At 36.5% G+C, this 67000-nt stretch overlaps 2 protein-coding genes across 12 annotated transcripts; one reads left to right on the top strand and one right to left on the bottom strand.

Moving 5' to 3' along the window:
• Positions 1-3825: 3825 nt before the first annotated feature.
• LOC128857067 (protein KRTCAP2 homolog) lies at positions 3826-4745 on the bottom strand. The gene is made up of 3 exons (XM_054092624.1): positions 4632-4745; positions 4252-4555; positions 3826-4194 (listed from the first exon to the last, which is right to left on the bottom strand). Exons 1-3 carry the CDS (start codon positions 4633-4635, stop codon positions 4071-4073), a joined length of 432 nt encoding a protein of 143 aa, XP_053948599.1. The 5' UTR covers positions 4636-4745; the 3' UTR covers positions 3826-4070.
• Positions 4746-6586: 1841 nt separating this feature from the next.
• Positions 6587-42179, top strand: LOC128867483 (protein kinase C). 11 transcript variants are annotated; one of them, XM_054108803.1, is made up of 16 exons: positions 6587-6752; positions 7568-8069; positions 8132-8928; positions 8996-9306; positions 16877-17070; positions 17133-17190; positions 17257-17369; positions 21245-21318; positions 22079-22110; positions 32015-32085; positions 32175-32462; positions 32647-33060; positions 36442-36669; positions 38764-39016; positions 39133-39272; positions 39353-42179. In XM_054108803.1, the coding sequence occupies exons 4-16, from the start codon at positions 9153-9155 to the stop codon at positions 39512-39514; spliced, it is 2181 nt and encodes a 726-aa protein (XP_053964778.1). In that variant the 5' UTR covers positions 6587-6752; positions 7568-8069; positions 8132-8928; positions 8996-9152; the 3' UTR covers positions 39515-42179. The 11 variants fall into 11 exon arrangements, with proteins under 11 accessions (XP_053964778.1, XP_053964689.1, XP_053964728.1 ...); XM_054108714.1 differs by having other exon boundaries at positions 32015-32097; XM_054108753.1 differs by lacking the exon at positions 7568-8069 and adding an exon at positions 7106-7208 and having other exon boundaries at positions 32015-32097.
• The last annotated feature ends 24821 nt before the right edge of the window (positions 42180-67000 follow it).

Raw genomic sequence — 67000 nt, 5'->3', positions numbered from 1 at the left:
TCGGATTCAGGTTACGGGACTCGTTTCGTACTATTCGATGGCGACTTAAAGCTCGCAGCATAGAGTTTGGAATACGGAGAATATAACAGAGCGCGTTAAGATAGTCACAAATGACTGCATTGAATTCAATGAAAGGGGGGCATTCATATGTATATACACATATACACACATACATAGGGGAATAGGCATTTGCTGTGGATGTGCCTATGTGAGAAGCCACAGCCAAAAGTATACAAAGCAAAATAAATGTTGAATTGTGCATACGGAAAACAACAATGCCTAACAGGTACTTAATATAAGTGAAGTAATGTTTAAAAATTGATCGTTAGAACATGAAAATAATATTAATAATTAATAATAAATAAATAATATGCAATAAATTAAACTTTTTATTATTTTTATTTAATTCCCTACAATTGCATATTGGTAGTTTGTAAATCTAAATATATGTCAAATGCAAATTATAAACTAAAAATTTTAAGTCAGAATATATAAAGCAACAAAATATAGAAGAAAACAAGTATAACGAAAAAAATCAAATTTAATTGCAGTCATGAATTTTTAAAATCAGTAGAAAGCGTATTCAAAACCGTTGATTGTATGTACTTCTGTAATAAGCTTGAGCAAGGGACGATGGAAGCGTCATTAACGAAATATATAGGTATATACATACATACATATATATGTATACAAGTAGCACTAGCACATAGTATAAAATGTGTGCATGCGAGGCAGATAAAACATAAATACAAAAAAGCTAATTCAAGGGAGAAATGAGGACTAAGTCAGAGTGCGACCGACGATTGTAGGTGTAGTTGTTAATGTTTTTAGTCATGTAAATGTATGTGTCAGTGAAAAATGCTAAAAAAAAATAACAAGCAAAAAACAAAAGAAAAAAACAAATATATGAAAATCGCAATGATTAATAATGAAACCCAACAAAACAAATTAATGAAAGCATAAAACTTGATGTATTACAGAAGATGTATTACATACATACGTACATACACACATATATATATATATATATACATATATATATTAGCTGGTAAAACTTAAAACCAACAACAAAAATGGAAATAAAGATAATATTAATAATAGACAGCATTCACTTACGAAAATAAAAGAAACTAAAGCAAAACAAAAAACCAAAAAAAAAAAAACAAAACAAAAAAGGTGATTACAAAAATATAACCTTGAATGGGCTAAGAAATATTAAGAATGCTTAAAAAATTAACGAAAAAAATACTAAACGATTATTAAAAATGCGTACATGCTAATAAGTGCAGGATATACAGACATAATTGAATGAATGAAAAAGTAAAATGAAAACCCTTAATAAATTTAATTATAAAAATTACAAGAAAAAATAACATTACAAAATAAAGTTGTTATTATTTATGACTGCCATAACAGAACGACTAACTTCCACTACTAACTTTGACTCACACGTTGGCAAGCAAGATGGAACTCCGAACAGTAGGGTAGATGGGCGGTAGATAGATTTAATACCCGTTTTAAAAAAGTGGGTAGAAAGAAAGCACGGTGAAGTTAACTATTATTATTACCTCTGACAGTTTTTGTCCGCACACGGGTCCTTTTGCAAGTATTTGTGGCGAATGGGTAAGATGAACATTTTTTTCTTATATCCTTGTTCACTCCGCTCGGGAGCATAGCGTCCCGACAAGACTCGACCGTTCCCACGGCAGTCGGTTCTACGTAACTGGAACGACCCGGCCAAGGACTGTCATTTCAGCAGCATTCCCAATATATGTATGGGGATTGTTTATGCTGGTACAACAAAAACCACAAGACTCTTTCATCGTACTGGGCAGTGGTTGCCCATTTGATGTCGGCATCTGCAAGTTCCCGCAACATCGACCTTCGCCAAGTGATCATTGGCCGACCGCGACCTCTGCTTCCTTGCATGTTCAAGTCCAGTACCATTTTCGTAATGCTATCTGGTGGGTTTCGAAGCATGTGACCTATCCATTGCCACCTTCTGCGTTTGATTTGCCATGCCCAACCTGACACTAGCAAATTGCATTTATGGAGATACTGGATACGATGATGCGAAGCACTCCCTGTTCAAATGCGAGAGGTGAACATAGAGAGAGCAGCTCTGCAACGAGCTATTGGTTTATCGGAATAAATTGTACACCGGAAGAAATAATCGAGGAATGATGATAGGCGAAGAAAAATGGAATGCCGATATAAAGGATGGTAAAATTTCAAGGGCCGATGTTGAATGTGAACCACACCTAAACGTCAACGACACCGTTGGACTTCTTTCTTTGGAGTTATTTGAAAGAAAAGGTGTACGTCGATAAACCAGCAACGATTCAAGAGCTAAAGGATGAGATAATTTTGCACATTAACGGCATAGAACCCAATTATGCCTCAGCGTCATCGAAAATTTGAACCATCGGATGGAGGTGTGCCGCCGAGGTCGCAGCGGCCATTTGGCCAATATTTTGTTCCACACGTAATTGAGTCATACCAATATTATCATAATAAAGAGAAATGATAATAATTTCTTTAAAAAAATGTATTTTATTCAAAATCAACACCGGCCCTTGAAACTTAACCACCCTTTAGTATCGAAAAAAGGCGTGAAATGGAAACTTATGGTGAAGTGCATTAAGCAAATGTTTTTTCAAAACAGGCGTCTGTGGACGCAGGGTAGGTAAGTGAATGTGTCCTTCTTAGGACGACGTCTTGGATGTTGAAGATGTTGAAAATTTTTGATTTATTAGATGTAAGAAAATTTTCCTGTTGAAGAAGTTTTTAATAATCAAAAGGACAAAATCTATGCTACTATTTCTAAGCCCGCAAAAAACGTTGTTCCAAGGGTCCAGTCTCCGTAATGGTTGGCGGGGAGTGTCTTGTAAAGGTGTTACATCTCTTCATTTCTACGAAAAAGGGGTTAAGGGCGGGACAAAAGTGTACCAGGAGGATACCTTAGAATTCATGGTGAAGCAGTTGAACAGTACTCTCTTCAACGGAGAACGTTGGATCTTCCAGCAAGATTCCACTCCAGCCCATAAGGTAAACACCATCCAGCAGTTGTTAAAAACCATATTTCTGGGGTCATAGCCGCAGAAGATTGGCCGTCTGGAAGTTCAGATCTAAATCCATTGGACTACAGTTTGTGCTCAGAATTGGAGAACATGGTCTGTCAAAAACCTCACAAAAAAGTTGAAAGTCTCAAACAATCTTTGGTCCGAGCAGCGACTTCAATATCTATGAAATCGTGCGTACTGCAATAGCCGATTGGCCAAATCGTTTGAAGGCTTGTATTGTTGTTTTTGTTGCAGCAGCATAAATATTATCCATACATGCACGGGGAATGCTGCTGGAGTGACAGTCCGTGGCCGAATATAACGGTAACGTAGAATCGACTGTCATGGGAACGTGTGAACGCCAATTATTACCATTTCGAATCAAAATTAAATTTTTGTTTTTAATAAAATTAACTTCTTTAAAAAAATATTATAATTTCATATCTATAACGGACTTAACTTGTAACAGAACTTATGGAAGGACCAAGGATATCAGAAAAAAGCATTGGGCAAATACTTACAAACATACATTTAGTAGCTTATCAGAGATGTTGCAGGGTGCTAATTAATTTCTGCCAGTGCAGCAATGGATGCTGGTGTCATATGAAAGTAGAAAACTATTGAAACGTCATTGGCAATTTTTATGCTTAATTTCGCGGTGAAATGCGTATCGAACCTATATACCAGTATGCCACTGCGCCCCAATTTCTCATCATTCTCATTTCTTCTCGTGGATTATCGTCCCATAGATAAATCATACTAATTAATTTCAGTATACTTGACACTCTGCAAGATATTTATTCACATAATTCATTGTTTACAAAATATTTAAACCAATGAAAACAAATCCAAATTGACTGAATCAGAATCGTGACAAAAAACCCTAACTTTAAGTATAGAAATCCTCGTTTTCTTTCAACAATTGAATGTCATGACAATACCAAAAAAGGCTACTCTCATTGCATATAACTTATAAATTTTAATTAATACGTTTTTTTCACTCGACTTCTACTTATTTTTCTTTCCACCACCGCGGCGAACAGGTGCTTGCTCCACGGCGCTGGTACCTCTGTTGTGATATTTATTTGAAATGCGATTTACAAAATACAATGCAGCGATACAAAACACAATGCTGAAATGGAAAACATAAACAAATCAATGCAGCGATTGAATGAAATTCAGTACTCACCATGTCGTGGCACAAACTCGATGCACCACACCGGAAGCCACGGTAGCCAGCGTTAGGCAAGTCAATATTTCTGGTATAAATTTAGCTTGAAAATCATTGCCGAACACAAGCATTTCCACATTCGACACGGCGGTCAACGCAAAGACAAACAACCACGAACCAACGAAGCCACCAACAATTGTATTCATTTGTGTAGCTGTTAGCCAGCCGGAGTAGAAGCGCATTGTAGCGAATATGACCAAGCTGAGTATGCAGGAGATCACAGCCGAGACCAGATTACTGCTACCACTTTTGGTTTCCGCCCCTGTTTTTGGTGAATATATGAAGCAGAAATGCACTTAATAAAATGTGTTATTTTTCTGGTGGTTTTATTGTCTTACCCATTTTTAAGATGCAATACGCGATTTTCAATTTAATTTACAAATTTATAGAAAATGCATACGTTGAATTTTACCAAAAAGCCGACTTAGCTTCCACTATTGAAAACAAAACACAGGGTTGCATTGAGTGAAATGAAATAGGGGATAACATCATCCAATACCCTCTTATCAGGTTAATAATCTTTTTTTTTTAATATATTCATTGGTGTTTGTATGCAGTAGTCATGACTGATGGAAAGTCCATTGCAATACAAAATATTTTTGTTGTTTTTATTTTCAACATTGGAAATTATACGTAAATGCGCTTTTGCACAAACTCCAGACGAAAAGACCATCAGATTTTAAATGAGCGAGAGTGACAACTTATGGTTTTCTATTAAGTCCATCTTAACTCGAAACTAAAAATTTGGAGTGTATGCCGAAAGTAATTGTTTCAACTTCACTATAAAATTTCTTGCTCGAATCTTTAAATGCTGCGTTCATATTCGTTCTTGAATGAGCTGTGATTTTTCGAAATGTGTTAATGATGCGGCGTTTATTAAGCCTGCATTTGCAACAACGCTCGAAATGTGAGATGTTCTTAAAACACCTTGCGTCGGCAGAGCGTTTACTGTTTGTTCTAATGAAAAGGAATGTTGCAGGATTACCAAAATTATTTAGTTTTCTCGAACTTTAACAAGAAATTAATTTATTGCGGATTATTGCGTTACTGGTGATAAGATACAGCTTTTGTTCGCGTGGACTATTCCACTCTTGGTGATAAGAAAGTTTTTGTTCGCGGATTATTCCGTCGAACGATGCAAAAGGGTTAATTATGCATTTTACTTTCAGTGCCATATGTTTTTTCTTATTGTAAAATATTGTGCATGGGCTTATGAGTGTACTACAACTTTTTCAAGGCATACTTTTAGGCGAGATGTTATAAAAAGCAATGGAATTACATGACATTTCTTTTGTCTTTTATGTATTTACATCCATACATACATATATTAAGATGTTACTTTATGCTGAAATACGTCAAATCAGAGAATGTTAATGATGCATTATTGAGCAAATGAACACCTCGATTCACGTGGCTAACAAAATTTGTACAAAAACGGTGGATTGATGCGATAAAATAATGTACGAACTAATTTTTTTTCGAAAATTCGAGTAAAATTTAGCTAAATGTGGAAATAATGCAGCGTTTGCTTGCATTTAAGAGGAACCAACTGGAACTGCAGCTTCTAATTTTTCTATGTTCTTTGGTTAAGCTTTTATGTATGATGATGCAGAGAACATTAATGTCCTCTGGATGATGTTAACATGAAGAGTCTTTCGACGGCCACCGTAGCCGAATGCTTAGTGCGTTATTACCATTCGGAAGATCACAGGTTCGAATCTTTGTGCATGAAACAGCAAAATGCAAAAGCTTTTTCTAATAGCGGTCGCCCCTCGGCAGGCAATGGCCAACTTCCGAGTGTAATTTTGATATGAAAAAGCTCCTCATAAAAAATATCTGTCGTTCGGAGTCGGCTTAAAACTGTAGGCCCCTCCACTTGTGAAACAAGTTGGAGGAGGCGCCTGGCCAAACACGTATATATCTTTCGGATATGTCTTTTCGCTCGCAAGAAAATAAAAAAATTAATGGCAGGCTTTTATAGAATTGCTACTTTCGGTTAGAAATAGTTAAAAAACTTTTCCACGTGTTCGTGCCGATTTAGCAAAATACATTCATACTCACAATGACTTTTACCATAAGCAATTTGTTTATTTTCATTCCAACATTTATTTTCAAAACATGTTTTCCACAAATCCACCTTCATTTATCGATTAAAAAATCCCTCAAAAATCGCTGCAATAATATAGTAACATGGCATCACAGCATTACCACAGATTATTTTGGTAGACAGATGTTTGCTTTACAAAAAGCTCCACATGCAAATCTGTAATAAGCTCCCAATTAATGGAAATACAAATTCCATTCATTGCGCTTTGCTCCACATTCGCTGAAAATCCAAAATTCATAGACGTGAAGAAAATTCATGTATTTCATATTTAAAATTAAATTCATAGTGGAAAATAAAACCTAATAGTTACAAAATTAAGCACAAAACCAAGTTCAAGTGGAATACCAACGAAGTAATTAAAAATTTATGGAATTGTGTTGAGTGGTGTATTAAAAAAGTGAAAATTTCGCAGACGAATTTTATATTTGACTTCTTGCCTTTTTCTGCTTCTTTCTCTACCCATTTTCCTCATCTTTTGTGCACCCCACATTTTGTGCAAATAGTAAGGAAAAGTTTTTCCGTTGGAAAATTCTTCCAGTGCGAATTATAGAATTTGTGCTGGAATTTGCATTTTATAAAAGAAGGATAGCGTAAAAGAGTAGAGAAGATAAGTATGTTGAGAAAGTAAGAGAAAATGTAAGATATTGGGAAATCGTTTTCATAGTTTGAAAATGTTTATTAATTAATGAACATTTCTTAAAAAAGCACCAATAAGAGTATTATAATAATTAACGAATCGCAAGTGTGAAAAAACTAAGAAATTTGTGTATGCGCAAACAAACGAAGCACAAAAAGTAAACGAATACGAGTAAGGGAATTCAAGTCGAAAGCACCAGCAAGCAAACACTGAAGTAGTGAGAGAAGCATTTGAAGACGAAAATCATATTCTCTAAACTAAGCGTAGTGAATATACACTGGCACCGAGTAATAGAAAAGCAACAAAAACACAATTACTCGCATATTATAACTTACATAAAGAACAGCGTGATTTAAAATTTTTAGTTATCAACTAATTTAAAAATGTTAAGAAAAAAGTTTAATAGGTAAATATTGAGTAAGTGAGTGTACGTATGTGTACGCGCGCAAACAGGAAGGGGGAAGTGGAAGTAAAATATCTTCCGTTTTTTTCACTTTGCTGTATATTTCTTTCTAATATACCAACAATAGAACGTGCAAAAGAAGCAAAACGTCAAAATTGGAGGAGACAGCTAACCAACCAAATAGCCTTCTAACTACTACATACCTAGTCTTCAGTCAATCAAGTTACCAAGAACGAGAATAAGGCCAGAAACAAGAGGCAAAGCAAGACGCACAAAGCAGCAAGTGCAAAGTAGCGACGAAAACATACCGATGTAGTATAGCAAAGCCAGCAACAAAAAAAGCACAGGAACAAAACTACATACACACATACATACATACATACATACGAGTACATACATACTACATGCATTAGATTTAGAAGGCAGCATAACAAGTTAGACACAGCCACAAGCAGCAAGCTGAGAACCAAATAAATATTAGTGCATTGCAAATGATGAAAAACAGCAGCAGAAGCAGCAGAAAAACAGGAGCGCCATGAACAATCTATACTTTTTTTCAAGAAAAATCTTACTTTTTAGTGTATGAGCAAAAAGAGATATTCAAGGAGAAAACTAATTGATGTGCATATGTATGTACATAAATGTGTGTACGTAGTATTAAACAAAATTTAAAGTGATTGTTATTTTTTAGGAATTTTTGAACTACTGTGGCGGTTTGTATAGTAAATTTGTGGATACAACTAAAGTGAAAATCGAAAACAAAAGTTTCATTAGCAGCAAGATTTAATGCATAACACATAAAAGGAAGAGTAACATAAAAAATATATGTAAATGTAACGCATAATACAATCAAAGTGTTGCGAAAGGCGAACTTGAATTGGCATTAAATGGGCGAAGTGCGCAACAAACGAACAAAATCAGCAGCAACGACAGCATCGTCAGCAGCAGAGGCACAAACATAAATGTGTAATTAGGTGAATTACACACACACGCACACAAAGAAAATCTGAGGCAGCATCTAATTTTCATAAATTGGATAAATTTGCCACTTGAAGGCGAAAGTGAACGCGAAAACATATTCAAAGTGGAAGCAGCAAACAAGAAAGTCTTTAAGAAGAAATAAAATAAAATAGAATAAAGGAAACTGTAATTCAAAGAAATAGTGCGAAAAATTGTTGCAATTAAAAGTGCATTAACAAAAGTGAATTAAAAGCGTATCTATTTATGTATTTAATTTTGTTACCACAAGGTATTGCAGAAAAATTGTCGAAATAACTATTAAAGCCGTGATTTCGGTTAAACGTCAGTGATCGTATGTTAAAAAGGCGCACGCGCGCCCCACCGTTTCTCAATAGCGGCAGAGTAAAATTGTGCGCGTGTGTGTGTGTGTGTGTGTATGACTGTGACGATTTCCGTCTCACTTCGCCTGTCGGATTTGCCTTCGTCACCGAGTCACCATTAAAGTTGCCTTGCTGTTGTCGCATCTTTGTGAGTTGAAGTTTTATTGACAAAATACACCTGCATTGCATTTAATTGATTGATTTCATGCAAACAGGATATACCGCAACATTGTACAACTGCGTAGGCGACATCTAACGTCCAGCACAAACCCGTTTCCAGCTTCCGTTTCAATACCATTCCTACGCTCTCATTCGTACATCCTCTGCAGACTCATTTCATTTTGAAGCGGTTCAACTAGCATTGCCTACATAATGTTTACGGGTAAATTACAATTAAAAGTATGCGAAGCAATCGGTCTGCGTCCAACCGATTTTCAAAAGCGTCACAATTTGACTTTCGGAAAGCTAGCCGACGAACAGCCGATCGATCCTTATATTTCAATAGATGTTGACGATAATCATTTTGGTGAGTGAATTATAAGCGTATCTGCTACTAAATAAAAATATAAAATACACCTTATTCTCTTTTACAAAATGAATACGATCTTAAAAAGTCGTGTAACAAATTTTTTTGCGTAAAAAGAGAATTAGGTGAAAACAATATTAAAAAACTTCTTTTAGAGTTCACTTAAGAATTTATTTCGTGCTTACACATTTTAATTCATTAAATACAAAATATAAGAAATAAATTATTAAACGGCGAGTGCAAAATCTACCGAGTCTCAGAGACCTTTCCTGAGCCTAATTTAAACGGCTCGTACATGCGTCGAAGAGTCTCACTCCATTTGCTCCAAAAGATTCAAGAAAAATTCTTAAAATATGGAAAATCGTGTTAAACAATTCGTGTATTGTAAAACAAGATTTATTTTTTTCTTAACTCTTGTTAAATAAAATTCGTGTAAGAAGAGAATTAGGTGTATGTTATATGAAGCGGTTTTTCTTTGTTACAAACGGCTTTACCGCGTGCTAAAACATTACAACGTCTTTCGTTTTCTGTATGTTTTTTTTTTCTTTTTTTTTTTTTAATTTTTATTTTTGCATTAAGCAAGATTTTTTTTTGTTTTTCATGAATTTTAGCATTAAATAAGAATTATTCCGTAATTTTTGTCTTAATTCATTTATTTTATGCTTATGGCTACTTTTCGGTGATATGTTGATGTTAAGGGGTTACATGGGTTTCGTCGTTTAAAAAAAAGGCCTATTTTCAATATTTTTTTTCTATGTAAAAAATTATTTATTTAATTTAAACTTTTTTCTGTCTTATATATACACATTTAAAGAATAATTTCCGAAATTTTCAAAAAAAAAAAAAAATGAAAACTCCTCCATTGTGACGTCATTTCGGTGACCCCTCGAAAAAAAGATGCATGCGCGTTGTCAGCATAACTCCTGACAGGCTCGTCAAAAATGAAAAAACAAAAATAAGTGTTTTAGTTAAGACCATAAACTCGTGCTTGAATGAAGGAAAGAAAAAAAAAAGTAAAAATTGGAATTTTGGCAGACATTTTTCCAAAAAAATAAAAAATTTCGGTCAAATTTGCTTGGCATTTTTTTTTTAAATCCTTCGACCAAGCACGAGTAAATTGTATCTCGAACACTTGTGTAAAATTTCATCAAGATCGGTTGAGTAGCTTTCGAGAACATTTGACAACCGACTTTGAAAACACGGTTCCAAGAAAAACGCGTTTAAAGTTTTGAGTAACAATAAAAGTGGCTTGGAGCGCACACCTTCCAAAGGCTGTATCTCCGAAACTATTATTCGGAACGACTTGAAAATTTAGGATAATATTCTTGAGATGTTGTAGAAAGTAATAAGGCAAAACAAAAATCGATTTTTTGAACCCACGAAACCCATGAATGGAGCCCTTAAGAATGGAGCCGAAAAATATTGGTCGAGTGAAAATCGTGATAACAAAAACTTTGTAAAGATTTTCCACTAAGAGGTGTTATTTTGATATTCAATCAATGGTTTCTTTGCTTGAGTGGTACGTAGCGTCGTCTTGTTGAAAATAAACGTTGTCCAGATCAACACCATCCAATTCCGGCCATAAAAAATCGATAAACATCTCTCGATAGCGCAATCCATTCACCGTAACTGTTGCTCCAGCTTCATTTTCGAAAAAGTTAGATCCAATGACTCCGCCGGACCATAAACCGCACCAAACAGTCACACATTGGGGATAGAGAGGCTTTTCAACAATAACTCTTGGATTTTCTGAGCCCCAGATCCGACAATTTGGCATGTTGAGGAAGCCACCGAGGTGAAAATGGACCTCATCACTCAAGATGATTTTTCGCTGAAATTCCATATCATTTTCACGCATTTCAACTACCCAATCAGCAAAGACACGACGTTGTTGATGATCAGGCGGCTTAAGTTCTTGTGTTAACTGGACTTTATAAGACTCAAATCTTTATGCAAAATACGGTGTAATGACGTTTGTGGAATGCCTAATTCCAAAGAACGACAAGGAATGGGGAACCTGGGTTTTCTTCAACACTTTCGGCTACAACAGCAATATTTACAGGTGTTCTTGAGCGACGTGCACGGGTTTTATTCTTCACATCACTAACTTGTCCCAACAGCGCGAATTTTTTCACCCATTTCTGTATTGCGGTTCGACAAGGTGCTTCACGATGACCCAAAAATGTTCGAGTTTTACGAACCATCTCTGCCAAATTTTCACCATTTTTATAGTGAATTTTAATAAGTTCAGTGCGTTGTTTAAGCGTGTATCGTTCCATTTTTATTAATGCCGTAGTTTCTACTTGTCAAATATCAAAAATGACAGCTTCAAAAGTGACATCTACCGAAATAGCGGACTATTCAAAATAACACCTGTTATTGGAAAACCCTTTATAAACTATCAAACTATTTTTTCTTTTATTTTTTGGTTTGCTAAGCCCAAATGTTAAACAAAAAACTCATATCAATTCTCTTTGTTATAAACAAAATGGCGCAATTTCGCTTTGACTCCTCTCATTAGGCGATGGACATCAGTTACGGTATCCGCTGCTCTCTGCCAATTCATTTTAAACTGCCGCTCATTTTAATTTCTTTTTTCAGTTTTAGCAATTTTTTTTTTTTTTAATATATAATTGCCCAATATTTTGCAATGGCTCAAAATTGTGGGCAGTTTGCCGGGTTGTGCTCTTTTTGAACAAAATTTACAAGCAATTTTCATACCAGTTCATAGCAAGACGGCTATAATGAAGCGATGCTAGATCGGACCAGAACAGAACTGAGCCTTGATGTTTTGTTTGTTTTATGAATGGTAGCAAACGCTTTTGCAAACCCTTCTTGATTTTTAGTGCTCGTGGTAATTTTTGGTGGTAACTTTTTGCTTTTCACACCATACCGACAGATGGCTGGCAAACCAAATATTGTATTTACTGCACTTGTCCAATATTTTTGGGTTAAAGGCACATGGGACTCCTCTTTCCTTCGTTGTAGTATAAAAATCCGCGTTCTGAATGTTTTTAAAGTCTGTTTTGACGTATGTTTCATAGGCACAACCACCCATAGTGAATATCTTGACTATATAATTTTCGCGCACGTGCTTTATTACTCTTATTTTGTTTATCATTTCGATTGGGTGTTTTTATTTGATCGTAAAACTTCTCTTTTGCCCACTTCTTGGCCGTTTCCTTCTCACATACGGGCCTGTTTTGCAGCATCTCGAAGTGAAAGGTCAGCTTTTTTCGAAATAATCTCACAATTTTTTTTGCTTCTGACGCAAATCCTTTTTTTTATTCCACTGCCAAGCCTTTGTTCCACCGACAAGGTTTCGCTTAACTTTTTTAACACGTAAGTTACCGTACTTTTCGGACAATCTAAAGTTGTTGCTATGGTTTTGTGCGACAAATGACCATTTTCATGCTATTGCGCTCAATTTTCTCCGCAAGCTCTTACTTAACCGGATATGTTTTGAAGAAAACGTAGAAGTTGACAAAAGTGAATACGACAAATTAATAATGCCAACAAATACTATGAATACGTATACTTATTTTTTTATTACAGTTAGTTTTAGGCAGGTTAGGTAGTGATGGTTGCCCAGAGAGTGGGCCCACTTGGACGAAAAAGTTTGGTTCATCCTTTGTGATACCATTGCAAGAGGGGAAAAAGAAGTGAAGGAAAAGGACGAAAGGGAAAGGAGTGGGGAGGGTTGAGTGTTTGTGGACTATGAACGGTGACTGGTCTGCGGTTTTGTGAACCTCTTTATGCTGCTGATGAAGTTCATCAGATTTTTGTTATCAAAACCCGCTATATCAGCAGGCGCAGAAAATAAGTGAGAACCAAGATGTTTGAATCTTAGTCCCGCGAGAGCTGGACAGCTGAGGAGCAGGTGCTGAGATGATTTCACCTCATCCTCCATACAGCTGACGCAAAAAGGACTCGAAGTGATTCCGAGTCTTACGGCATGTGTACTCCGCTGGCAGTGCCGCGTGAGGATGCCCACGAAATTTGAGAGATGAGATTTCGTCATCCTCAGAATATACTTCGAACGCCTCCTATCCAAACGTGGTCAGAAGGACTTCGCGACCCTACACGTTCGTGTACTTACCCAGCGCTGGCTGAGTTGGTGCAAAGCCTAATCTTCCAAGAGTAGAGCGCAGGTTGTCAAGGGGATCCCGATCCTCTCCTTTCGCGGGCACACCGCCTCACAGGTCCCTTGTCTGCCCAGCTCGTCGACTTCGCAATCTCCAGCAATGTCACTGTGACCAGGTACCCAAATTATCTTTCTATCGAAGAATTCTGATGCAATCGAGAGAGAGACCAGGCATTCCCTGACCAGTTTCCAGTGTACCATAATAGAGCCTAGGGCTCTAATTGCCGCTTGGCTATCGGAGTAAATATTTACCTTCTTAACAGTTATTACGCTAGTAAGTAGCCAGTCAGCTGCTTCTTTAATTGCGGCCACCTCTGCTTGAAACACACAGCAGTGATCCGGTAGCCTGAATTTGAGTTTGATGGGGAGCTCTTTGCAGAATACTCCTCCTCCAACCCTACCGTCCAACTTCGTGCCATCCGTGAACAGGTTAACCAGGCCCTGTCCCCAAGTGCTGGCCCCTGTCCACTCCTACCTTGATGGAATATGGGTGGATAAAGTTATGCTTAGACTAAGCGAAGGCAAGTGATGAGTAAACACAATCGACTAGTTTTTTTCGTGCCCATTCTTTGTAATGTTGAATATGCGCGAGGAAAGGGGAAGAAAAATTGCAAAAATATATATATGTGATGTAGGTAAATCCGGTAATGTAAGCCCATTTACTGTCATTCTCAGCTTTGCTGGTCACTAAGCCAAATGAGATCAAGATAACGGACAGTTATTGAGGTACCTACAATAGGTTCTTTCAGAGGCTGGAATTAGATTGCATATTTAAATATAAAACTAAAAAGTAGAATACGTAATTAAGGTTGAGAGTAAAACGACGCAAGCGAGAATGTAAAGATCTCAGCGAAGAAAATTCAATATTAATTTTTTTAGGATATTATTAAATTCTATAAGAGCTCTCTAAATAGGAGGGTGGTTCAATAAGTACCCGTGTTTAAAGACAAAGAGCGTTCCTGGGGGAAGTTGTTGTTAGTATCGTGCGCTGCCATCTAACAGCAAATGCTGCCATCAAACGACAGCAAAACAAATTTCTGACTGATTGATAGGTTCGGTTGGATTTGGCAGCAATTCGAGTAAGACGTGATTCGTAATTTTTGCTAAGATGGAGCAGCAACGTTCGCAATGGGAAAAATGCGAGGAGATAAAGGCAAAGTTGGATGCTGTCTATGGGAACGCTTCGCCATCTATAACTACATTTAAATATTGGTTCGACGAATTTAAGCGTGGCCGAGCATCTGTTTTAGATGAGGAGCGGGCAGGACGCCCGGCAGACGTGGTTACCGAGGAAATCATTCAAAAGGTCCACGACATGATTCTCGCTGATTGACGAACGAAAGTGCGAGAAGTAACATAGGCCAAGGTCAGAGGCCGAATGGAGCGGCAATTAGTATCATATTTTATATGATAAGTTGGCGATGGAAAAATTGTCGGTCCGATGGGGGCCGCAATTGCTCACGGTGGACAACAAGCGGATGCGGCTGTTAACTTCGAAGCAGTGTTTGGAGCAATTTAAGCGAGATCTGCAGGAATTTTTGCGTCGAGTTGTCACCATTGATGAAACCTGGATTCAACATTACACACCAGAAAATAAGCAACAAGCAAAACAATGGATTTCTCCTGGCGAATCTGCTTCAAAAAAGGCGAACACAGTCTCATCAGCCGGAAAGGTCATAGCGACGATCTTTTGCGATGCGAATGCCGTCATTCTCAAGGATTTTTTAGAAATAGGAAGAACGATCACTACACAATACTACAGTGAGTTATTCAATACTACAGTGATCATATTCACCCGATCTGCCTCCCTGCGACCTTTTCTTGTTCCCTAAAATGAAGAAATGGGTGGCGGGGAAAGAACTTAGTTCAAACGAGGAAATCATGGCCGAGGCAGAGGCGTATTTAAGGGGTTAAAAAAGTTAGAGGAAGTATATCTTCCTAAAAGGGGACTATATTGAAAAAAACAAAAAAAAAATTTGAAAAAATGGTGTCTTCATTTCTAACACGGGTACTTATTGAACCCCCCTCGTATTAAGGCTTATAAAAATAGTTTGCTTTGATATTTAAAATGGCTGAGCAAGGATGGCCACCCGTTACCGGATTAAAGCCGACTGCAACAAGTCTCGTCAGGCGTCTCTGCTTTACGCGCGCATTCTCCAATTTGTTACACCAAGCGGTGATAGGGTTCCCTTGCCTTAGTCCTTCCATCGGAGGCATGGTTCTCCCCTACGTTGTTGTCCTATAACTTGCCATCTGAACAACTTCTTTGCTGGAACTTCTGCATCCATACGCTCGAAGTACTCACGCCAGCACAAGTACTGAATATTGATGCGCTTCACTATATTCACATCGTCGTAGAGCTCATACAGCTCAGGGTTCACTCGGCGGTAGTAGTTATCGCTAACACGAAGGGGCCGAAGATTTTCCGAAGTATCTTTCTCTCGAATACCCCAAAAGCGACTGCATCAGTCTACGACCAAGACGAATTTATTATAGGTGACAGCAACCACATATAAGTAAAACCCTACATATATTTGTTGTTGCGTTTGGTCCAAGCATCACGTCAACGTACAATCGCAAATGTAAACAAACGAATGTAAACATACCAATACATACAAACAAAGCATATCATTTTGATATAAGCCATACCTACGGCGAAAAATTCAGCTGGGTGAATGCTGTCACCTATAATAAATCCACATTGACAACCCATGCTTCAGCGTGCACCTTTTATGAATTCGCCGTACATAGTTTACGTCCTACTCAAGGCGAATTGAGTATCTAAGGTGGAGCGATTAGAAAACAGTTACTTTATTTTTCGCGACTTTGACAAGTCTGACGCCAGCTCGCTTCAAATACAAAGCAAATGAAAAAAAGCAAATAAAAGTAGGAGAAATTACGTGTTTGTGAAAAATCAGTGAATGGCTTGGTAGTTGGTTGTTTCCATTGTTTTCGCCTACTCTTCTTCTTCACAAACAAGTAATTCCCCTTCTTTTTGCTTGTTTATTCATGGGCTCTTACGACACGGCGAATTCGGAATGCCCAATCGTGTATTCATTCTATCATTCTTGCGTCCTAATAATTAGACGATTTTTGTTTTTCCTTGAAAAAACTGTAGGCTTGTTATACAAGGTGGCGCAAAATTAACCATCGGATTTTGTTTTTGCATAACTTTTCAATTAGACAAAATTATTTTGGAATGAAAGAAATCTTTGCTTTGACTATTACGCACTCCAGTGCTTGTCTCTTGTCTGCAGCTGTTTAGTTCACAAGTGTCAAATATGATTGACGTTCGACGCCATTTGCAAAAGTTATAAATCTTCCGATAGGGGGATTAATTTTGCGCCATTTTATATTTATCTTAACTTATTTGTATAAAACATTTGAAATTGTACACCCTTCATTAAAATTTTCTTATTTACATAGATCGCTCGACTACACGACCAAAGACATTCGATCCGGTATGGAATGAGCAGTTCATTCACGACGTGACCAATGCAAAAAATATTAACCTGACGGTATTTCACGATGCAGCGCTGCCACCTGATGATTTTGTTGCCAATTGCCAAATACCTTTCGAAGATATTATGCAAAATGAATCGGGTGTACTTGATTTATGGGTAAGCAATGCGAGCAGGATTTTCAAAATCGAATTATGCAATAAATTTATTCTCCATTGCAGGTGAATTTGGAGCCACAGGGTAAACTACATATTGTAATCGAATTAAAGAACCGAGTTGGTACGTATTTTTGGAGTTTCAGTTTTTTTTACAGTTACTTACAAGTACACTTTGTGCCGCTAACAGATTCCAATAAAGATGTGGCTGAAGTGGTGCAGGCGGTCACCCAAAACAAGGAGTTCAAAGAGCGCGCTGGTTTCAATCGCCGTCGTGGTGCCATGCGGCGGCGTGTACATCAGGTTAGAAACTTTTGTATATGCCAACAATTATCTAACCCACTAGGGTGTTCCATAAGTTTTGCGGTTCAATAAGAGAGAGCGTTGCTATTAGCCTAAATTTGTTTTTGTTATGTTGATACACTCTTCATAGGTATGAACGTATGTGAAGTTTCATTTCAACCTGTTAATTCATTCTTTGCTTTCAATCCATTTAGTACCGACGAGCCACAGAATTTTCTACAATGGAAAAAATCAAGTATCGCAGAGTGATTGAATTTTTATTTTTGGAAGGTTTAAAAGCAAAAGAAATTTATGAACGAATGTTGAAAGTGTACAGGGACTTTCCGCCATCAATTAGTGCAGTAGAAAGATTGGTTGCTGAATTTAAACGTGGCCTTGAAGACAAGCCACGCCAAGTACGTCCGAAATCAGCAACGACAAGAGAAAACGTAAAAAAAATACAAGATATCGTATTGGAAAACCGTCGTGTGACGGAAAGAGATTAGTAGAAGGCCTAGGCAGCCTTTAAGGGCAGTGTAAGCAATATTTTGACTGAATTATTGGGTTTCAGAAAGCTGTGTGCCAAATGGGTGCCGCATTCGCCAACAAAAACACATTCGAATGCGATTTTCTCAGCAACATTCGAAAAGATTAAGTGGATTTTGTGCATCGATTCATCACTATGGATGAGGCTTGGGTCTATGACCATGATCCTAAACCAAAAAAAAAAGCTAAAGCGTGTTATGCACCTGGTTCTTCGGCTCAGAATAGAGTTCATATCTAGAAATCGGCCAAGAAGGGGTTCAGGTGCATCAGTTTTTTGGGATGCGAAGGGAATTTCGTTTGTGGATTACTTGCAAACTATTAAAACAATAAATTCTGAATATTATTGTAACCTTTTAGACCAGTTGAAGGAAAAAATTCGTGAAAAATACCCAGTTTACAAAAGAAAAAAAAAAATTTCATCAGGACAATGCACCGTGTCACAAGAGCATTTTGAGAATGACTAAAATCCATGAATTGAAGTTCGAATTGTTAGAGCAGCCATCGTAACATATTCACCAGGTTTGGCCCCTAGCGACTTCCATCTGTTTCCAGATCTAAAAAAATTCATGCGTGGAAAGTGTTTTTCATCAATGAATAAGGTCATAACAGCTGTGGAATCGTATTTTGCAGCGCTTCCAGATTCTCAATTCAGCGATGGAACTCATAAACTGGAAAAAAGTGTATTGATGTTTGGCCGAGCTCCTCCTCCCATTTGTGGTGTGTGTCTTCTCTTGTTGTTGTCCCACAAGTAGAGGGACCTACAGTTTCAAGCCGGCTGCGAACGGCAGATATTTTTTTATAAGGCAGAAATACACTCGGAGGTTTGCCATTGCGACCGCTATTAGAAAATACTTTTCCTTCATTTAGGTGTATCACCCATTCGACTACGGCGGCTGCCGTAGAGAGGCTATGTTTAATAATAAAATGTATTTTGAACCATGAAATTGTGTTTTTCTTATCGAACCGCAAAACTTATTGAACAAACTAGTACTTATACTTACAGTCTGTGTCAGAAAAAAGGAACCGCGATTAATCATGAAATATAAAAGATATACATTTAAAATTTTTTTACATGAAGGTATGTACAAAACTACGAGTCGCAATTACTTAATAAACCGTGTAGTCTCAATTGCTGTCGAGTATAGCCCGGCATCTTTTTCATGCCTTAAACCAGCTTTTCTGAGTAGTTCGTCGACAAGACTAGATTTTGCGAACTTGACGCACGAGTTGCCTTCCGGCGAGATGCGTTTTCATATTTCCCCACACATTTTCAATGGGGTTGGCGTCTGGGGACTGGGAAGGCCAGTCCAATACTGTAACGTCATTTTCTTGTGTTGTTGTCAATGTGTTTTTCTGAGAGCAGTGGTTTTGATGATGTGGGACGGTAGGTTATGATTGGAATTGGATCAGCGATTATGTAGGCAATCTACATAAAGAGCGATGGTCCGGTCTAGAACGCTGCAGAACTGCAAAGTGTTTTGTACTAAAACTTGGAAGGAAAGATGTCCGGTTGATGGTCGGTATCATTACAGGATACAACCTATGGGGTCAGCATATGACCACCATTGGAATCATTGAGGACCCAATGTGCCTGTCGTGCTTGGAGGAGGCGGATAGCACTGAGCACTTTCTCTGTGAGTGTCTGCCTTTGCTAGAGTACGGCTACGAGTTTTGGGTTCCGATGTCATGAGAATGAGTAATATTCGTTCCCTAAAACTGGAAGATATTTACAGATTTGCCAAAGAATCTGGAAAATTCTCACAGGACTTACTATCGCTATATCTGTCTCTATTCTTTCCTATCTCTTTCTCTGATACTTTTCTCCTTCCCTCCTTGAATATCTACCCTCTTTCCAGAGCTTTAAATAGAATGTGCTTTTTAGCCGGAGTGTTTTAGGAGCCACCAAATCTCCTGGTGCTCCTTGGCTTGACCTTTTCAAGTTTCAATTTCAGTTCCGCTTAAAAAGTTGGACGATCACTTTATCCTGCTTTTTTGTCGTCACTCGCTTCACGCCGCACTCGGAAAAGTCATCTACATTTTTGTACACCTTTTACCGCTGATTCCACATCACAACAACCTTTTTTGATTTTCTAATTACTTTTGCAGCCGCGGCATAAGATAATTTCGGCCCTTTCGAATGCGTGCATAAAAATACCGTCGCGAAACGTTTCGTGTACTTCTCACTCATTTTTGTTGGGTTGGGTTTACGGGAAAGTTTCGAACGACACTAACCTGACTTAGCACTGGCGTCGTAGCCCTTGAGTGGGACTACAGGGTTTGATTGAAAAGTAATGAGCCTTCCCGCGCGGAGCGTCTGCCAAGCGATCAACCGAATCGGCTGGTGGGGGAAAATGATCGTTGGACCTTCCCCTTCCACTAGAAACCGGTCCCAGTTCGCTGGCAACAGCGGTGCAGTCAACATCGCTCCGCGCGTGAAAGCTGTTTTAAAAGTGTGTTAGGATTTTGCAGTGGCGAAAATGCAACGATCGTTGGAGCATCAAATTTTGCGTAAAGCTAAACAAAACGAGTACCGAAACCATTGGGCTACTCAAGGAGGCTTACGGGGACCAATCTCTGTCCAGTGCCCTGGTAAAACGGTGGCACAAGTCGTTCAAGGAAGGCCGGGAGGTGCATGTCGAAATCCAAGGTCAAAACCATGCTGATAATCTTTTTCGACTCTCGAGGCATCGTCCACAAGGAGTTTGTACCTCCAGGAAGCACTGTAAACGCGGCATTTTACAAAGAAGTGCTCCTTCGGCTGAAAAACTGCGTCGCCCGGGTTCGGGCCGACCTCGTCAACAATTGGACCCTTCATCACGACAATGCGCCGCCGCACACCGCCTTCCTCTGCACCTCTGCATTGGGCAAGATGGGGGTTCCGTTGTTTCCCCACCCTCCCTACAGCCCAGACCTGTTCCCTCCAGACTTCTTTTTGTTCCCGCGCCTGAAAAGAAAGCTGAAGGGGAAGCGTTTCGACTCCATCGAGACGATCCAAAAAACTGTGACAGCCGAATTGAACGAAATTCCGGCGGATGAGTTTAAAAAATGTTTCCTGCAGTGGAAGGACCTCTACCAGCGTTGTATTGACGCTCAAGGGTCCTATTTTGAAGAATATTAGTTGTATAAGCCAAAAGGTTTAATAAAACTGCATAAAAAAAAAAAATAAGGCTCACTACTTTTCAATCAAACCCTGTATTATGCAGCAAAAAGCAGAACGAAATATATCTTGAAGTTACAAGAAAAAAAACCGGTTCTTTTCTTCTGACACAGACTGTATATATTACGAAATAATCGTTTTTTTTTTTATTAAAAGAATATTAAAGTAAATGCATTGTATTTGTATTTTACAGGTAAACGGGCACAAATTTATGGCGACTTTCCTGCGTCAACCGACTTTTTGTTCACATTGCCGCGAATTTATTTGGTAAGTGCATACTTGTGTTCGGCAGTGAATATCAACAACGATCGACCAGCCGAACGTTGCGCTCAAAAATTCACCAACACGCTTATCCTGCTACTACATTGATCATCTATTTTTTTATTTGTATGCTCATACCAGTGAATAACTGTATTTATTATATTCCTTTTCACGTTTTTTTGGTATCGAAGTATCAATGACCTTTATAACTTGTTCACTTTATACTTTCCGTTATTTTGGAGATTTCTTGTTTTCACAACTATCTAGAAAATTAGAAAGTATTTTTGCGTAAAATTAGGAATATATTTTGAATTTAGTTGGTACATACAATACATACCTACATATCTATTCAATGTTTTATGTTTTATTTGTTTGGTGAGAACATACATACATACATAAATATTATATATATATATTTTTTTTTATTATCTGGGTGTAGTTTGGCGCTGGAAAATTAAATATACAAAAGAAAAAAAATGCTACTTTCATACTGATGCGGACTTATTTTGCTTCCAAGGAAATCTACATAACATAGTTCATATTCTGCTTTTTTCTTTGGTTCACTTTCATGATTTATATAATTGATGTTTTTTTTTTTTTTTGTTTTTTCTTAAAAAAATAATCCATCTCGCTACTGGTTTAGTACTATGATTTCTTACGTTTATGGCTCATATATCTATTTGATCAGCTAATTTTTGTACATTAACTCTTAATATTAATCTATATTCACATATATACAAGCTACGGAAATTTTTTGCCTTTGCAGGGGAATTGGTAAACAAGGCTATCAATGTCAAGGTATGTGTTCACATGCAGCAACAACAACAACTACATACCCGGTACTCGTACTCGTACTCGTAATTGCATTTGTACTCGTTTTCCAAATAGTAAACAAGCAAACATACCGAAAAGATTATTCGAACGTTGAGTTTAGCAAAGATTTCGTTCGCAAACATTAAATACACTTGACAACTACTCCATATATATACAAATATGCTCATAACACTTGTACATACATACATACATACTTACAAAATTCTAAATAAATTTCTTGTATAAAATTATAATTAAAATATTAAATATATGAACAACTAAAAACTAAATAAACGCTGCTAAAAATACAGGCATATCAGCCAACTACTACCAACTACACGAACATCACACACCCAAACATACTTAAACATACCAGTTCCTGCTAAATGCATACTACTATAGGCCGCTCTACATACACACACACACACAAATGTAGTTAAATTGAATGTTGTAATGTGTATTTCATTGCTGGTGGTGATTTTCAATGTCCGCCGCCAAAGTTGCAAAAAATATGTTGCTGTCTACTTAATATTACATACATATTTTTATATGCATCTACTCGCATGATATGAATTGTAAAGTTTATCTGTGATTGCTTTTGCATTTTTGCAACTATTACTATTTTCCTGTTTACCGTTTTGTTTTTGATTTTCCTTCTTTGTTTTTCTTTTTTTTGCTCCGCATTGTTTTCTGCGATATTGTTGTTGTTGCTATTGCCGGTGTAGCTTTGCATTCAATCAATTTAATCATTAACCAACAAATCAGTCAAACAACCAAACAACCAAACATGTCAATCAACTAAGAAACAAACAAAACAAAAACAAAAACAAGAAACAATCGCTGCAGCACATCGCTCTTTATTCCTTTGTATTTTACTCGTACTGTAGCTGCACCTTCATCGATTTTATTTATTTATATTTTTGTATTTTCTACATAGTTTTTTATAATTACATTGGCTTGTTTTGTATGAGTTTATTTTAAAATTATAAGAAATTTTGCATTGTGTCGTCTTGTTCATGCATCCATTTTTGTATTCACATTTTTATATTTACGACATCGCTTTTATATTCTTCTATTTTCTATGTACCCTTATATTTATGTATGCGCATAGTTAGTTATTCATTTGTATGCTCATTCATTCCAAACATAATAATTGAAAATGCTTTATAAATAATACTGTTAATTTATTCGATAAAAAATATTAGTTTGGGGAAAGAGAAATCCATTATTTTCGCGGTAGATGGCTCGTAAGGTTAGGTTAGGTTAGCCTGGTTGGCATCAAGCTGCGCAGAGACCTTTTGGTCCCTAGCGACACCAGATGGAGAGGATACCGAAAGTAGACATCATGTAGGATGTCAGCGCTTTTGGCGAATCTAAGCAGCGCTGGGAGATCTGCTTTTGAGACGTCTTCCAGACCCTCAAACAATGGGGCTCCCAGCCATTTTAACCGCGTTTTAAATAATGCCGGACAGACGCACAGAATGTGTTCTAAAGTTTCCTCAACATCCTCTCTGCATTTGCTGCATTTCTGAATTGAGTCAGTTTTTTGTCGTTAGTTCTACACATGACTTTTGCTGTTTTGCATGTGGTCAGATTAGTCCAACTAGCTTCTACTCGCCTCCTCATGTAGTCGTCCATTTCATTGTACAGGGTTTGATTGAAAAGTAATGAGCCTTATTTTTTTTTTAAGCAGTTTTATTAAACCTTTTGGCTTATACAACTAATATTCTTCAAAATAGGACCCTTGAGCGTCAATACACCGCTGGTAGCGGTCCTTCCACTGCAGGAAACCTTTTTTAAACTCATCTGCCGGAATCGCGTTCAATTCGGCTGTCACAGTTTTTTGGATCGCCTCGAGTGGCTCGTGTGCACATAAGTTAAATTTAACTCTTCACTGATCTCACGTAGACTAGCACGACGGTCAATGTTCAAAAATTCACGAACCCGGCTCACATCTTCGTCTGTTTGCGTCGTCGAAGGCCTTCCAGATCGCTGTTCGTCTTCGGCGTTCTCCCGGCCTTCCTTGAACGACTTGTGCCACCGTTTTACCTGGGCTCTGGACAAAGATTGGTCCCCGTAAGCCTCCTTGAGTCCCCCTATGGTTTCGGTACTCGATTTGTTTAGCTTTACGCAAAATTCGATCGAGTAACGTTGCTCCAACGATCGCTGCATTTTCGCCACTGCAAAATCCTAACACACTTTTAAAACAATTTCACGCGCGGAGCGATGTTGACTGCACCGCTGTTGCCAGCGAACTGGGATCGGTTTCTAGTGGAAGGGGAAGGTCCAACGATCATTTTCCCCCACCAGCCGATTCGGTTGATCGCTTGGCAGACGCTCCGCGCGGGAAGGCTCATTTCTTTTCAATCAAACCCTGTATATTGTATTTAGCGGCTTTGTTATGTCGTTCTGTTGTTCAAAAGGTAGTCTAACAGCACTTTTTGCTATCACATCTACTATTTCGTTTCCCATAATGCCTTTGTGACCGGGTACCCAGTAGATATGCAGCCTATTGTTTGCGGCTAGCCTTTCTATGGCCTCCCTGCTCCGTCGAACATTTTTGGACTTAATACAATATGAGCTTATGGCTCGTAAAGTAGCGATCAAAAATTTTAACTCTCCATTGGACACCTTTTTTAAAACTCTTCGGTTGGACACCCGGGACTGGCTGCTTTTCGTCCTGTTCGAGGATGATTTTTAAACTAAATTGTATTCAAAAATATGTTAAAAATGAAAAATCCAGTCTTGCCAGACCTGCGTACCCACCGGATGGTTAATGCTCCTACAACAACAGCAATAACCACCCATCGCAGATGAAGAGTGTCAGCTTTATCTTTGTTTATTCTATTCAGTTGTGAGTTACAGGGAGTCAACCAGGTCAACCAGTCAAGCCAGTCTGCTAAAATTGAAAATGGGGTTTATGTGCCGTTGCTGTAGCAGCTAATTATGTGCAATTTTTGTTTGGTCGATTCCGTTCAGGCATTTTGGATGTCAAAGAAAATGTCGATAATGTCGATGAAATCACAGAAATAGTCGAAGTTGAGCGGCAAGTTAGTAGTCGAGTAGGCGTAGCATCACTCAGGAGCTAAAGATCGACCGATCAAAAACAGGTTTTAAGCCATTTGCGCAAAAATTTTACGCAAAAATAATGGGCTTCTTTTTTATCAAAAAAAAAAAAAAAATTTTATGTATTCTCAAAAACTATTACGGGAAACTCTGAACTCTAATACTTTCCTCTTTGAATGCGTCGTAAAATTCCTTAATGGCAAGAGCCACCCTCGAGGGCAGGGTGGGCGGAGGTGTATAGTCCGAACATCCGGGGATTTCCTTAAGTTTTCCGGTCTGTAGTGCCTTTTGAGGCTGAACTGATGGCAATAATGAAAGCCGCGACACTGACACATTGTGATGGGATATCCGGAAATGATATCTTCATTTTCACTGATAGGCAAGCGGCGAAAACAAAACAGTCGACAACCTCCAAGGTAGCCATGAAATGCCGCGCATCTCTTAAAGAGATGGCTGAGTCATTTCACCTTAAGGTAACATGGGTTCCTGGCCATAGCAACATTGAGGGTAACTGTAGAGCTCCATGATCTAGCGAGACTCGGCACTAAATTGACCGATGAGTATACAGAAAATGACATAGGCATACCCTTACAAACATGTAAGCTACTTATCTTTGAAGAAATCGTAAGAGCAGCGAACGAAAGATGGAGTAATGAAACCACTTGCAGAACCGTCCGACAACTGTGTCCGACTCTCAATGCTAAGTGCACAGAATCTCTGTCAAGTCAAAATAAGCATAGTCTTAGCACACTGATTTCCGTTATAACGCGGCACTATCTAATAGGTGGACACGCCCAGAGAATGGGTGTGTAAACACATGACTTCTGCAGAAACGGTCTAGATGAGGTAGAGGAAGAGACGATCTCGCACCATCTGTGCCGTTGTCCTGCTTTATCCAGACATAGGTTTACTATTCTAGGTAGACAATTTTTCAATGAATTGGAAAATCACAACTCTGTAGAAATCAGGGACATTCCAAAATTTTTGAACACTGGTTTTAGGAGGGATAGGTACAAGCTCCCCACGTGGCATCACAATGCGCTATGAGCCTGAGTGTGTCCCATGCGACAACTGTATCCACCTAACCTAACCTAAGAGCCGAGTATCAGGTGGCGCAAAATTAATCACTCGATCGGAAGATTTATAATTTGTGAAAATGGTGTCATAGGTCAATCAAATTTGACACTTGTGAACTAGAAAGCTGCTGTACAAGGGGTATTTAAAAAGACGCGCCTAGATGTTGTTTTAAAGTAAAAAATGCATGTAAAAATTTAGATTATTTCCGGTTTCACTATTCTTATTAAAAATACGACTTTAAATAATTATATGTGAAAAATAACATCATTTAAATGCTCATTTGAGTTGGCCCACTGTCTCAGGTTGTCGAAGAAAGGAGCAGCCACTGACCTTAATCGTCTAGCTGTCAAACGCCGACATTTACAGAGAAAGTGCGCAACAGTCACCTTCTCTGAAAGGTTCAACAGCTACGGCTTCTGCAATGGAGGTTAAATGACTAGCTTTTTCGCGTGTGCGCCGATCATCCAATGACTGGTAAACACAGCTACGAGTTTGGAAATTGAATGGCGCGGAATCCCCAGGACTTTCTGAGTCCTCCGTCTAATGTACTGCGGTCATAGGGTTTTCGAAATAGCACATGAAGAAATGGAGCTCCATCTTTTCTGCGCTTTCCTGAGAAATAAGTTGTGCAATTCCCTCTTAACAACAGTCTGGGGGATCCCGATGACCCAGGAGGTCTCTGAGACCATTAAAAATAAAAAGTTTGTTTTCTCTAATCAAATAATATTTTCAAAACTTTTACTTGTTTTAATGTAAAGAATTAAAGCTAAATAGTTGCAATAATCAATACACACAGACACAAAGCAAATCACACATACTCGTATAGAAGGCGGCTCAAAATTAATCATTTAATTTTGTTTTTAAATAACTTTTTTTATTGAATTAAAAAAAAAAAATGATTTTGTCTGATGAAAGTTTTTATTTTGACCTCTACGCGCCCCATTGCTGGTATGTTTGTATACTGCAGCTGCTTAGTTCACAAGTGTCAAATATTATTGACGTACGCTGCCATTTACAAAAATTATAAATCTTCCGATAGGGTGATTAATTTTGCGCCACCTTGTATTTCATTACTGCACTTGTAACTATTTGTTTATTATGTTGCCTTTGTTGCGTCAAAGTTTATTGTATAGAATTTTAGACTCGAACGTTTTTCAAGTGGCGTTAGTGTAAATTATCTGAAAGCTCAACTCGTTAGCTACGATAGAAATACAGGGCGAACGATATGAAGTGTTACCTATTCAAAACACCATAACTTTTTTGTGTGAAATTAGTTTTTATTGATTTCAAAGACAAAATTGTTCAAAAATGATTACAATTTTAACATATCGCACCCTAAATACAAAAGGGGCACAACTCAAAATTTTCCACACTCGAGCTTGACTTGTTTACAGTAGCACAGAAAACAAACTATGTGACATATCACGCTGAAATTTGCCATATAAGCTTATAACAGTCCTACCAAAAAACAAAAAATTTATTTTTGCCATATGTCATCCGCGGACCGTTTTATTGATAACGTCTCGCTCATATTTGAGCACAAGGTACATTTTGAGTTGTGACCCTTTTGTATTTAGGGTGCGATATATTCTCATTAGCTCGATATGACCACCTTTTGCCTTGACCATAGCCTTCAAACGGTCAAAAATGAGTTGCATGCTGCACGAATGTGGTCTTGAGGTATTCTGACCCATTCTCGTATAATCGCTTTTTTCAGCGCATCCATACTGGCCTTGCTCTCCAAAATGGACCAGATGGATCGTCCATCGGATTTGCGTCTGGCGAATTCGAAAGCCATTGTGTGAACGAAATGAAGTGTGGAACATGATTTTTTAACCATTCTTGGTTCACACGAGCTTTATGAGACGGTGCCGAGTCGTGTTGGAACGTCCATGGTCTACGACTGAAATGTTTGCGTGTCCACGGCTCTAAAGCAGCTTCTAAAACATTTTCCCGATAATAAGTCGCATTCACTTTGACACCAGGCTCGATAAAAACGATTGGAGAGCGCCCATCAGCGGTCACTGCGGCCCAAACCATTACTTACGATGGGAAATTGCTTCGAGTGGCCATACGTAGGCTCAAATTCTTGTATGAGCGTTCGGTCAAGTAAACACGATCGTTTTGAGTGTTTACGAACTGCTCAATTGGGAAATTTTTTTCATCAGAAACCACAATGTTAGGAAATTCGCCACGTTCGTGCAAGCGCAACAACTCCTTTGCTCTTTCGCACCGAACTTTTTTTGCTGGGGTGAAAGATCGTGTGCTTTTTGGAACTTGTAAGCCATGACCTTGAGCTCATTTTTTAATATGCGTCGAATACTGTCTTGCGATATTTTCAGTTCTCTGGCAATTTTTCTTCCACTTCGACGTGGATTTCGTTCAAGTCGAGCTTTTGGTCCACCTCCATAGCGTTTTGCAATGCTACCAGTATCATTGTAATGTTTTATAGTGCGATACACAAACATTTTATTTACTTTGAGGTGACTGAGTTCACGAACAATGGCTGTTTGTGATTTTCCAGCCAAATATAACGCAATTACACTATTACGTTTGAATTCCATCACAGAAAAAAAAAAAATTGAACAAAACTGAGACGCAAATGCTTTTGATGGCTTATAAACAATATATTGAACTGTCATTAGAACAATTTTGACGTTGATGTCATTAGCTGCTTTACAGATACAAGCAGTGTGAAGTTGGTAACACTTCATATCGTTCACCCTGTACATTTGTTCTTCGAAGTGATCTCCTTTAAGCTTAATAAGCGCTAGCGATTTTTAAAATACCTCTGAAAGGTTTTCCGAAAAACCTACTCAGGGTAGCTGAGGCATAGGAGCAGCAAGGATGATAGATTTTATCAGGTTTGTTATTTAGTTGTGGTGAAAAAGACTTGGGCATTCGGCAGCCGAATTCTGCACGATCATTTCATACATATTCACGCATACTCACGCACTCGCCCAATCAGTCGTTGTTCAGACAGTAACGAAATGTGATTGACTGATTGCTTTCGTATATCACAAACTCAATCTCAGTTCTTTTGTAAACACACTCGAAATGACGTCAGCCCATCAGCCGATTATGTCAAACTCGCTGAGAGCCGAATATCGGTCAGTTAAAGAGCTCGCTTTTAAAATTTTCAACACATTCACCAAGCTATCAAAAGTTTGCTTTCCAGATACTGCCCATTTTTGCATTTCTAGAAAATACTTCAAGCGTGAACTCTAAATAGCTGTAAAAACCAAACTACTTGAGAAACTGAATTCAAATTTAGACTTATGAAAGACAAAACTTTAAAATGGTCTACTGATTTCAAGGGCTGGGCTAATACAGATTAGCTTTGCTTTACTTTGAAACTTTCTATGGCCAAATGGTATCTTTAAAAGCCGTCAGAATAATTAGTAAAAAAGATACTTGAATACACAGAATCTGTTGAAAATAATGCCATTTAAGCTGATGGCCTAGTCGCTAATGCTTTTTAATTCATTGTGATTGTAATTCATTACTTTTCCAATTTTCAAAAAAAAAAAAAAAAAAAAAAATAATGCCATTTACTATTACCGCTCGGAAATGGCAAACTCGATTGATAACATCCGAAGTGACGTGAGAAACTGAAATGTCAAATCGACAGAGCGCTGTTAAATATACATTTGAAACAAAACAATTGATAATCCGAAGGTGCAATGTCTGGGAAATATGGGGGGTGGGGCAAGATTTCCCAACTCAGTCCCTCTAAATATTTGTGGACCGCAGCAAAATCAGGTTTTCATGTCTACCGTCCTAATTTGGCCGCTTTTCTCTCAAGTCAATAATCAAGTCGATGCTCATTGGTTTTTACGATTCCAAGCGAATTCGTTTCAACGGGCCAAACCGTCAATGCAATTTTCTATCTTAACGTTTTGAAGCGTTTGTTGCATCGCATTCGTCGAATTCGCCCTGAATACCGCGAAGAGGAAGCTGGCGCTTATTGCATGATAATGCACCATCTCATCGATCCACTCTTGTGACTGATTTTTTGACTAGAAATCGTATTTTAACCATCAATCACTCACCGTACTCGCCTGATACGGCTCCCTGTGACTTCTACGTATTCGAAAAATTGCATTTGGGCATGAAATAAAAGTGTTTTGCGTCCGTAGAGGCCATCCAAAAGGCTTGTACCGACATCCTGTAGGACATTCCGGATTCCGGTCAATGACCTGAAATAATCTTTCGAAAAACTTTTAGATCGCGCAAAACAGTGTGTCGGGCCAGAGGGGACTATTTTGAATTAATAAACTCGAAGTTATCAGAACAGAGCATCTGTCGTTTCTAATTATTTTAGCTCATTTTGGACTTCACCTTGTAAATATCAAAATGTCGATATTTGGAGACATGAAAATCTTAATATTTTTTCGAAATACTTTCGCGGAAGCCGTGAAAAAGATAAAAAATAATTAATTACTGTGTTTTAACCGGCAGTTGTTTGGTGAGTCACCCCAATGTACGTGCATGCAAGTATGCCATAGAAATTCTAATCCGTTTCAAATATTTCAAAAGCCCAATCTTTGCTTTCGGTGGCACCCGTAGTCGAAGGGGTTGGTGGATGACTACCATAGGTTCGATCCTCCGTGAAAATGATCTCAGCGAAATGATAGAAAAAGTTTGTTTCTAATAACGGTCGCCTCCTCTCAGCAGACAATGGCAAACCTCCGAGAGTATTCCTGCCTTGAAAAACCTTGAAAAAGCTTCTCATAAAAAGCCATTTGCTGTTCGGAATCAGCTTGAAATTGTAGGCCCCTCCATTTGTTAACCAATATCACGACGCACGCCACAAATAGGAGGAGGAACTCAGCCAAACATACAAGGACTAATTATATATGTACATGGAGGGTACTCTCTCCTAACGAACACTTCTCTTAAGCGGCCACTTTTTTCAGTACATACCACAAATCCTTAAGAATTCTGTTTTTAATTTCTCTCTTGAGCGGACAACCCTCTCATCACATATTATTAACTTTTTTACACTTTTCTCATATGCGGACAAATTTTTCAGTTAGGTGTCCCCTTAAGAGATGTGCCCGCTCTAGAAAGGGTAATTTGTTCCGATACTTAAGATTTGGTATACTTATAGAAACAAATTTCCGCTCAAGAGAAGTGTGGGTCTAATAGAAGTGCCCATTAGGGAGATTACGCTGTATACATATATAAAAGTTATTTAAAAAAATTGATGATTAGTTTTCCGCAATCTTGTAGTCAGCGGCCCCAACACGTTTCATCATTTCCCAGTGATATCCAAAAAATTAAAATTTGTTACGCAGTTCTTGCTCTTACTTTTTAACGATCAACAATGTGGTGTCAAACTTTTCTGAAAACAAATGCCGAAAGGTTGTACAATCGAATAATAAAAATGGCGAACTAAAGAAAATCTCCTCTGAAACCGCATTTACACATAAATCTTTAATATAGAAAATTATTGAATGTAGTAGTGTGAGCTATGAGCAAACATAACCTGTATGCGTTTTCTGTATTGTTAAATATTTTTATTGTTTTTAATTATGTATTGTACAGTGCTTACGTGTTCATATATGTTTGTGCTATGTGTAAGAGGTTGGAAAACCTTAATTAATCCACTATCGACCGATCATAAATGTACGATTTATTCCGTATTGTCCTCACATTTCCTCAAATTTAACAATAACTTTTACCTTTACTTTTACTTTTACTGTTATCATCATTACTATTATTGTTGCATTCACTATTCTAGTGTGCACCTGTGTTGTACATAAGAGATGCCATAGTTCCGTGGTCACCAAATGTCCAGGCATGCGCGAAGAGGTAAACTCGAAAGTATGTTATTCCAAACAAATAGTAATCGACTGAAACATTCCATATTTTTATTCTCATAAATTTGTATGCACACACAGCAAAACACCATGGAAATGGCACCGGCCGGTCAACGCTTCAACGTCAACGTGCCGCATCGCTTTTTTGTGCACAACTACAAACGTTTCACGTTTTGCGATCACTGCGGCTCACTGTTGTACGGCCTGATCAAGCAGGGATTACAGTGCACACAATGCAATATGAATGTGCACAAACGCTGCCAAAAGAATGTGGCCAATACGTGTGGCATCAACACAAAAGAAATGGCCGAAATACTTAGTTCGCTGGGCATTTCACCGGACAAACAAGCCCAGCCACGCCGCTCAAAGGTAATAGCAGACGCAAACTTACACCTACAGACAGGGTAGAAGTGGCAGTCGGTCTTTAAATCAATTCACTTAGACCGCTGCCGTTCCTTTGTGGGCTTACATACATACATACAAACTGCATTTGAAATGTTCGTAATACAGAATTGCCGAATAATTGAATTTTTTTTTTAAATGTTACTTGCAGTATTTAAATCAACCGGGTGGAGACGATAGCTACAGTCTTAGCGATCGTAGTGATCTGGGTACAGAGAGTAGCACTTCCACACGCAGCTCGATGATGTCGGAACGCTCGGCCACAAGCACCTCGACTGCAATGACAGGCCTCAGTGCGATTACAGGCCAATACTTCGAATCGCGTCCAGGCAAAACTTCATTATCGGACTTTAATTTCATCAAAGTATTAGGCAAAGGCTCATTTGGCAAGGTGATGTTGGCCGAAAAGAAGGACACCGAAGAGATTTACGCTATTAAGGTGCTGAAAAAGGATGCCATCATACAGGATGACGATGTCGATTGCACAATGACCGAAAAGCGCATATTGGCCCTGGCCGCTAACCATCCATTTTTGACAGCACTACATTCCTGTTTTCAGACTAAGGTGCGTACGAAAATAAAATAACACATTAACGTTTTTTTGAATAATCCTTTGTGATGGTTGTAAGGCTAACCCATTAATGTCCGCTAATTAGTTTTTGCTAAAACGGAAAAATTAGATTTACGGAAAATGAAATAAGAGAAAAAACGTTTTTATTTCTGTGGGTAATGTTTTTTTGTAATTTATTCACAAGTTAGGTTAACCCATTAACGGCCGCTAATTAATTTTTGGCAAAACGGAAAAATTAGATTTACGCAAAATGAAATAGGAGAAAAAACGTTTTTATTTCTGTGGGTAATGTTTTTTTGTAATTTATTCACAAGTTAGGTTAACCCATTAACGGCCTCTAATTAATTTTTGCTGAAAAGGAAAAACAAGGTTTACGCAAAATTAAAAAAAAAACATTATTTTTCCCCTATACTTAATTTAGTCATACATACATATGTATGCACTTTATTCACCAGTTTTGTTTAGGTGAGGTTATGGTGGAGTCGGTCTGTACGACCCACTCACTTAGACCTTGCAGGTCCGTTGTGATAGCTCTGAGCCACACGGGAACCTAATTTTTTTTTCGTGGAATCAATTTGTGACTCTTATGAAGCGCAGGATTGGTCGCATCCTCAGGCCAGAAGATTCGTAAAAGAATGGAAAAAGTATCTACCTAAAAAACCTGCTCTGGTTTCAGCTATAACTGGACAGTTGCAAGGGATGTGCTGAACTGCTTCTTCATCCTCCTCATCTCTACAACTTTTACAATATTTAGAGTAGAAAACTCTAAAGGAATGGCTAAGCAGTTCCTTTGATTTTTTCTTATTTATTTGCAGCCATAGTAACCAAGCTGTTGTTACGCATGTATCTTCATCTCTCCATGCCCTATTGGTCTCTTGGGTAATGCTATTCTTAGTTATTAATTTGCTCGTGGCCACTTCTGTCCCGATGGCACTTCTGTGACTGTGCATTTGAAGAGTAATACCTTTCCTGTTTAGCTTATCGACTTTATAATTTCCCGCTATATTTCTGTATCCCGGAACCCAAATAAGACTGACCTTGAATACGACACTAATAGCATTTAGGGCTGACCGGCATTTCTGTGCAACCTCTGATCTTAGTTTAGCCGCATTCATTGATTTAATGGCCACCTGGCTATCCGAGAATGTATTTATTGTAGTTTTTGTTACTTCATGCGTATTTAGATTCTAGTCTAGAACTTCTGCCTGATAGACGCTGCAGTAGTCTGGTAGTCGAACGCATCGTTCAAGTCCTAATTCCTTCGAAAATATTCCATAGCCAACCTTATCGTCTAGCTTGGAACGATCTGTATAGAAATTAAATTTTAATTTTTTCTTGACGGTATGATCGCCTTGAAGAGTGTGCCGAAGGTGAGTCGAGGAATAGAATAGTCTACTTCTTGTTTGTGACTATTCAGTGTTTGCAAAATAGAGGCGTGGGCAAACCCCCGTTTTTCCCATAGCCTCATATATTTAAGTCTAAGCGCCGAGGCGGCGGCCACGTGCTTTCCTACAAGATTTACCGCAGGCAAGTTGATTAGCACCTCCAGCGCTTTGTTTGGGGTAATCCTTAAAGCACCAGAGATGCATAAAAAAGCTGGTTTATTCATGGTTTTAGCGTAACTCGCCTTTTGAGCAGCTGACCATCCATCATACAAGTATTCCATACAATACGGTAGATACCTATGAAATGAGACTTTTTTTTCAATTTCAAACGTTTATTAACAAAAAATGGTTACAAATTTAATATTCAAAATAGTAGTCATCGCTAGCGACACATTTTTCCCATCTCTCAGGCGATTTGTGTATGCCGCGCCAAAAAAATTGGCCGTCTTTGGCCGCAAATCAATCATCGAGCCATTTTTTGGCTTCTTCGTGAGAATTGAAGCGCTGCTCGGAAAGTGCGTGGCCCATCGATGCAAACAAATAATAATCGGAAGGCGCCAAGTCTGGTGAGTAAGTCGCATGCACCAGCGGTTCCCAATCGTACGTCTCCACCAACTCCCGGGTAGCTCTTGTTCGATGTGGAGGTGCATTGTCATCAAGAAAAATTACTTTGTGACGCCGATCGGCATATTCTGGGCGTTTTCGGTGTATAGCGCTGTTCAAATCCAATTGCCAATTGCCAATTGTCGTTGGTAGCGTGCACCGTCAACTGTTTCATCTGGTTTTAATAGCTCATTCCAAATCAAACCACACAGCATTGCCTTGCCACCGAAGAGATTTGGGTTAGCCGTTGTTTTTGGCTTGTGGCCGGGCGGACCATACGATCGTTTACGCTTGGAATTGGAGAAATACACCCAACTGCTCTGCCATCATTTCTTGCATTTGACCATCATCTTCATCCAACAATGCTTGCAATTCGGCGTCCTCAAACTTTTTCGGTGACCGACCACGGTCCTCGTTCTCCACGCTAAAATCACCACTTCGGAATTTTTCAAACCACCTGAACCACTGTACTCTACTTGGAGGTTTAAAAATACTCTTAGCGACACCTATGGACTAATAGCTGAAAGTCTCATTTCATAGGTATCTACCGTAAAATAGGCCGAATTACCGAAGTGTAAAGCCAGTGTGTAACACAAGGTGTTAACCTCCATTTAAAATCGATTGCGTTTTTGGCCTTCTTTACTTTTTCCTCAATAATAGATTTCCATGTAAGCTTTCTATCTCTTATGAGTCCACTTGTACTTGGCAATTTCTCTCAAAGGAATCGCCACACCCTTACAAACTAGCGGGGAGATTATAGTAAGCTTATGTCTTTTTTTTTGTAAAGGGACATAACAAGTTTTGATTTATTATTAGAAAAGTTTTATCCGATTTGGAATACAAGGAGTCTGGTGGCATAATTAGGTTTTAAAGTGAAAGTTTCTTCCTAGCCGCTGAGCATATGAACGGGGAGGGGACCGCGTTAGCTTCGTTATTCGTGCGGGTTATTTAGTCACGATATCGTAGTGGACATTTGTAATATGTGTGAACATTTTTTACTTTGAATTGAATAAAAGTAATTTCGCATACTAAAGGTATGACCTTTTTAATTGGTTACACTTCGAGTGCCGGACCCTGTAATCGAAGAGGAATGATTATGTTGAGCTTGGCTGCGGCAGTCCTTCCCAAAAAAATCTATAAATCAAAATAAATTCAATGAATTAATTTGCATTTACAGTTATAGCAGAAAGAAGTTTCGATTTGAATTGATTTTTTCTTGCACAATTTGTATGCAGGTTATTTTGTTCACGAATACCCATCATGGTTATAAATTGATTTATTTTTTTATTATATTATATAAGTATTTTATTATATATGTATGTATATGTATTGCATATACTTATATATCTGAGTAAAATATAAAATATATATTTTTGTTTATTTTCAGGATCGTCTATTCTTTGTTATGGAGTACGTGAACGGCGGCGATTTGATGTTTCAAATACAAAAAGCACGTCGCTTTGAAGCTGCACGCGCCGCTTTCTATGCCGCCGAGGTCACGTTGGCACTTCAGTTTTTACACTCTCATGGCGTCATTTACCGTGATTTAAAACTGGATAATATTCTTCTGGATCAAGAGGGCCACTGCAAATTGGCCGATTTTGGCATGTGCAAGGTAAATCACTTACAGCTCTAACATTGCCATAAACTTATTTTACAAGGTGGCGCAAAATTAATCAACCTAAGGGAAAATTTATAATTTTTACAAATGGCATCGTACGCCAATCGTATTTGACACTTGTAAACAGGTGTTGTATAAAAAAGATTGGAGCTCGTAAAGGTGGTAAAAATTAATATTTTCATCACTCAAAATTATTATTTTTTATTTAGTAAACAAGTTATTCAAAAACCAAAACTGGTTGATTCATTTTGCGCCACTTTGTCATACAAACAAAAAAATGAAATGAGAAATGAAACAAAGAGTGGTGAGTTTATCGATGCCTCGCAAATTGGTTTACAAATGCGGAAACAAGAGTGACGTATGCAATTACAGGACTATATCGAACCTCTCTAAGTTATTCGAATGTTTAAGGATATGATTTATTTTTCCGTTAAAAGTTTCATTTTCTCTAACCCACATGGTTTTGTTACGGGGCGTTTTACAATTTCGAACCTTGCAGTTTTTAGTGAATACTGTATCTCAGCGTTTCCTTTTGTATGTCAAGTCGACGTCATCTACACAGATTTCTCCAAAGCATTCGATAAAGTCTCCCATAACATTCATGATTCCTAAACTAGCTTGCCTAGGCTTTCACTCTTTGTTTTTGCAATGACTTAAGTCGTATTTATGCAAAAGGTGGCGTGTTGTCTCTATTGACGGCGTGTCATCTGAACCCTTCCATGCAATGTCCGGTGCCCCTCAAGGCAGTATTCTAGGTCCGTTCTTCTTCGTATTGTGCGTTAATGAGAATCGTTCTTGTTTTCCGCATGCTCAGTTGAGTGTTATACGCTAATAATTTGAACATTTATTAGTTAATAAATTCCGCAGATGATATGTTGAATCTTCAAGCTGATTTTTTTATTTGTGGTTCACTATGTCTCGTCTTGGCTTAAATATTAAAAATACTTTCATGCCACTTACTCAAAATCGCGTTTATTTATGAAAGCACTTATAGTATTGCTAGCCATTTCCGGCAGACTATTAATCACATGAAAGATATCACATTAATCACATTAACTTTATCATTTCAAAACCGTATGCGATGCTTGGTGTCACTCCGAGCTAAGTTCTCGAACCCATTCACATTAAAATTGTTTTACACCTCTTTTATACGTTCACAACTTGAGTGTGCCACTATTACTTGGAGACCTTATCATAAAATTCTCAATCAATAGGATTGGGAAAATTCAAATGATTTTTCTTAAGTATGCTTTGCGGTCTTTGCGATTCACTGAACCTCTTCCATCAAATAAAATATCTGTTCTCTCGTAATCTTTTGTATATGGCATTGTAACGGGAGATTTTGACTGTGCTGCCCTTCTGGAAACATCTGGAACATCAAAGTTTCCAAGAAGAGAACTTCTAAATTTCTAACCTTTTTATTGAAGTAATAACAAAAACAAAAAATGATGCGCAAAACGCAGCAATAGCTCGCGCCCTTAATGAATTTAAACGGATCTCATCTCTTATCGTGCTAGATTTTTCTTTGTCTAATGTTATTTGCATTAACCTTCTGAAATCTGTATACAAGGTGAGGTCCAAAATAAACGAGACTGAGCTTTGTTCCGATAACTTCGAGTTTATTTATTCAAAATAGTCCCCCTGACCGCAATACACTGTTTTGCGCGATCTAAAAGCTTTTCGAAAGAGTGTTTCAGGTAATTGACCGGAGTACGGAATGTCCTTCAGTCGGTACAAACCTTTTGCATGGCCTGTATGGACGCAAAACGTTTTTCTTTCATGGACAAACGCAATTTTCCGAATAGGTAGAAGTCACAGGGAGTCATATCAGGCGAATACGGGGAGTGATTGATGGTTAAAATGCGATTTCTTGTCAAAAAATCAGTCACAAGAATGGACAGATGAGATAATGCATTCTCATGCAATGCGATTTCTGAGTCAACGAGTATATCTGACAAACAGGCAGATAGTTTCAATTCTTATTTTTTAGTTATATTATTTTTTTTTTATAAATTTTTTTCCATCATTTCTTTTGGGTTCCTCAATCACTAATATTCTAATTTTATTGTATTTCTATTTCGCATTTAGGAGGGCATTATAAATGGTGTTTTAACCACCACCTTTTGTGGCACTCCGGATTATATTGCGCCTGAGATATTAAAAGAGCAAGAGTACGGTGCCTCCGTCGACTGGTGGGCGTTGGGTGTGCTTATGTACGAAATGATGGCCGGTCAACCGCCGTTCGAGGCTGACAACGAGGATGAATTATTCGATTCAATCATGCACGACGATGTATTATATCCGGTTTGGTTGTCCAGAGATGCTGTGTCCATTTTGAAAGGTGCGTCGTTTGCAAAAAAAAAAAAACAAGAAATTCACAAAAAATGCATTTGAGCCATTAAATGTTAATTATTTTGTATATTTCACATTCATCTACTTAATTCTTCGACCTCCCAGGGTTCCTAACAAAACTTCCCGAAAACCGTCTAGGGTGTTCCGGCGATGAAAACGCCATACGTAGGCATGCATTTTTCGGTAAATTAGATTGGGATGAATTGGAAAAGCGCAATATTAAACCGCCTTTCAGACCAAAAATGGTAATAATTACTTACACTTTCAAGTCCTTCTATTTTAAAATCATTAATATTGATACATTTTGCCCACCCTTTTCATGCAGAAAAATCCACGTGATGCCACCAATTTCGACACAGAGTTCACGAAAGAGGAACCAGTACTCACGCCCGTTTCCAACGATGTTATACGCTGTATTAATCAGGACGAATTCGCTGGCTTCTCATTTGTCAATCCGAAATTCGGACCCGAACGTAAAGTATTTTAAGTGGTTTTGTGTGTGTGCGCAGGCGCCTGAAGGATTCAACTTCTATACAGAAAACTAAACAAAATAAAAAGTCAAGAAGAAAGCAAAGTCAACAAGCAAATTATTTGCAAAGCCAAGAACGCAACATCAACAACAACAACAACAACTATTACTACTATTATATTCGTTCTTTTTACAAAATGTGTGCGCTTGCACACACTCACACATGCGCGCGCAGGAAGCCGCACATGTCACCGCCGCACAATGCCGCCGGAAGCCACAAATACATTTCAGCAGCTGTGCTTTTCTTGTCTTGATTTTAATTTAAATAACGAGTTGTGCATATTCGTTCGACGCCATGAGTTGCATCGAACATGTATATGTGTGTGTGCCATTTTATTTTACGCTGTATTTATGTGCAGCTGCGAGTTCCAAATTTGGCATGCGCGAAATGTGAAACACAAAACAAGCTTATATTGTTAACGCGTCAAACTCTACTCGTAGTATTTGTTAGGAAAAACAAAAAGAAAATCAATCCAATAACCAATAAACAAAGAAGGAAAGGTTGAAAGTAACATAACACAAAAAAAAAAAAAATTAATGAAAGTTAAAATAAAAAAACACTTTGTAACATGCAACGGAAGAAAAAACTGCAAAATAAAAATCTAATAACCACAAAAATTATTAACGACAAAAACAAAATCTATAAAGGTTTGCAAATTTGCGTTTATGCATTGTGTAGATTAAAGCATGTAGTTGTTTTTGTATTTTATTTACCTTTCTCAATTCGTGCAACCACTTTAGAACTGCAAATCTAAATATATTTATAGGGCTAAAGTTGGAGGCTAAAGCAAATACGGAGTTGTTTTCCATTAGCCAACCACAAAGAGGCACCACCTAACACTAGGCAGCCCGGTAACTTGTTTTTTGTTACCTTAAATTGCGCGGTAATGATCTTGTTTAAAGATCTGGCAGTTCTTATTGCAGTTCTACTCTTAATATCTTTCTGAAGGCTGCACGTAAAATCAATTTGTAAAAGAATTTTTTTAAAGTTTGCGTTGCCAAGCCTTGGTGTTAGTAAAATGAATTTGTATGCATATTTTTTTGATCCTCTATTAGTCTTTGTTTTTTTTGTTAATTTGTGCTATATAAACTTTTCACTTAGCTCGAGTTGGTGAAAAAGATACGTATTACTCACATTGTTTAGAATGCGAAAATGCATCAAAAAAAAAATCTCAAATTGTATGCTTTATTGCCAAATTAGAAATGAAATGCCCTGCCCAGCCATATTTTCTAGCTTTACAAATTAGTTACAAAAATATTTATTATTGTTCTTCAATCTCACTCAAACTACTCAAACGAATTTGTGTGCTATTTTGTGAATTTTGTTGTTGCCAACAAATGTATGTAGAAATCTCATTTTTCTATTAGTTTATGAAACATTTTACCTAGCGTATTAAAATTTTATTAAAATAATTGTATTGTTATTATTTAGATATACCGCATAAATTCATAAGAAATAAAATAGATTTTATATACCTGGTAAAATGCAGTAAAGTATTTTAAAAACTATTTATTTGTTATGAATTTGAGTGAAGGTATATAAATGAAGCCTTGGAAAGCTACAACAACGTATTTGAATATTAGTGAATTGTTTAATTGACAAAAATAAACAAAAAAAAGCTAACGAAAAAAAAACAAATACAATATAAAATTGTAAAAATAAATTTTTTAGCAAATTGTCAAATTTAATTTAAATTGCGTTTATTGTTAGGCAAAGTTTAAGCGCCTAAAATCATGTTATGTTAATATCTTGTAAATTAGGGCGAGACATTTGTTTTGCTGAGAGCGAGTTTCTCAGTGCCAGTCCAACTATGGTGAATTTAGAAACTTCTTCTTCTTCTTGATTGGTGAGTTTTTGACCGAGCTCAACAAAGCGCAACAGACGTTTCTTGCGCGTGTAAACCGGCGAATTTTGAAACTATGCGTTGAAAGTAGAAAGTGAGCTTAAACTTGCGCTCAGAAACTGGCTCTCGTTGGAGTCCTACTAAGCTTTAGTTGCTACATATGCGCTATTATGTATATGATTATGTTTATGTGTTAATGGAATTCAGCATTCAACGAAATTAATGAACTTTTGTTTGGTTTTTTGTTATTTTTTAATATTGTAGCTTAATATATTATTTATGACCTTTTTTGTTGTTGGTAAAATTGATGTTATATTATTAGTACAAGCGAGTATTTTTCACTTCTTTAACACATCGAATGTAAAGTGTCATTCGCCAAATCTAGTCAATATGAGTATAAAAACGCACGCACACACATACACGCATACTACAGACATGCATTATTACTGATTTGTTGGTAGTTAAATGCATTTGAAACATTTGTTGAACGACGTTTTTTTTTTGTTTTTTTAATATAGTTAAAAAAGAAACGACGTTTTTTTATTGTATTATTATTTCTAAAGCAAAGCGAACAAATTTTATTTTGTTGTATTAGTAATCTTTAACTAATTTTAATTTACAACATAACCTCTAATTATTATAACAATTATATATATGTATATGTACATGTACATGCTTTCCTTGAAGTGTAATTTAGTTTGAAACTAATTTGGATTGTATTGAAAGCATTCAGCTTGAAACGAGATGAAATTTATTTGAAATAAAATTGCAAACGCACACTTTTACGATTTGTTTCTTATTTTAAAGTGCAACCATTGTATTTTATTGAACATGCAAAACTACATTGTGCTACCAGCTGTAAGCAAAAACAATTACTGTTTAAATTGAATTCAATTATACAAAAAATTTATGTGCGGCAATGTGACGCTGCTATTAGAAGCGTGCCAGCATACGCCAAGGGTTTCATTTGAGAACTGCTTAATATTTAAATAGATTGTTTAGTTTATTAATTAATTTGATTTTTGAAATGAATTTTAGAACCAATATCTGTTAAAGTTAATATCAATCGCCCAACTGATTTATTTTTCTTATTTTTCTTTCTTTCGCCGTGTACATTCGGATGTCAGCACAAAATTAAATTACGAAATGTATTTACATTCAAACAGGGCGCATTCATTAAAGGTGGTGGCACTAGACCGACAACACTGTACTGTACGTTTGATTGTCAAAGAAAAGTATTGGCAAAGTAGAAAACAAAGAATGTATACGCCTTGTTTCACTCTGAGCTGACAGCTACATGGTTACGGCGAAAGAGAAAAAACAACTCAGCTGATTTACCGATACCACTTTCAATAGATTCGCCTTGAGACCAGCTGACTTATATTTTTTATTTTATTTTTTCTTTCGCCGTATACATTCGGATGCCAGCACAAAATTAAACTACGAAACGTATTATCTACATTCAAATTTGTATTTTGAAAATTGAAATTAAATTCAAAATTGTTTTTATAAATAAATAAAATAATGTGAAAGTGTGCAATTTGTTTTAAGGGGTTATGTACACTTGTAAGGCTAAAAAATCACGTTTTTTGAGAATTTTTTACAAAGAACCATTTTATTACACAAATACAATTTTTAATTAAACAAATAATATCTACTTTAAAATTAATTATAGCACGTAAAGTTAGTGGAAATATTGAAGAGCACGGCTCCTGCATATGATCTCCAAAGGGTCCTCCAAAACAAAGCGTTCGGCGGTGGCCAAAATGTCTCGGGTTTGGATTGTCTGAAATCGAAAAACCAATTAGATTCTTTTTGTGGATAGATAAAGCTAGGTATTAATTGAAGGAATAGTAAAAATATTAATTTTTGATAAAATGGCGGTTGTAGGAAAACCAATCGAATTTTCAACAAACATTTTCGCGAAAAATTGCCTAAAAAAATAGAAAAAATCACTTGAATTTTTATTCCTTCGATTAGTACCTGGAGAATATATCTGAGAAGGTTCTGTTAAAATTTCAAGACGATCGGTTCAGCCGTTTTTGAAAAATTGTGTCCACCGACTTCGAAAACACAGTTTTGAGAAAAACGCGTTTAAAGTTTGAAAAGCGCTTTACATGGGGTAAAATTTCTCTGAAACGCCTTTTCAAATTTGCGTGTAACTTCGATAAGATATTAAATTTTCTGTGTGCATTCTTAAATATATGTACATTAGGAAAATAAAATAAAAACAAAATCGATTTTTTGAAAATTCTAACTGTATATAACCCCTTTAAAAATAAATCACTTCTTTCATTTCTTCTTTGACGTGACATTCTAATGTACAAAATATGTTGGTGCCACCATCTTTAATTTAACGAGGAGGTGGCAAAAAAATGGTGCGCAAGCGCTAGTTGGATACTGGATGAATAACCACTTTAACCAACCAACCAACCAACCACTGCAGTAAAAGGTGCATGCATTCGCATTTATTGAGAAATTTTCTTTAATAATATAAAACGCGCCAAACGGATCAAAATTTATTCATTTAAATTCCATTTTGTGTAACTAATCCCTCATTCGGGTCACTGATTTGCCAACTTAAGAAACGAGCTTGAAACGAGCAAGAAATTGAGGGAGTTTAATTTCATATTAGCACTACAACAAATTTTTAGGGATTTCTCCAAGGCGAATTTATTAAAGTTGATATCAGTGGATCAGCTGATTTATTTCTTTCTTTCGCTGAGTGCCTTCGGATGTCAGCACAAAATCAAATAACGAAAAGTCCTTCCATTCGCCCCAACGTCGTATGCTTCTAGCTTCATTTAGCATACCGGCTTTTCAATGCAGTTCGTGCTTTTCTTCGTTTCTATTTTCTTTTGTCGTGACATTCTAATGAACCAAACATTGTTGCTTGTCTAGTGCCACCATCTTTAATGAATGCGCCTTTGTTAACACAGACAGTAATTAACTAATTTAGTTTTCGGATTAATTTCGTTAAAACGAGTTTTGTATTTTTTATATTTTTTATTTGTAGATTTCTCCTTTTGCTTTCTCTCATAACAGCGGCTTTGAGCTACCGTAACTCGTCGTATTTTTGTATTTACGGCCAAGAGCTTTTCGCCAACAGCATTCACCAAGCATTTTTCACCACACAGCAGCAACAAAAACAATAATCATTATGTAATGCTGGCTAAAGCTGCCATTAGTGGTGCCGTACCTTAGCCATAACGGTAACCCTAACAATCAACTGTTCTGATCAAACATATGAGCATCACTGTAAATAATTATAGGTGCCGCACCATAACGCCATAGCCATATTTTCTCCGTAACCTTAAGCAGCTGTGAAATACTTTGCTGTTTTTGATATTCGCGATAAATTGCATATTAGAAATGAACGACGAAAAATTAATTGACTTGGTGGAAAATTATTCCTGTTTTTATGCCAAAATGCAAATGTTGTCATTAATTCTACTTCAATATCAGCTGTTTTTGGTTACGACATGACCAATAGGCAAATACTGTAATGGTGCGGCATGGCAACGGCACCGCTAATTCTAGCTTAATGCTGCCTGGCAGTTTGCAAGCTTTCGCTTAGAAGAGTTTTATTTAAAAGCGCAAAGCTATTTTATAAAAAAAAAGGTTTTTATGAGGAGCTTTTTCATGGCAGAATAAACTTGGAGGTTCGCCATTGCCTGGCGTGCGGCGACCACTATTAGAAATAAATGTTTCATTTTGCTATTTCATGCACGGAGATTCGAATCTATGCACTCCCGAATGGTAGTAACTCAGCAATCTATTTGACTGCGGCGGCTGTTTCATTAGCTGGATTATATGACGATTGGGCGCGTTACCTACTCTCAATTGTATGCTTCTTAATATGCAGGAGAGAGTACACCTAACCGACATCTCTCTTAAGCGGACAACTCCCATAAGCGCACACTTTCTTCAGTACATACCACAAATCTTTAAGCATTTTTTTTAATGTTTTCTCTTGAGCGAGCAACTCTCCCATAACTTTTTTTACACTTCTCTCATAAGCGGACAAGTCCCATAAACGGATAAATTGTACAGTCCTTTAGGTGTTCACTTAAGAGAGAGTATACTGTATACAGTCTACCCATTAAATGATGAACGATAGCTTATTTGAATGCGCGAGTGTAGACGAGTTGGTACGTGCGCGGTTATAACTTAATTAGGCTTGAGTTCGTTGCTCGCATCAAACCTGTAAGGATAGCCAGTATTTTTTCTAATGGCAATCGATCCTAGAGGCAAGCATACATATCTATATATATGCCTACTAATGCATTTCTATCTTGAAAGCGCTTCACTTGAAAATATCTGCTGCCGCCATATTGTAGAACAATAGCAAGACGCACACGACAAACTGGAAGAGAGCCACGATCCTCGAACCGAAGAAAGGTTGTACGCACTAATTTTTAGTTTGGGGAAAAATAAATCCATTGCTTTTGTGTAACATTTTTGCATAAATGGCTTAAAACCTTTTTGCGTTCGGTCGATCTTTAGCTCCTGGGCGATGCTACGACTACTCGACTACTAACTTGCCGCTCAACTTCGATTACACAGGCCGACAAAATTTAACCAACATTCAGACCCAGAAACCAGACTATATATTTCCGAAGGTTTATGATGCGCTGAATCCAAATCTGGGCTCAGAATTGCTCTATTAGTTTGAGTTTTCGAGATATCATAACCTAAAAGTGCAAAAAACCCCATTTTTGCCCATATTTGAGGTTATGTAGCCTTGCAGATGTTTTCTTTCACCAAAATTAAAGGATGGCATCTTTAAATACAATCCTTCTTTTTTCAAATGGCGTTTTGTTTGCTCAAATATCATTTTTTTTCGCAGAGATATCGCATTTTGAAATTTTCATGTTTCGAAATTTTCCTACACCTGAAAATCGATTAAGATAACATAGACATGATATAGTCGCTTACTAATTTTCTTGGGTTTGAGGGCCTGAAATATATGGATTAATAGTATGTAAATTTGGAGTTTGTGGGAAAGCCTGCTTGCGGTTATGTGGGTTAGCCTGCTCGCGGTATGATAGGGGTGGTTTCTAGGGGTTAGGGCTGTGTGTGACTCGGTACCCAAAGGTTAGATAGTGTAGGGATGTGGTGAGTCAGCACACTTATGGTGTGAGACAAAATTTTAAGAAAAATAAGACTCAATTCAAGAAAATTAGTAATCGAATATATCATGTCTATGTTATCTTAATCGATTTTCAGGTGTAGGAAAATTTCGAAACATGAAAATTTCAAAATGCGATATCTCTGCGAAAAAAAATGATATTTGAGCAAACAAAACGCCATTTGAAAAAAGAAGGATTGTATTTAAAGATGCCATCCTTTAATTTTGGTGAAAGAAAACTTCTGCAAGGCTACATAACCTCAAATATGGGCAAAAATGGGGTTTTTTGCACTTTTAGGTTAGGATATCTCGAAAACTCAAACTAATAAATTAATTTTAGTTATCAATCCGAATTTTGCATGGACAGAGAAGCAGATATTAGTTTAAATTATTTCGGATACTTTTCCTTGTAGACTAGTGTTATTTTTGTGATTTTATAGACATTTCGTTTAACATAAAAAGTGCCTGAACGGATCGACGGAACTAAAATTGCACGTTGCTACAGTAGCGACGCCATAAACTCTATCCACAATTTTAGCAGCCTGGCTTGCATTTTCGCCTTTAACAAAGAGAAACTGTAAAATGAACTGACTTTTATCTTTGTTGACTTCCACCTCAATGGAATAAACAAAAAAAGGAACATAATTTTTTTAGTGTGAAATGTCACCTTGACCAGCATAAATTTAACGCTCCGTTGGGCACCCGGTTTGATTCAGACGCGGGCGTTAAGGGGTATTTTATATAAAAAAATAAAATTAATAATTGTAAAAGTTATCGCTGTTTGTGTGGAGCTCGTTTCTCCAGCAGTCCCTTGCGGTGATCATCACAAAAATGGAAATTTGTGAAAAACAAATCCTGCGATCAGGCTCGAGTTTTTTATGTGTTTCAAAAGCAGTATAAATTTTACTGAAATCTACCAAGCGGTTTTTAAGTTACAGTGATCACCAGTTCAAAAAACATAGTTTTCAGAAAAACGCACTTAAAGTTTTGCTATCGATTTATGTAGAGTTATACGAATTATTTAATTACTTACACTGTGCCACCTATTCCTGGGCCATATAAAAGTTCTTCAGCCGTCATAGCAGCTTCGAAAATATCGATTTGCTGTTGCCTACGTAGCATTCTACTTTCTCGAGTGTTATCGTTAGCGCGCTTATCTGCCACTTTCATACGTGCAACATCCATTTTTTCAGCATACGAACGCTCCGGAGCGCCCGAGCGCCCTTTGTTAAATGTTGAATAACTCGAAAAGTATTTGTCGGAATTACTTCACATTTTCACACAACATTTTTAAAATATTATACTTAAAGAAAATGCAAAAACAAAATCCAATGTTTTGAAAATTCTGACTACTCCTAACCTCTTGACCATCCGTTGGGCACCCACGTCTGGCCTTTTCATTTTTAAAATATTTCTGAATACAATTTAACATATTTCTATTATACCCAATGACTTGAGCTTCCAGGTAGCTTCCCAAAATTTGACTTTCTATCGATTCATGGATATAACCTTTTAAAAAGGATTCTCGCATAAAGCAAAAAAAGGCCAGATCCGCGTGCCCAAGGTTTTAAAAAAGGTTTCCAATGGAGGGTTAAATAGTTTGATCGATACTTTACGATTGAGATGCCGATCACTACAGCCATAGTTAACGAGAAAATAATGGATTTCTTTTTTCCCAAACTAATATACGAGTATTTATACATAATTTTTTACTAATTTGAAAGTTTTTGCTGCACATTAAGAGGTTACATAGGTCCAGCAGCGCCAAAAATGCACTAAAAGAAAAACTGTGTTTTACACATTGTTTATTAGAACTTAAACTTTATAAAAAAATTTATTTTAATTTTTCTTTACAAAAATTAGTATATAAAAAATGACGTGATCCAAAGTACAATGAAAAAAAAGTTGCTCCACGGTCTGCATTATTTCTCTTTGAAATGTTGATGGATCTGTAAAAAGTAAAAAAATAAAGAGTTTTCCAATAAGAGGTGATATTTTGATATTCAAAGAAAAATGCTATTTTTTAATATAAATGATCGGATGTTTATTTCATTATAAAGAGGAAAGTATGCCGATAATAGTGGAAAATAACATCAGGCAAATCACCACACTAACGCTTACAGGACAATATCCTTTTCATGAAATCTTCCATAACCGAATTGCAAAGTGGCTGTCCTATGTCCTCGATAGCCTCACGAATTCCATCTTTGAGGTCTTGAATCTACCCTGGGCTGTTCGCGTAGATCTTCTCTTTCACGTGGCCCCAAAGAAAAAAGTCACAAGGTGTTAAACCACAAGATCTAAGTGGCCAAATGTGATCACCTCTTCGAGAGATGGACCGTGTTATTCAATGGTTTCGTTACTTGTGTGGCACGTAGCAGCGTCTTGCTGAAAATAAACATTGTCCAGATATACGGAATACCACCCGATTCCGAACATAAAAATCGTTAATCATCTCTCCTATGCTCAATGCTCTTCAGCATATCTTTCCACTTCACGCTTCTTTTTTCGGTTAATATCCTCCACAAAATGTGCGACGGCATTCCATTTTTCTTCGTCTATCAACATTTTCTCGATAATTTCTTCAGGTGTAAATACATCAATAGCACGTTGCAAACCTGTTCTCTCTATGTTCTATCTCTCGCATTTAAAGAAGGTGTGCTCCGCTTCATCATACTCAATATCTCCATATATGCAGTTTGGGAGGGTCACCCATATCCCATTCGCCACAAATACTTCCGAAAGGACCTATGTCCGGACAAAAACTGTGTGAGGTAATAGTTAACCTCGCCGTGCTTTCTTTCTACCCACTTTTTTAGATCGGGTATTAGTCTCGCTGTCCATCTACCGTGCCGTTCAGAGTTCCAACTTGCCTGCCAAAGTGTGAGCGTTTGAACTCTAATATCGGAGAAGCATGGTACTGGGATTCCTGTGTTTTTTGCCTCTCATCTCCGTTTGCGCTCTTGTGCTAGATTATCTATAGGGAAAGTGCAGCTACCGGTGCGCATCAAACTCTCGTCGGGCAGTTACATTTTCTACCATAACTTTGTATCTATGGGGAATTTTTACAATCAACTTCCACAGAAATACGCCTAAAACTATAAAGAGTAATAATCTGTAAAAAAATCGATTTTTTGAAAATTCTGGACGTATGTAACCACTTAATTTTGTTTGCTGCACATTAATTTTGTTTGCCACAAAGATGTTGTTTCTGCTTACCAGTATTTTGATAAAAAGTTACGCACGATTTTGATTCATTGCGTAAGCATTGCACACGTATGTGTGTGAGTGTTTATTTGTTGTATTAGTTGAACAACTTTTTAGTTTTACGAGCGCCGTGAAAAAGTATTAAATGAAATTAAACATAAAATGCTTGTTATTTTATGATTATAATGTATTTTGTATGTTGCAAGTACAACAACAAACAAGCCTTTCTTTGTGCAAAGCTGCGATTTACACATTTGAATAACTATTTTGATTTTCAATATACATACATACATATGTACAAGTATTTTCAGAAAATTATTTTTTTTTAAATATGCGGAAAGAAATGTGTAATTTTTTAATATAAAATTGTATTATTCCTCTTAAATTGTAGACACGAAACGAAATAGTGACAAGGATAGTAAAATGTAATGAAAAAAAAAAACAAATACCAATGTTATTGAGAGTTCGAGTAGTGAATTGCCTGCAACTGCAAATAACTCAATAAGTTTGCATGATAAATTTAGTAAAAATATTATTAAAAAGGAAAAACTTATATAAAAAACAACAAAAACGCGTAAAAACATATGTAAATTTGTATGCGAAGCATTATGTATAAATAATACACAAAATTCTCAACAAAGCGGTTCAAACTGAAAAAATAAAATATAAAAATACATAGAACAAAAAAAGAAAAGAAAATTAATTAAAAAATAAAATATAGAACAAGAAAAATATGTAGCAGCAAATGATTGAACAAAAAACCAAGAGTTTATAAATATAGTACATATATACATATATATTTTAGAAGAAATTGAAACAGCAATTTAGAGCAGTTGTGCATAATGAAATTGCATGTAAAAATATATTTGTTGTTATGCCCGCCGGTGTGACCAAAAAACAGAAACAAACAATTAAAGAGGGTCTAATTACCATTTGAAAATAAAAAACAAATATATATATATATTAATGAACAGTTGAACTAAAACGCAACAAAAACTACATGCATGCAAAGAAGCAAACTGAAACACAAATATGAAAATTAATCAAACAGCTGTTTAAATGAAACCGTCGTTTAGCGGCTAGGCATTTTAGGTTTTAAACAACAAAGCGCAAAACAAACTTTGATGCTGGTTATGGCACAAAAATTAACTATTAGCATTAAAACAAATATGAAATCCACACTTACTCAAACGCACACACACACACATACACACATATAGCTCATAAGCGTATGAAAAGAAGGAAAACCAGGAAAAAAATAAATAAATAACAGCATAAAAGTAAAGTTAAAAATAAGAGCAAAAATAAAACTAAAAATTAAGTAAAAATAAAACTAAAAATAAAAACAAATATGAAACTAAAAACAAAAACAAAAAATAAAAATAGTAGTAATAGTAATAATCAAGCAACAACAAATCAGCAGAGCTATAAATCAGCATTGAATTTGAAACCAAAGACTCAAAATAAAAGCAAAACAAAAACAATAACATGCACACACACACATTTAAGTACATACATACATACATGCATACATCCATACATACACATACATTTAAGTACATACATACACACATACATATATATTTATGTTCCACATGGCAACATTAGTAATGGCTTGCGCATTAGCATTACAACCAATAAGAATTAAATTAAATTAAATTAAATAATAATAAAGTAAAATACTAAAAACCAAAAACAAAACAAAAACGTTACTTCGCACAAAAACCTGCTGGTACGCATACTTGTATATTCGCTTGAGTCCCAGCCCTCTTGTCTTGAAGCTATGGATGCAATGCAGCACTTGAAATAGTTCAGGGAAAATTTTATGACTGCGCTTCACTTTTTTGCTTTATCGTTAAACTGAACTTGAATATTAGGTTAGGTTGACCTGGCTGGCTGAAAGCCATCACATATACCTCTTAATCCTTAGTGTTACCAGATGGAGCTAGACCCTTACGTTTCTTTGTAGTATACACCTTGTAATACGTCTGCGTCTTTTGCGAATCTAAGTAAACTTTGGAGCTCTATTCCCGAGAGGTTTTCTAACTTCTCATATTGTAAAGCTCCTAAGCATTTCAATCTGGTTCTAGTTAATACAGGACAGGAACATAGAAGGTGTTTTAGCGTTTTCCTCTCTTCTAGTTTATTGCAAAATCTGCAGCTACGTTGTTTGTGATTCCTATCTTGTATGCGTGCGCCGCTAGCAAATTGTGGCCTATCAGCATATTTACGATAGTTCTGCTTTCTTTCTTATCTATCCGTATTTGCATATCCGCAGCGATGTCTTTGTATACCGTATTTAAAGGTTTCAGTATGTCGTTTTCTTGTTCGAGTTGTCTGTAAACACCGCTTTTGGCCATCTCATCTACAATTTCGTTTCCTGCAATGCCCTTATGTCCGGGTACCCAATAGATATGCAACCGTCTGCGGCTAATCTCTCTATGGCCTCCCTGCTTTTGAGAGCATATTCAGATGAAATTTCATATGAGTTTATTGCTTTTATCGCAGCTTGGCTGTCAACGTATATATAATATTTATTTTGGAGTTGCTTGATGTCTTTGCGATTGCTATTTCTGCAGCCTTTCCTACCGCAAAGAAAGATACTTCAGTGGTCAGGAAGCTTAAATGGCTGCCTGATGCCTAGCTCTGCGCAATAGATCGGTAAATATATTAAGAGTATTTGGGTTAGGTTTCATTCCTTTTCCAGCTTTTCTGCGTAGCTCGTCGACAGGACTAGATTTTGCGAACATGACGCACGAGTTGCTTTAAATCATGGTCTGGCCTTCCGGCAAGATGCGCTTTCATAGTCCCGCTCACTTTTTCAATGGGGTTGGCGTCTGGGGACTGGGAAGGCAAGTCCAACACTGTGACGCCATTTTCTTGTTTTGTAGTTTCTCAATGTGTTTTTCTGAGAACAGTGGTTTTGATGATGTGGGACGGTAGGATATGTTTGCCTCCTTCAGTCGACGTTCGATAGTGTTGATACTCACACCTATTCCCTTTTAAGCAAGAACTGAACATGCTTGGCGTAGTCACAAAGAACGGTCCCTCTTAATAAGTTGGACGATCACTTTATCCTGCTTTTTTGTCGTCACTCGCTTCACGCCGCACTCGGAGAAGTCATTAACATTTTTGTACACCTTATACCGCTGATTCTACATCACAACAAACTTTTTGATTTTTTAATTACTTTTGCAGATAATTTCGACCCTTTCGAATGCGTGCATAAAAATACCGTCTCAAAACGCTTGGCGCACTCATTTTTGTTTGGTTGCGATTACGGGAAAGTTTCGAACGACACTAACCTGTGTTAGCACTGACGTCGTAGCCCTTGAGTGGGACTATTATGCAGCAAAAAGCCGAACGAAATATATCATGAAGTTACAAGAAAAAAACCGGTTCTTTCCTTCTGACACAGACTGTATGAAAGAATTCGTTATGAACCTATTTTGTTTTGGTAACATTTTAATTTTTAGCAGCAATTGATCAAGGTTTCCTCTTAAACCAAATTTTTTAAAATTTTTTCGAGCGTTTGATAGTCTAGAGAGAAAGCAAATCAAACACTGTTTCCATAAACTTGGCGTTCCATTGAAACTGATTGAACTGGTTCTCTGCACGTTGAAGAATACTACTAGTAAGGCGCTAGTACAAGGAGAAATGTCTGATCCCTTCCAGGTCATGTCTGGTGTTAAACAAGCTGACGCATTGCCCGCTCTGATTTTCAACCCTATGTTGCACACAGTTGTAAAAGAAATTAACTTGTCCGGAACAATATTTGAAAAATATTTTCCTATATCTGCTTATGTTGACGACGAGCTCATGATGGCGAAAAACAAAAACAACTAATTCGCATATTAAAGCTGCTAGAAACAAAAGCAAAAATTATAGGACTGAATGTCAACGCCGAAAACACTAAGTTTATGCTTCGCTCAGCACGTAATATGGACGCCAACAATCTACCCATAGATGATTTTGTTTTTGAAAGTGTAAATGAATTCAAAGACTTAGGATTAGTTCTATTAGCGCGTAAAGACACATCAATTGCAATCGTGAAAGAATTAAATCTGCTAATAAGACATACTATGCAATTTCAAAATGGTTCAGATCAAAAGTTTTATCACGAATGCAGAAAATCAAGATGTATCCAACTTTGATACGTCCGGTTCTTACTAATGATATTAACCAGTTATTACGATTTGAATGAACCATAATGAGAAAAATCTACGCTCATATTCGGCTTGAAAACGGCACGCATCGCATCCGCTATAACAACGAAATTGAACACCTTATTGGTGGTGAAAATGTAATATGTTTTATTAAAGCGCAGCGGATTAGATGGATTGGCCACATCATAAGAATACCCAACGCAAGAATCTAAAAAAGGGTGTTTACTTTGCGTCCAATTGGAGGAAGAAAGAGAAGTCGAACAAGAAAGAGATGGCTTGATGACGTCGAAGCAGACTTGAAAGCGATGAACGTTCGTAATCGGAGAAATGAGGCAAGGGAGAGACTGAATTGGACGAGGATTGTAGATGAAGCAATGGTCCACCACAGACTGTGAACCTAAGAGAGGTAGAGAGAGCGAACATTTTAGTTTGATATTGGCGAAACTTCGCAACTCGATCGCAACCGGTTTTAAATTTAAAAAATAATTCACAAAATATAATCTTGAATAAAGTGACACCATTTTTTATTTTAATATCAGACTTGGCAATTTCCGCCAATAACTTTTTTAAACTGTTCGCGGTTTGTTTCCATCTACGTAAAAAATTCCTTTTTCTGTTGTATTTTTTATCAGAAAGGATTTAATTTTTTCCACTTTCTTCGCCTTCTTAAAAGTAACCCTTTGTAAGGGAGTGTCAAAAATCTATTGTCATAAGTCAGTATCTCTTTAATAATTGAATCATGGTCAAAGTTATTATTTTGTACTTTTTTTGCTGATATTTTATTATTTTTAATGCTACCATCAAGGAGCATTCATTAAAGGTGGTGGCATTGGGCAGCAATGTTCTATATGTTTGATGGTCAAAGCAATTGACAAAGAGAGAAACTAGAAAACAAATAATGAATTCGCCTTGCTTCATTCTGAGCTGACAGCCACATGGACACGGCGAAAGAGATTTACCAACTCAGCTGATTTACCAATACCACCTTTAAGAGATTCGTCTTGTTTGCAGTGGAACAGAAGATATTGGCCTAAAATCAAAGGCTACTAAAATGAAATAAGTTGTTGTGTTTAAAGGCTACATATTTTTTTATATGAGTTTATTGAAATTTCTTTGCACTGGACTTAAAATACAACAAATGTTCGCTTCATGGAAGTAAAACTACTGAGGTAGTGTTGTCAGATGTACCTATTGCTGAATAAAACAAAATTTATTACAAAGATTTAAGCAATGCGCGAGTAGCTGTTCTGTATTGCAATGTTTTATAGGAAAATGAATAATCTACGATGGTTACTCAAATGAAGTCGGCCAGATGTTCGAAAAGTCGCTTCGTTGTCGCACCGAGAAATGTAAAATAACTCTTAAACACGCGCAAATACTGCGCAACGATTTTCCAAAACTCACTATCTTGTATTTCACTACTCGAACTTCGAAACAGAATTACAGCGGAACGGCGAGTAACGGGTTCACGGGTGGTGATCAGCTCATACACTTCCGTCGGAAAATTTGGTTGGTTAAACACAATTGCGACGGGGGCGGTTTTCAGCTGACATTTTGTGGTTACAATAAAATTAATTTTGTAGTGAAATCTTTTCGAAGATCAGGTGGAGAACAACTAGCGCGCTTTGTTAAACTCGGCCAAAATCTCGTAAACGGTTATCGCGCCAGTTAAGAAGAAGAAGAAATCTTTTCGTAGGCTACATTTTTGAAGCAAATCGTTGAAGCTCGTTGTTACAAAAAAAACTCCTTTCTAAATTATTGATAATTTGTAGGGTTTCCTGTGCAAATCGAATGTGATTTGCTTGTTATTTGCCGGCTGTTGCTTGTAGACAAATAAATTGTCATCAAGTAATCAGAAAAGCAACCCTGAGTCTTCAATCCGTCCGAGAAAATAACATAGAAATGAATTTATTGTAGTTATTTTGCCGCTGTAAAAATAACCGATAGCAAGAAATCCGTCCCGCTGCAATTCTGTGGAATTCGATGCGATTAAATGCATTCTAATTTTGACAGCGGTTACCCGTTACCCGTTGTACGCTGCAATTCTGTTCAAGGGTTTAAAAATATCAAACGTATTCATACCGAACAACAACAGCTGGTACAAGCAGTATAAAATTGAGAGGAGCTTGCGAGTTGTCATGAGTAACTGAACTTCGCTTTAAAGTGTTTTTCAAATTTGTCTCACATTTTTTAAATACCTTTTTCAGCAAAAAAGTTCTGATGAAAAGTGTAGATAAGCAATTTACAAAAGAGTCTTATACTTTACGAATTCATAGTTCGATTTTTGGAAAATGCAAGACTCAAAAAATAACGGGTGTCGCTTAGGTCTTCGAAAATCAAACTTTATTATATTGTTTTTTTCTATAAAACTTCTATTCAGGTTTTAAAAAAATATTTTGTCAAAGATACGCCTAACTTAAGTCTGTTTTTTTCGCTCAGTTCGAATGTATCCTTAGCCATAAACCATTACTGTGCGTATATTTTTCGATTCATGCATTTGCATTCGGACAGGGACCGAAAATAATTAATTTTTCTAAATTTTCAATTAAAAAATCAAAAGCTTCCAAATATCTTAAAAAAGTTTCGAATATATTATACATATACATATGTATGTATGCATAAATGTGAAGTGTGTAAAAATATAAAAGTAATATTTTTGACAGTCTTTATGAGTCTGTTACAAATTCAAACTTTTCAACGATATCTGTAAAAATTATTTTTAAAAATTACCTTTCATTTTTAACTAATCGCTCGGAAAATACAAGCGGGGATGAGTTATATTTCTGTGATAAGGAAAACTTATTTTCCGAGTGTAATTTTTTTGCTCTGAAATAATGATTATTTGGTGAGAAAGATCGTTTTGGCCAAAAAAATCCTTATTTTATAAGTTTTATTTTTTTGATATCTATTTTTATTTTCATTATTTTATTATTATCATATAATATTATTTATTACATTACATTATTTATGTTTTCTCAGTTAAGTTTAAGTTTCTCTCAAAAAAGTTTAGTTTTATTTCTTTTGGTAGATCGAAAAACTCAAAGCGCCTCTCTGCACCTCAAATCACCTCAGCCCATCCTAACTCACATCACTTCTTCTCTTGAAATTTATGCCGCGGCTCTTCTTCTTCTTGATTGGCGCGATAACCAATTACGCGATTATGGCCGAGTTTAATAAAACGCGCCAGTCGTTTCTTTCTCATGCTAACCGGCGGCAGTTGGGCACACAAAGTGAAGCCAAGTCCTTCTCCGCCTGATCTTTCCAATGCAGAGGAAGCCCTCCTCTTCCTCTGTTACCGCCAGCTGCTACCGCATCGAATACTATCAGAGCCTGAGCGTTTGTATCTATTCGAACGATATGACGCAGCCAACGAAGCTGCTGGATATTTATTCGCTGCACTACGCTTATGTCGCCGTAAAGCTCATACAGCTCATTGTCCCATCACCTACGATACTCGCCGCCACCAACGTGTAAAGGTCTAAAAATCTTTCGCAGATTCTTTCTCTCAAACACTCCAAGGGACGTCTCATCAGATGTTCTCATCGAGCAAACTTCTGCGCCATATGATAGGACGGGAATGATGAGAGCCTTATAGAGCGTTAGTTTTGTTCGCTGGGAGAGTCTAAGTCCATGAAATCCATGAAACTCTTGTGCGAGGTAACACAGTGTTGTATTATGTTATCCTATGTTATGTTAAGATCGTAACATAGCACTATCAGGATGACGGAAGGATTTAGGGCAATTTTCACAGGAGATAATTTCACGTCAGTAGCGCGTCCCAGGCGCACTGCTTCTTAATTCGAAATGTTTGCTTTTAAAAATAAGAATTCTTCTAAATTTTTCGGGAGACAATTTGCAATTTAAGAAAAATTTGCTATTAGAAAAATGTTTTTCTTAATTTTTAGTGTTTCACCGAGATTCGAACCGACGTTCTCTCTGTGAATTGTGAATGGTAGTCACGCACCAACCCATTCGGCTACGGCGGCCGCAAATTAACTCTATGCAATACAATAAAACACAGAAACTTATTATTATTATTATAATAATTTTGAATTTTTTTTCCGAAATTTAATGATTATTTTTATAAAAAAATAACAACCTTCAAAGTATTCATTATTTCAGTGCGAAAAAAAGATCGAAAAAGGCTTTTTTATTTTTGAACAAAAAAATATAACTCGTAAAGCTGAGAAATTTATTATTATTTTTAATTAAATTTTTTTTTTTTTTTTGGGATTGTAAAATCCCGAAAAAATGATTATTTTTTTTTTAAATAACAACCCACAAAATATTCATTATTTCAGTGCAAAAAAAAAATTCGAAAAATTTGTTTTATTTTTGCTCAAAAAATTTAACTACTTGCAATTTAACAAAACTCAGAAATTTATTATTATTTTTTACTAAAAAAAAAGATTTTAAAATCCCGGAATAATGATTATTTTTTGTAAAAAAATAACAACTCACAAAATATTCGTTATTTTAGTGCGAAAAAAGCCTTCGAAAAGTTAGTTTTTTTTTATCAAAAAAAAAGCTGAGAAATGTATTGTATTATTATTTTTAATTTAAATTTTTTGTTTTTGTTTTTTTGAGATTGTAAAATTCCGAAATATTGATTATTTTTTATAAAAAAATAACAACTCACAAAATATTCATTATTTCAGTGCAAAAAAAAATTCGAAAAATTTGTTTTATTTTTGCTCAAATAAATATAACTCCCTACAATGTAAAAAACTCAGAAATTATTATTTTTTATTTAAATTTTTTTTTTTGAGATTTTAAAATCCCGGAATAATGATTATTTTTGATAAAAATATTCACTACTTTAGCACGAAACACATTCGAAAAATTAGTTTTTATTTTTGATCAAAAAAATTGAACTCGCTATAATACCATAAAGCTCAGAAATTTATTATCATCATTAATCGAAAATTTGAAAATCTCAAAATACTGTTTGAATATAAATTTTTTTGGACAAAACTCATAATGATTACGGTCCCGACATTCAGATAGTCTTCTTAGGAAAGTTCTTAGAAGTCTACAACAGAATTTTGCGGTATTCTAACTTTCGGTGCTTTGTTCAGCTCTAAGCTTTTTTAGCTAAATGAGGCTGAGCTGACCAGTAGTAGAAATGCCCTAATAACTCGACTCCCGGTGTTAATATAATAATTTTCTTTATTGCGCTGATCAAACACAAAACAATTAATGAGGGCAACAACTTTCCAGAGAGTCACTAAACTTTCTTCTTCTTTCTTTGTATATTAAGCGCTTAATTAAACTGAAAACTTCGGAAAAAAATTAAAGTGCGATAAAAAAAAGCATCAGAGTAAAGTCAGAAAAATACCAAAAACTTATAATTGAAGTAAAAACAAATGCAAATTAGAAAAAAAAAACGCTAATTTACACGAAGAAAAACAAACAAACAAGTAAAGCAACATTTTAGAACATACATCTGAAAACAATAAAAAAAATACAAAATAAATCAATCGAATAAAAAAATAAAATTAAAAAAAATGATTAGTAAATAAAAATAATGTCACCGATTGAATATAGCGTCGCTAAATGAAAAAATACAACAACTAACGGAATTAGTAACATTGAAAAATTTATTAAAAAATAAAAGTAAAAATACGTGGAGCAGTAAAAAATAGTGAAAATTTAACAACAAATGAAATACAAATGAATTTAACTCAAATAAATGTTAAATAATTAGAAATATTAGGTAGCAAACATGTGTTGATTAAAATAAATATTAATAATAAAAACTGCAAAATAAAAAATGTAAGCGGAAATGCTATTACTGCTTTCACTGTTGAAACCCTTCCCTAAAAACTCAATAAATTTCCAAACATTGAAAGCAAACTATGAGCAAAAAATTCTATGCGACATTAATAGATCAATGCAAAAAATACTTGCAAAGTATATTAGTCAAATTTTATATTTAAATCTTTTACATTAATATTTACGTAGAATTTTAGGAAATTATACTCACCTTTCGCGAAAACAAATGAAAAGCAAATACCACCTTTCTCTTTTTTCAAAGACTCTTAATTCAAAACTGATAATAAATTATATGCTTTTGTACATGCACACAAACATACATACATACATACATACAAATGTAAATAAATTGGGTAGCTGCGCGAAAAAAACTTATGTAGAATTTGTATAGTTTTTTTTTTCAAAAACACTGCAATACAAGCAAACTTCTGAGGATCTTTGTTGTTGCAGTGGCAAAAGCACAAAATACTTACAAAAGAAAAAACTGAAAGTGACTTGAAATTAAACGATTTATAGGAATTCGAGTTTTCCTCAAAATTCTCAAAATTAAACCCGCTTTTTAGGGCAAGTGACTCCATTCCAAAGATGATAGACTTACTAGGCTTGGCCAAGAACTATGGTGAAAAAGAATATGTGAGGGTAGTCGGCTGCCGAATTCTGCACGATCATTTCACACATATTCACACACTCGTCTAATCAGTCGTTGTTCAGACGGCAGTGAAGTGACTTGAGTAGTGGTTTCTTTGATTTTTTTGTATATCACCAACACAATCTTAGCTTTTTCGTAAACAAACCGCTTCGTGACCCCAGTTACGTCAATATATCAGCTGATTCTGTGAAATACGCTGAACGTCGTTTAAAAAATATGATGAGAGCCGGACAGCAGCCTGTTATTGGCCACACCATCTCAAATTTTCACTGAGAGCCCGTTAACAGTCTGTTATTGGCCACAAATTTTCTGAGAGCCGGCTAACAGTTTGTTATTGGCCACACCATCTCAAGTTTTCACCATTACTCCTTTCTTATGGTAAATTATAGTAATGTATAAACAGAACCAAATCGCTGAGCAAACTTCGTCGGCGAAGATTCGCTGTAAAAATTTAAACACTTTGCAGTTTATGAGATTGCACAAAAGCAAAGCGAAGGAGGTCCATTGTGAATAGATTGAATGAATTAATGAATGGAAATGTGGTTTGCTCTTCACTCATCGGAGTACCTCATCCAAACCCAGTTTCTTTACTATACCTAAGATATAGCCGGCTTTGGTTGAACGCATGTGCCTTTCTTCCGGCCGAGATATCTCATTCTTCTTCGCGCTATAACATCACATGCGAATGTGCGTTGGAGTTTCCGAGGATTGGTCGCTAAAACGACAGTAGTTAGTTAATCTTAACCCTGAGCCAGTCCAGTTGTCTGAACTGTGAGAGGGAGTGTTATTTGTTACCTGAACCTCCTTTGAGTATGCCTCCTCAGTAAGAGCTTCGGCTGGCATGCTCCCATAATTTGGTGTTAGCTTAAGTCTTTTAGCCCAGCTCTTCCCTTCTAAGCGTATCTTTTTTTCTATTTTTTTGGAACTCATATTTTATTTTATAGCAAGTCATAGTGACATTGCGGGAAACTGCGAAGCCGGCGAGCTGGCCAGACAAGGGACCTGTGAGGTAGTGTGCCCGCGAAAGGAGAGGATTGGGATCCCTTGACAACCTGCGTTCTACTCCTGGATGGGCTTTGCACCAACTCAGCGAGCGCTGCGCAAGTACACGAACATGGGGCACTTCAGTGGCAGCGCTTCCAAAATTAGAAATAGATTTAATTCGTCGACAACGGCAATTTGCAGTTTTGCACTTTTGCAGCAAAACAGTATAGTATTCCGGCGAGCAGCGAATAACGGGTTGACGGGTATCCACTGTTAAAATTAGAACACATTTAATTGCATGAAATTTCACAGAATTGCGGCGGGATGGATTTCTTCTTATGGCACCCGTGCGTTGCATAGCGTTTTCCGTATGTTTGGCAGTAGCATTACGACCACTGTAACCTGCTCCCGTTACAATAGAAGTTAGGTCGCTAGAGTCAGTATTTGAATTCACCTTTTTCGTACGACCACCTGCTCAACAAGGTAAGCGCTGTGGTTTAAGTAGTATAAAGGGGAATTCAAATGGTCCACCACGGCTGCGCCCCATGGCGTGGCAAAGCCAAAATTACGCCCTAAGGCGGTCCGGTGTTAGGGAGGTGCTGTTAAGATACAGCCGGTCTTTTAAACCCCCTGGCTGCAAACCATCCAATGGGCACGGTGTCGCATAACACCTTGGATTAGGGAAAGGAGAGGAAACAATGGGATGACGTGGGTTTAGGAATAACAAGGGATCTTCGTCGGTACGGTGATCTTCGCATGGTGATTGTATGGCCACCAATTTCGCCGTAAAGCGAATGGATGGCTAGTCAATCCCCATATGGAGCTTCCCTCTTAGTTGGTCTCCATGACATGGGGGTGAAACCACCACTTAAGACCAAGAGAATTGGATTTATTTCTATTTTTCCCGACGGGTTGAAGACTTAGGGTTGCTTTTCTGATCACTTGATTGCAATTTATGTGCTTACACGCAGCAGCAGGCAAATGTCAAGTAAATAATATTTATTCGATTTGCACAAAAAAACACGCAAAATATCAATAATTTAGAAATAGTAATTTAGTTAGTAATAATGAGCTTCAACGAGTTGCTTTACAAATATAGCCAACCAAAAAATGATTTCACAAAATTAGTTTAATTATAACCACAAAATGTTAGATGAAAATTATTCTGTCGAAACAGTGTTTTCTATCCCCGTCACAATTGTGTTTAACCACCCGAATTATCCGACGGAAGTGGGTCAACTGATCAGCAGCCACTCCGTTATCTGCTGTGCCGCTGCAATTCTGTTTCGGGCCTGAAGTCGTGCTGTCGTCAAAATATTGCGTTTCGTAATATAAATAATTGCGTTTGTATTTTAATATTTGACAGCTGCAGCCTGCCGTCTGCCGTCGTCAAAGTGTTTACGCTATTAAACCTACAGTGCTGGATAAAAGTATAGGCACAATAAGCTTTCCTCATTCATTTAAGGAATTACAACACTTGCGTTCCCCGCTTTCGTTTCAATGTTGAATGCATGTTATTCATACTTTAATTAAATTTTTAAACCAAGTGTTATATTTACTATATTTGTTACGAGAACAGTGATACAGTCTAAATGTAAAAAATGTGAATTTTCAGGGGGACAAAAGTATAGGCACAATTTTTCATTCTTTTCCCATTTCTAACACTTTGTGTATTAGCTGGCAACTCTTTTTTACAAGACATATGTTCTAATATACCGTTACTTAAATTTTAATAGTTTTGTGTGCAAGATCAGAGAAAATTAGTGCGTGGCGTAAGATTTTTTGTCACAATGAGTTCAAAAGGAAAGGAAATCATAGAGCGGAAATCAGAGCGTAAAATAAAAATGTATTTACCATACATAAAAAGGAATTTCACAAGCTCGCAGCGAAGTGGTCGTCCGCGCAAATTAACAGACCGAGAGCGATCGCAAATTGTGCGAAAAGTGAAGAATGATTCGAAAATTACATCAATCCAGATCGCGGCGGAGCTAAAACAAGATTTTGGCAAAGAAGTCCATGCCAAAACAGTTAGGCGAGTACTGCATCAGGCTGGGCACAATGCTTGTGTGGCTAGGCGCAAGCCCTCATATCTGCAACCAACCAAACGAAAAGGGTGTCATATGCAAAACAATTTGAAAACCAGCCTCTTAGCTACTGGGGCACAAAGTATTGTCTTCAGATGAAAGCAAATTTAATATTTTTCGTGCAGACGGCCGCAGAACTATGTATGTGTTGAAAACGTAACATAGCTTACGCTGCAAAAAATATAGCACCAAGTGTGAAGTACGGTGGTGGTGGATCAATAGTTTGGGGTTGCATGTATGCTGCAGACGTGGGACAGATTGTATTTGTTGAAGATCTAATGGACAAATCAGTTTATTTAGACATATTGAAAACAAATCTCAAAAAAGTGCAGATCAGTTGATCATTTACCAAACTCCTTCACATTTCAGCATGACAATAACCCTAAGCACACGGCGCATGATATAAAGATGTGGCTTGCTTATCACATGGCACATGTTCTGCCGCACCACCCACAGTCTCCGGACCTCAATCCTATTGAGCACTTGTGGGAGGAATTGGAACGACGAGTCAGAAAATGTACGAATAAATTGAAAATCGTTTTAAAACAAAAAGGCCTTCCAACGAAGTATATAAAAAGCATATAAAAGAACTGTGCCTATACCTTGGTCCAGCAAATATTGCTGCACTTTTACTTTTCTCTTAATTTATGGTTTAAGCATTGAAAAAAATAAAATTTGATTTTTGACTAAAATGTTTGAGTATGCGTAGCTTATGTGGTATAAATAATTGTTGTTATTGTTGATTTGAATAACTGGATTTTTATTCCATTGCCGTTATTGTGCCTATACTTATGTCCGTCACTGTAGTTAACTGCAAATCATTGTTAAACTAGCACGGAAAAATTGGCGCTCAAGCTGAACTCAGCGTTCATCCGTACTACCGCTTTTGTGGTATTTCTTCTTGTATAGCTTCTTAAATTCCGAATAACTTTATAACATACATACAAACAGATGTATAACCTTAATTCTCGGAGCCTGATATTATGGCGCAAGACTGCACATTCTAACCTTTTGCGTCGTATTAAATTTGGACACCGATGTCGTACGGGTCAGAATAAATTTCCGTTGAAGGAGCTGGGATACATAACTTGTGGGGTTATGCAGGATAAACAAGATTTATTAATTATCTAGTATGGAATTTCTACAGTATAAAACTGGTATGGTTCCTTGCTATGGTAGCTGGCAGTAGACATATGACCGCAAAGGATTAATATAAAAAAAAAGCTTTTTCGAAATAAACTTCAATTTAGAATTTGAATAAATAACGAGCACCACAGATAAGGCAGACGTATAATTAAATAAATATTATCAAATAAATATATTTACTAGCGCAAGTTAACCTATGAATTGAATTGATTCAAAGCAAAAACAAATTGGCTTAAGTTTTTCAAGTGGGTCAAGGAATTATCCGACTAGAAAATACTGTAAAATATAATGTGGGGCCAGACAGAGGAAAAGCTTGTTAATATAAACTTCATTCATTTCTTACTCTACATACATAAAAAATAATTGTTTTAGTAAATACATACATACGCGCATACATACATACATACACACATATGTATATTTACTATGACTGTTAAGCGCAACTGAACTATTGGAATGATTGCCAACGTCACTACTTTTCTATCACCAAAGCAGCATTATTCAATTTTCATGTACCTTTGCAAAGAAACAAAAACAAAACAAAAAAAAAAGCAAAAGCAAAAACAAAACAAACCAATGACTAAGAAGCATATTGAAAACTCAAACTATCTACAAATAAGGGTAAATAAAACAACAACAAACAAGTGCAATATAGGAAAGAAAACTTGAAAGAAGAGCATAAAACGTAGCAACATAAATACTTTAGCCAACTGAGAAAGTATGTAAGAAAATTTAAATTTAAATAAAAAACAAACAAAAAAAACAAAAAACATTTGAAACAACCAACTACACCGATACATTAAACGCGTATTCAATACGGAAAGAATAAAAAATAAATAATAATTATTAACAAATTATATAATTATTTAGCGCATAAAACACTAGGCAAACAAACAAAAAAAAAACATATAACAAAAAGCAAATGTAAGTGTAAAAAAATAAGCAAACTAAAGAGAAAATACGCCGTGCTACAGCCATTTTGTGATTTTCAGATGACGCAGTAGATATTGCAGAACTGGACGCGTACATCACAAAACCATGTTCCGAACTTCATGTTTCACATGCCCCGGTAAATATTTATTTATTGTCAAAAAAACAAAAAAAAACCTTCCGAAAGAACAGATTTCGCTCTTATTGAACTGTACGATTTACGATTGTGAGCTGGTTTTATGAAAGCGAAAGTTTTCGAAATTCGAAGGCTTTCCAAACATATGCACATATTAGAGTTTTATTCGCGTTATAGTCGAGCAAACTCTACCTTCACAGTGATTTTTAGAGAAAATTTGCAATGATAAAACTTGAAAAATGTAAAAACTAAGGTACAATTTTAGAGTTTCCTCAATTTCAACTCAAAGCTAACAAAAGACCTAGAAATATGAAAATCCTAAAACGCTCAAAACGTACGTACTATGTATTTAACAATTTTTCTAATGCAGCCAGTGCCGAAAAATCGGGTTTTTAACAATAAATAAATAAATTTCAGGATATATGAAAACTTTGAAAAATGGTTTTGTATTGCACCCGACTAGTTAAACAGCGTCTACTTGTAATCTTAAAAGTATATGGCATTTTCTTTTCACTTTGTAGCACCGTATTATCATTGAAGCGAAATAAATAAAAAAAGTATAAAATGCATTTGGGCAGTGCAATAAAATTTATACAATTTTTCTTTATAAATTACAATTACAGAATTTGCAATAACATAATATGGCACATCTATTGAATCATTTCAATTTATAACATAGTAGGAAAACATTAATTTTTTGTTGAATATTTAGGAAATTGCATTGCCGCAAATAACTCATTTATTGCCTCTTATCCAAAGCATATTTACATACTGTACACAGAAGAGTACCAAACGTAGGGTGTGTGAGCAGTATGAAAACAAAAACAAAAACTAATTATAATTATAAAGTTAATGTTAAATTAAAATAGTCAAAAGTCAACAGTTGGTATGTAAAAAACAAGCTAAAACACAAATACAAATAAACTAAAATGCAGAGAAACTTAAGAAAGACAAAATAATGAATTAAACCTAAATTAAAACATGAATATGAAAATAACTACCAAAAAAAAAACAAAAAAAATTACAAATAAAATGTATAACAATAAATGCGCATTGTGTTTTATTAGGTTCGGTTTTTCGGTGTTTTTACTTTCCTCTAAAGCAGATCACGGGCTTGCTGGAGGCACGTAATAAAAGCGGCAATACTGCTGCACTGATGACAGTTTGCAACACTGCTGCACTGCTCAACTGATACTTTTCTCATGTTCGGCAAACAAAAAATTTTTGATGCCGATTTATTTGTATTCGCGCGCAACATTTGCCGAATTTTTGACACTTCGAACGTTATGCTTTTGACAATGTTGCCAGAATTTTACATCGAACGTGATACTTTCACAAATCATGCAACATTGCGGTTGTGATTGAAACTCGAACAAGCCCCACTTCCTTAAT

The sequence above is a fragment of the Anastrepha ludens genome, chromosome 2 (genome assembly GCF_028408465.1).
Source record: "Anastrepha ludens isolate Willacy chromosome 2, idAnaLude1.1, whole genome shotgun sequence".
In the NCBI taxonomy this organism is placed as follows: Eukaryota; Metazoa; Arthropoda; class Insecta; order Diptera; family Tephritidae; genus Anastrepha; species Anastrepha ludens.
This window is presented reverse-complemented; position numbering and strand designations above follow the sequence as displayed.

Coding starts and splice junctions, on each gene's coding strand:
- LOC128857067 (XM_054092624.1), bottom strand. Junction 4,195..4,251: donor CGAGTTTGTGCCACGACATG/GTGAGTACTGAA, acceptor TTTCCATTTCAG/CATTGTGTTTTGTATCGCTG.
- LOC128867483 (XM_054108736.1), top strand. CDS start 9,153: ATGTTTACGGGTAAATTACAATTAAAAGTATGCGAAGCAATCGGTCTG. Junction 17,370..21,244: donor TGCGGCGGCGTGTACATCAG/GTTAGAAACTTT, acceptor TGTATTTTACAG/GTAAACGGGCACAAATTTAT. Junction 21,319..22,078: donor CATTGCCGCGAATTTATTTG/GTAAGTGCATAC, acceptor TTGCCTTTGCAG/GGGAATTGGTAAACAAGGCT.